The sequence below is a fragment of the Mya arenaria genome, chromosome 5, assembly GCF_026914265.1.
Source record: "Mya arenaria isolate MELC-2E11 chromosome 5, ASM2691426v1".
Classification (NCBI taxonomy): Eukaryota; Metazoa; Mollusca; class Bivalvia; order Myida; family Myidae; genus Mya; species Mya arenaria.
Genome location: NC_069126.1, coordinates 1 through 68,327, shown reverse-complemented (window position 1 = coordinate 68,327; position 68,327 = coordinate 1). Strand labels below are relative to the sequence as shown.

At 33.1% G+C, this 68,327-nt stretch overlaps 1 protein-coding gene across 1 annotated transcript; it reads left to right on the top strand.

Annotated features, from left to right (window-relative positions):
• Positions 1-35,760: 35,760 nt before the first annotated feature.
• LOC128233731 (contactin-2-like) lies at positions 35,761-67,278 on the top strand (the record flags this gene model as incomplete). Its single annotated transcript, XM_052947550.1, has 13 exons — positions 35,761-35,846; positions 38,533-38,883; positions 43,319-43,585; positions 50,594-50,860; positions 51,535-51,819; positions 57,440-57,706; positions 58,296-58,601; positions 60,321-60,653; positions 61,281-61,601; positions 64,427-64,546; positions 64,737-64,767; positions 65,818-65,861; positions 67,105-67,278. Coding segments are annotated over exons 1-13 (2,812 nt in total), but the record flags the coding sequence as incomplete, so codon positions are not given.
• Between the last annotated feature and the right edge of the window lie 1,049 nt (positions 67,279-68,327).

Below are 68,327 nucleotides of genomic sequence, written 5' to 3'. Positions count from 1 at the left end.
TTTGTTAATACGCATTGATCAATTGAAAATGGTGCGGCATGGCACAGTCAGGCAACCTCTTCAATATGTTGTTAACAATGTTTATTCTTATTGGTAACTTGTTCTTTCTATATAATATGTACGCTGTTTAAATGGAACCTGATGCCAAACATAATTATAATTATTATTGCTCATTGAGGTTATACCGGACTTTGTGCTATAATTGGCTTTAACTATCAGTAGCATTTAAAAGTTTGATAATGTATGTCCTGGATGCGTTCAGAGTAAAACTTTGATAAGCAATATAACTGTTAGTGCTTCATAGAATAATTTGTGTAAGGCTAAGAAAATCTACGTCATTTTTGATATTCCCTCATGAACATGGGTAAATGTAATTGAGCTCAAGAATATAGCTCAACAATATTAACTGCCCCTGCACATGTATAATAATATGTTCAAACTACTTTCAATATTCCATAGCATTCTGGTCACTCTGCTAAATTTAGGACATCTTATGATAATAATGCACAGGCATGGTAACCGTCGAAATTCAGGACAGACCTCAGGGACCTTAACAGTGGTCTACCATTATAACATGACAATATACATGACTAAATTATGAGCCAATTTGACCTTGATATATAAATTCAAGACTTCAGGACATACATCAATGACCTTGAGCTGAGCCCAGGCAGTCTCAGAGGTATTTCAATATTTCAGAACAGGAATCAAAGACCTTGGCTGTGGTAAACATGTGACCTAAAGGCTTAACAAAATTCACAGAATTAATTCCAAAGTTCAGAACAAACCTGGCATCATGCCAGTAACTTGTACAACATATACATGGTAAGGGTTGCTTTTTTATCTAGACTTTACTGCCCGGCAACCCTCTACATGGAAGTTATGAATTAATTTATCTTATCAAACTTCATACAAGCATCCATAGGAGAAAAACGGAGTCAGATTTAACATTTAACATGTACGAGCATAAAAATTAGATACATTTTGATTCCGTCCGTGGCAATGCCAATTTCACAACAAAAGAATGTAATTTGGAAGAAAGCAGTCTGTCACCGTTTCGAATATTAAAGATTGTGTTATTGAGAAAGCTAGGGATGTTACTGACACTGTAAGAATAGTGCCATCTACCCTGTTATAATAAGATACACTCGTATCATGACACCATGTGGTGTATTGAATTATACTTGCTATTTTCGGCTATGCGGTATTCGTCCTACTGCTTACTGACATTTATGTATATGCATACGGTGAATGCAACTGAAGACCAACCAAGATACTCGAACGATCTTTTACGAAACTAGCAATATTGTTGCTCAAACAAAGAACTGAGGATGCGATAGAGCAAAATCGTCAAGGCAGAAAGCAAGATGTAAATTATGATTAAATACCCTTCCATGTATTGCATGTGGTAAAATGGTTTCCTACATTCAACCATCAAGACGAGATCAGACAACCATAATATCACAACAAACATACATCGTTCCAGACCAGTGTTAAACAACATGCTTGTAGGAATAAAATGTAGATAACGAAAGGGAAGTTTCTTCGAGAACTCATCTCTTTTTTCGCATATGAAGATTCGATCATTCCTTTGTAAGAATGCTATCAAGCTGATACAAATTTTCTTTATCTCCTTTGTGACGAGAGCCGACAGCTTTCAGAATAATACTCAATTCCGTTCCCTTGTTTGAAACTATTACCTCTAGTGGAGATCGAACCCACTTTATCTTGGGTAAGAGGCGGACACCTATATTACTAGATCACTTGTATGCTATTTAAACCAAGAATTTAAATCGGTACTGCAGTATGGCTTTTTTCATCATACATTTAAAAGTTATTCAATGTGCAATTCAGGGTTAATGTAAAATACACTTACAAAGAACGTTTATTCTCGGTTGGTCATCAGATGTTTGTATTTGACCACCATTACCTCCACGACAATGGATTCGCATATCCTGCTGTTTTTTCTGTGGGATGTACCTAAGTGTACTGGTAGTGACGTCATTTGCGATGCTCGACTCAGTTCCAGTAGTCAGCTGTGTGGAGCCCAGATACCACGTTACTGAGACCGCCGGTCGACACGATGACGTAACACAGCGGAAAAGCTGCGGGACGTTTTCAATCACCGATAAAGGGTCCTTCTTAGGAGTTGGTGTCACTAAAGTGATGTCAACTAAAAATTTAATACAAATAAAATAAAAAAGGAGTGACAAGTAAGATTGTTTCACAACCTTTAAACTTTAATTGAATAGTATATGTTACAAATAGTACTAGAGATAAACAATCTGATCGCTTTATGTATATAAAAACACTATGGAAGTGTTAAGTGAAGTACCGAATGTCTGGATCATGTTAGTAAAGAAATGTTGATTAAGAATTATATCGAAAACATTCTGAGACAGCGTTATGATATGGAATCATTAAAGCTAGACAACATGCTTTGTTGTTATCATGTATTTCAGGCAAAACGTTTTACGGGAAGATCTGTTCAACTGAGCTTGACAAATGTCGACGAATTTAGGAAATACATCAAAAACTATTAGGACTAATGCCATTTAAAAATCATGAGCAATATGTTCTCTTAAATTTGATGTAAATAAACACAATTCTAAAAACGAATCGATAGCCTTTCATAATAAGTCAATTCTTATTATGGGAGCTAAGATATACCGCTAATAGGTAACATTTTATTTCTTAAGTGATGTCCTGGGAGTTATGTAGTAAAGTACAGCTTCGTTCAACACTTCGTCCAACGCGTTGTTTAGGCTGTTATGTAAAAGACAAGTTCATCTCAATTAGCTCTTCGCAATAATTACAATCACAATCTCTTACAATTAAACGTTTAGTTTCACCAACCAATACTGTCCCCAAATCATATTAATCATAAATATTTTATGAAAATTTGCCTCTATATCTGTAATACGTATATTACAACACATGTTTTATATTTCTCACTCGCTACCAGTGTTTCATAACGGAGTTCTGTAATATTTTATTAGAAAACTAGCATTACAATTTTCGTTTCATTCCTACATTAAAAAATCTTTGAAAAAAATAAGATTTGTTTGAGCATATGTAGACGAAATCAATTATACTTATTATTTTAACGCAACCGTTAACCTACATTTTTAGCCAGTATGAAAGGGGGGTCATGTGACTACTAAGATAAAAGCACTTCAGCTTCATCTTTAAGGCAGAAGTAAATGATTTAATTTCAACAAAAAACAAATAGATGAGGCAAGGATGGAAAGCTTAGAAAGAAAAGAAGAATTATTTGAAAAATTAATGAAAAAATATGTAACATTGTGTTTATCAAGTGAAAATATGTCCTAACAAAAGTGTAGACGTAGAGAATTTTGCCAATAATGGAAATACAATGACATGATGCTGAAGTCATACGTTAAAAAACGCTCCCTGCATTTCTTATGTTTATAATACTTTCGATAAAAACTACGAACATAAATACACCGAAAGAAGTTTAATCTAATAGTCTGTGTCATGTTTCCAATTCCCACTGGTTGCTATATAAGCGCGCGTGTGCCAGCAAAATTTAAGGCAAATTTGCCATGGACATGTTTCTGGTTGTTCACATGGACTAAAGTGGCATTTTAATATTTGCATTGTCACATGTTTAAGTTTTCGCTGTCAATGTTTAATCCTTTCTATTTGCATGAGTGCGCAATAATCAATTGTTGTTAATAAAGAAGGCAAAAGTTGAAGAACCAGGAAATGGCACAACTTGGTCAAATGTGCATCTGATTGTATATCGACAACATGTTTGCCTTCAATCTGTGGCTATCAATAACTTACACAAACCGTGTTTTTACGATTGCGTGAAGTACACATGTTCATCTAAAGATACTAAATATCCATGTTATGTTCTTAAGATTATGAAAATCAGTATAGTTTAATACATTTAAGGGACATTGATTACAATATGGTGTTTTAATGTACTTTCGTAAACGTGTATAGTTTGTATGTGCCTCTATCTATGTATAGATATGTACGTGAAAGTGATGTCTTAATTATGTATCTAGATTCCATATTTCATATACTACATATATTGCAAGTGCTAGAAGCTTCTCAAACTGAAGTGAATTTGTCAAATAAAATATAGTTTAATATGAAGTTATATTTGAAAATACAATCGTTTATTGCACGGAACATAAATACGAAAATAGTTACCTGCATACGTTACATGGATGCTAGAGACCCGCGATGACTCCATATCACGGCATGTATAAATCCCTTCGTCATTCACCTCAAAACTCTTCACGGTTAAGTTAAATATGTTGTATTCAGCATGCTGTGTATTTTTGTTTACACGGAACTTGTTTAAGCTCCGTGACTCACAATTAAACATGTGACATATTCCCACATAATAGGTATCTTTTTCAAACACAATCGTACTAACACTATCACTCGTGTTGCAGGTCAACGTTATATCGCCTTGTAGTTGTGCATACTGTTTGTCGGATGTCATCAACGCCGCACCTGAAATTTCAATCGATCCGTTCAAGTACACCGATATATAATATTAATGCATATACTTATGTTTAAATGGCAATTTGATTTATTATAAAAAAATTCAGATGACGACGCTTTAGTGAAAACGCATTCCTTCTGCGACTGTCTCAGCGCTAGTTATACCGCTACAATAATGTTTGTCATATAATAACTGGAGAGTTTCAATTGTAATCATGTAGATAAAAATCTGTTAAATAAAGGGCCTAATGAAATAATGCACTAGCTGTCCAGAGTAAACCAGGCATTCGAATGCATTGATGCCCTATTTTAGGAAAATATCATAATCATTGAAAACAAAGAAAATATATTTGTTTTAATAACAATTTCTCTGCCCTTTTTCTAAAAAAACAAAGCTACTAATGACTTATTTACTTTCTGACGGGAATACAATGTAAAAACCCATTCATAAATATATGAATATATAGAGGATATTTGTTTATTTCAGTGTAAGATCGTATTTTATTTCACGAGTGTCATAGAAAAACATTTTCACGAGTGGCGATATAGTTTTTCTATGAATACGAGTGAAATCAAATACGATTTGAAAATGTTCTGTTTCTTTTATGCTTATTTTCCGAGTTTTTAAGAATTTTAATTTATTCTCTTAATTACCCTCTTTCTTGAAAAGGGTATTATTTAAGCCGCTAAACGTAGGGCGCCCCTCACGCAAAATTGTAACTGTAAACTTTTCTAATTCCGGTATGTTGAGAAAAAGTTCTCTGATATTCATTCTTATAGTTTATTATTCGCTTTTTTTTAGTGCAAAGCTTATATGAACGGTAATCAATGAAGTTTATTTAAGTGCACATATGTTCCAATAAAAACGAAAACACTTTTATTTTAAACGGGGCATGAATACATAACCAAATTACTACTCCGCCATTTAATGAATGCAAATTTGGAAGGTCAAATGTGTAAGGAAAACAAATGCGGATAATCATTGGATTTTAAGCATTTGTCTTAGTTTTAGCCTGTGTTTCATGATACATGAATATTCAGTCATTTTACTGTCAGAAACCAGTCTGTTTCGCTTGAAAACAGGTTTGTTTACCAGGTAAAGAGTGAATGTTGTTACGCTAGTTTGTTGACAAATTTTGAGGCGTGGGTGGGTGAAAAAAATATCAGTTTATCTGTAAACAGTGCAACATACATTTAAACGGTGATATAAAATTATATTTATGTTCGAACAGCTGTTTTCGTCTGTAAGTTGTTTGGTATGAAAGCAAATGTTCGAACATTCAGCTTCAAGATCAAGAAAAAGTTTGAAGTACGGGATTACCGGTAACAAACGGTAAGTGATTAACTTCAAAATATATATTTATTTAAACTTATAAAACATTTCTTTAAATTTTAAACACGCGTTTTGTTTTAATCAAGGGGAAGTAACTAAAAAGGATTTTAAAAATAGTTCTGAAAGTTGATATTTTCAATGTTGTTATTACATTGATAAACCCCCATATTTTATCGAAAAGCATGAAAGAAAACGAAATATCCCCTAAAACCGGTATGACTAAACACCCAAAGCACGGACAATCACGAACGGCAAGGAAAGATACACAGATACAAACATATTTATGATATAGGCGAAAGCACGGAAAACACCGAAAAGCTTGGCATAACGCACAAAAGCTAGCGAAGAGCGCATGAACTTTACGAAAAGCAATTTTTCAAAGTAAAACACCGATTTTTCTGTGGATTCTCATTAATTGTTGATGTCTTTTATATTGCATTGTAGGTGTTTTCCGCGAGAATTGCCGTGCTTTTTGTGTAAATAATTTGCCTTTCCTTGGTTTCCGTGCCATTCGCCTGCTGTACGTGCTTGTTGTGCTCTTTTCCGTGCTTTTCATGCTTAGCGTGTTTTTCGGAGTCTAGGCATACCAAAACCCCCTCCCCCCAAATTTTCCTCAACATGTTATGCTTTTCAAGTAATTTGCAGATTTCATTGAGGAAAAAATGAGCGCGAAAGTACTACTTTAATACCAGTAAATGACAAAAAAAACTAATACTCATTTTAACAAGAATATTAATGGGACACGCTCTGGTATGTGTTAAGTGCTTGATTTTATATCAATTAACTCGTTCAAACTTGGGTTCATACTTTATACTCAAGAAGTAGGTATGCCTATGGATGTTTGCTTTGCACCCTTACTTGCAGGTTTGTTTCAATATTGTTACAAGAGTGAATACATACTTAACATCTCAAACTATTGAGATCTTGCTCTTGTTTAGAACACTTTAAGATGCATTGATGACATTTTAAGTATGGATACTCCCTTATTTACTAAACATATATAATCAATAATCGGTTCATTGGTGTGAGAACAAATTTGGTCAGTACACGCTTAGTGAAGTTTGTCGGCGTCCGGCGTTGCCCTTCCGAGGTTTACAAAGTGTCTTATATATCCAGATTTAGATTCAGTGAGCCAAAACCTACCACGATAACGGAACGAAACACACATTTTATGCAATAATTCCACTTAAAGACATTAACTTTACCGCGATAACCTTCTGTTATGACGGAACTTTGATATTAAACATTCTACAAGTGTTTCATAAGCCATGCATATGATTAGCGTTACATTGGTTTATTGCTTTCGAACATCTGCTGTACAGATACGGCTGGATTTGATTGTTTTTCCTGTTTGGTCAGAATATGTGTTACTATAGCCTGGTGTTAAACATAGAATATAACAAGGCGTGTGCTGTTTGAGAACTGTAAGTCAAAGGACTTCGTCACCAAACGCCTAAAATACAGATGCAATTCGACAAATTATCGCCCCCTTAACAGAAAATTCATTTAAATAAACTAGTATTTCCTTGAATGATATATACATAGTCTTCCAACTTTATAGCTTGTATATAATTTATAAGTAAATGTATTAAGCAAAATCCGTTCTTCAATTTTTTAGCAATACCTTGACTTACCTTGATCTAACTGATCCTAAAACCCAATCCCAAGGAATATCTTGACCTACTTTGTTTCATGTTATAGAGCAAATCATTTTCTTTACTTTTATGTTGAATACCATTGGCTTAAACCGATGACCCCATTTGTAATCTTAACGTACATCTGAATATTTAATTGCGGGTGATGTTTGTATCCGGACGGTAAGCATTTGAAATTACTTCATCCGTTCTTATTTAAGGTTCAATTTTGATAACAGCGACCTTGATTCCATCGATCCGCAGCAGTAACAGCAATCTTACCATATATCTGAATGACTCCAGAATCAACACTAAGCTTCATGTTATATAATCTACCAGCTTTCTCATTTCATAATTACCCGTCAGTTCTAAATCTAGCTCAAACGTATTCATTTTAACGACTCTGAAAAAAAAGTATATTAATCACACCTTTGGTGCGATGTAACGCGATATGTTTGTATTCAGTTGTCCCAGAAACCGGATAATTAAAACAACACAACAATTAAGTAGGCCATAAAAACCATTGATAGCAATTAATAATATCCACATATGTCTGTTTGATTTGAAATGATCCATGGCAACACAAACATGTGACAGAAGTCTCTCTTATGCTGAACTGAATGAACATAACATTTACCTTTCAGTAGGTGTGTAAGGCGGCTATTTCTGAGCCGGTAGAAGTTATTGCCTGTGTTCATATTTCATCAATGACTAGTTTAATGATCTAAAGTGCATTAATATTAATGTGTACGCAAATAACAAACATAATTGGTAATCATAACCTGAAATTATTTAGTAAATATTATTCGAAATATTTTAATTTTACTGGCCAGTATTATGTGTTAATATATTAAAATGTGTTCTTTCAGTTTCAAACTGCGTTATGTTAATAGTGAAAAAATAGCCGCCGCAGCAGGGGTCGAACCAGGGTTGCCCATCGTAAAAAAACCCAGTAGATTTCTATACAGACATCACTTCTACTCAAATGGCCTGTTGCAGAACAGAGTTTATAGTCAACTTATTGCTAGCTCGTTTCTTTGACATTGTTTTAATAGATTACGACGTTGTGTTTTAATTAAAAGGAAGCACCCCCCGACGATTGGTATATAATGTCAATATCAACTCAAACGTCAATTCATTTTTAGGATATAAACCCCGTCTGGTTGGAAACCATACAAATGGGTGATAAAACGACACGTCAAAGTAAATACACATAGAAATATTGTAAGAAAAAAGAAAGTGTTCGTCTGGTTGAGATCGTTTGCTTTTCGAAAATATTTACAGCAAAAGAAAATTGTTTGTCTAACCTGTGGTACAATGGATCTTCATAACAACGAAGACGAGAAGAGAAAATCTTTTAAGCATCATTTTACTTCTTAAACTGAAAATGAGAAACAATATGTATTGAAAAACAGCAACAGCACCATCTATGTTTAAACACGGATACACAAGTACTGAAAATTTATATTGATGAATATAACAACAACTAGCATACTAAACCACACAAAAATGAGTGAGAAGTAATTCATCTTTTTAATTGAATTAAAAAAAACCATTGCATGTGAATTTAAATGCAATATATCTTACACAGAACAGTTTGAAGCTACATAAACATTTAAACAAAAAAATGTCAACTTAACATTTGTTAAAGCTACAGTCACACTGAAGCCAGAACACACCAGCTTAACACGGAACACCCAGGATCAAAAGATATCTTGATCCGGGTTGGTCCTGTGTGAAATTGAGTCGACGGTCACTCGACAGTCGCAAAATATCGGACCATCCAAGATCCAACACGGCATCACAACAGATGAACACGGATCAACACGAAGCCAACACAGATCACCCCGGAACCACACCGGTAGCCCCACGGACAATCCCTTACCAACACAATGTCAACACGGAATACATTCCGGACCGTCCCGTACCATCCCGGACCAGCTACGGATGGTCCAAGACCCAACACGGACCGCTCCGGGATGATCTGTGTCTAACACGACATGACGGAAAGTCCAGGATCAATACTGTGCCACTACGGACCTTCGCGGAACCAACAAGGTCGCTACACTAGCCGTCCCGGACAACCCCGGATTGAAAATCCTCCCTGATAGTCGTGGACGGTCACGGATGACCACGTTTAAAAATTGCCAGGGTGGTATCACGGACCATCCAGAACAATCCAGGACTTCCCCGGACTGTCTCGGATAAGCGCGGATCCAACACGGATCCAACACGGATCTGATCTGGGATCGGCCAAATCTCATTCCGGGACGATCCGGGACAGTCCGGTAGGTCGGTTGAACTGGGGCTTAAAATAATAACTCTATTTTTGTTAAAATTATAGCACACTGTTTTTAATTGGTTAACTAGAAGAATGTTTTGACTATTGGAGAAAGATATGTTGGTTTTCGTTACTCATTATTATTCATATTGGGAAGTTAGCAAGAAGCAAAAGCTCTTACCTCAAAAAAGTGTGCGGATAAATTACAGCGCATCGCACTCAAATTCGCACGGAAAAATACTTCACGCAATTCCCTTTTGGACCTAGTTCATTCTCTACTCGTTCTTCACGATCATAGTCAGTCCATATCATGCGTCCTAATACACACAAATGCCAGTGCATTTTAAATTGTTTAAGGCAGAAATACTTTTAGGGAAAATGCCTTACGCAGATTTGAAATATAAGTAATAGGGATGACCCTTTATGTCATGGCACACAGTCTCGTCTCCCACTGTCCTTCATTAACCGTCCCAACACTGGCTTATGTGTAATCATTTAAATAACAATCAAATGTATAATTCAACTATTATATTCATGATATTGATGTTTAGAGAATGCACTGAACTGAATTAAAGATAAGTAAAAAGAAGATGATTTTTCGGCAATATTATTATAAACACGCGTGAAGTATGTATAGTCAGAGTATAACTTGTCATAATGACAACATTTATTTCCTTAAGTTTAGTATCAGTAAATAGAGGCATACATCTGAATACATATATCGATCTATAAGCTGTCCCATCATGTAATAGTTAGTGTTTTATTACATTACTCTCAACAGCTCATCTGTAATTGTCCTGTTTACATAACTTATCTGAGTTTGTCAAATGAAGCTCACTGCAATACACAAGGAAGTAAATATATTAGTGCGTTGATAATTTTTAAGTACGATCTAAAGACCCGTAGTTTACAGTGATCCACAGTTTCAATCTGAAACACATGCACATTTATAATCGACCATCCTTCGAATATAGAATAAGATCTTCGCAAATGACATACAGATTAAAAATACAGCAATTCAAAATTTGGTCAAAGCGGTCAAGTGCCATAAGTAGATATTTGTTGATGCAATGTTGTCAAAGGGACAGCAAAGTAGTTGTAAATATGTCACGAGTTGTCATACAATACTAATAATATCTGTCATGTGTTTCCGTTCCGGATAGAAAAATCCGACCCGAGGGCACCTGCGCCCGAGGGCACCTGCGTTGCCAGGTAACGAGGCTTGCCGAGTTACCGGCAACGAAGCGTGCACGAGGGTCGGATTTTTCTATCCGGAACGGAAACACGTGATATATATTTGTTCTAGCATACCTTAAATCACATTGTTTTGTGAAAAAAATACATACATAGCGCATTTTTGTTCATTTCACCAAAAAGCGCGTGCGATGATGTTTACTGACGTCATGACGCGCAGTAATTTGTATTTACTGCATACGTCAATAAGTTCCTATGATATCACGTCTTTTTAGGATTATTATATTTTGTTTTGATAATATGTTTTTTTCAAGATAATGTTAATGGAACTTATCTATTGAAATCGCATACTAATGGTTACATTAAGTGTATAATAAAATAAATAAAAAGTATTACGTCACAGCGCGTTACTCATCTGGCATAGGGGGGTGCCAAAGGGAATTTTCCAGCACGGCTGAATTCATCGGAAATGCCTATCCGGTGTGCTAGAAACAATTGTACGCAACGAGTTCAGGAAATATATCTTGTGTCTAGCCGAGATGAATAAAAGTATGTATTACATGATAAAGAGTATTAGGTTTCTCATATTTGCGGTAAAAAACATCAAACAATAAATCACAACCAGTTTAACCTGCGGTGATGATGAACCTAACACCAAAACAGCAATGACATTTCCGGCTTTAAAGAAATTGCAGAAATGAAGTAACGGGAAGAATATTAATCTAAATTAATCTTAATTATGCGATATTTCGTTGATAAGAAGAATGCATAAGAAGATTTTATCAAGTAAGAATCACAACAACAGTACTATATTTTTATCGAATTGTGTTTTCATTTTAATTTTGACGTCATATCCTGTTGTCTTACGGCAGGATTTATTTTATTTTTATGAAGTCAATTCTTGTTTAAAAACATTAAGTACCGAACGTCTTTAAACAATATTTTTTTTATGAATTAAAGAGGAAATAATTCGTTTTCCTTTTCCGATTTAAGGGGCATTACTCCGTATGATGAAACAGCAAAAAAAAAGAAAATTGTCGAAAACTGACATAAACTTGGTATCGATGTGTACAATGCATTGAAACTTACTTACTGAAGTACCACATAGTTTACTATTAATTTATTTTCCGCAGCCTTTTCGTATTTTTCCATTAAAAAAGTGATTGGCTAGTCGATATGTTATCAAGTGATATTACCAAGTTAGGTATATAGCTTAAATATTCCAACTGCTTAGGATAAGCCTTCGTAGCACAGTGGATACAACACTGGTCTGTAATTTTGGCGACACCGGTTTGAACCTGGTCTCCGGCTCGATGTTTTTTTACATTTTGGTATTTGTTTTACAATTATGATATTAAAGAGTAAAACATTTTATTAAATAATTGTCCTGAGATTCGTTACAGAAAAAAACTTGTTTTGGTGTCTATCTGGTGTACAGTCCCTTTAAGATGGAAGATGAAATACTTTCATAAAATCAATCCTGATTACAAAAGCCAAAATGAGATATAAACGTATGACTTGCACTCAATTATACTTCCAATAATTAATATATTTTACAACAATGCGGTGTTGTATATTTTCTGACCATGAGATTTTAAAAAAATCAATTATTGTTTAAATAACTATAAACAAGCAAAACCTGTTTTAATATGAAATATAATTATATAACTATGTCGCAGGTACAGATTCCTTGGTTTGAAAACGTAAAATTTAGATGAGCGATTTTTTGAACGAGCTTTACTTTATTTCCGGCATCTTCCATTTTGGGAACACCATCTTTAACAGATTCAATATTTTTATCTTTAGAGTACCTTCAATTACTTTAATATAAGAACATAATCATTTTTGAAATGTGTTAAGATCTGATTGTTTATTCATTGTTTGCAGTTATTTGTACTTAGTGGATGCATTTTGTTGGAGTATTTCGTTATGTAACTTGGTCTTGCAGTTTATTTACTTGTTTTAATTTCTACCATGTTTTGCATTTTTCACTAACAATATTTAACATCCTCTGACCCTATGTGATAAAGGCTGATTTTCTCCGTGGTGGCCGTGGAGAGCTAATCCTGTGTACGTGTACAGAAAAATGTATTTGTTTATTTGTCTATTTCGTTAAGATGTTTTTTGTGAAAAGAAAACTTTGTATATGGCGAAAACATTCATGCTTTGTTTGGAAGGTATGCATGGGATTAACATTTTCCTTATTGCTAAGGTAAAACAGTGATATATATATACTTGCCTCTTCCTTAATTATACAAGTATAAGTTATTTAGTATTCCTTTAAAGGTATTTAAAAGTTGCCTAACAGTGGTATTTGTCTTTGTAATAATCTTGCGTATCGTTCATGAACTACTGAACCATGCATATCGCAAATATTAGAACATTAACATGTAAACGTAACCAGCATAAAATATATTAAAAATTAAACGTTATGAAACTACTTCCCCATGTCTAAAATTCACATATACGAACGTGTTCAATGCTACTGAAGCGTTTGGCAAATGTTTATGAATAAAAATTATTTTTTAAATTCTTACTTGAAGGAAAATATCCGTTGTTAGCACACCGCGATTAGTTTAGCGCAATAAACTGACTGGTGAACCCACAAAATAATACCGTTTCTTTTGTTTACTTAAAGTGAAATGAAAGAGGAAGTAAAATTGTGTTTATCTTTTAATACAGCTGAAACAATGTTAGGTATCCGACTAAGTAAGTTATTGTTACATGTCGGTGACGATATATATATTTCAACATTTTTAAATGCGTTTAATTTGTACAAAAAGAAATTAAAAAAAATATTTCAACCAATAGAAGTACAAAAACTTTTTGGATTTTAAAGTTGGCAAAATTGGCCAGCTCGTGTCCGATTTCAATACTTAATAATTTCTTGAAGCCAATCATTTAATTATGGCCGTTATATAAGACGCGGCCTTAAAAATTGCCAAATTCCATAAAGTCGGGAAGAGGTTTCTTTTGACATTAACTTTTCAATCACTATATTCTACGAAAAAATCGCTAATATTAGCAAGTGTTTTCCTGTAAAGAACTTGCATTACAGGGAAGGGTATAGCTTCAGTCACGAGTTTTAACCACCATGTAATGCATTTCAAACAGCATCAACAGTAAAAAAAAATCTGACAAGTATCAACTGACTTAACAAAACAGTAATATTTTCAGCTTGTGACATTAGTTTCACTCAAAGTTTATGAGCTACAATCAGAAACTAATAATCAACGCAACTGTGTACTGCATTGCATGCGACTTTTGGGTTTAGTATTACCCCATGGGGGTTTACTTTACTAATTTCGATGTTGAATACCCTCCTTAATCCGTTTCACTGAAGGCTAACTTCTCACGCAATATCAATAGCAGCAGCAATAGCAGTAGCAGCATCATCATCATCTTCGTCATCAGTTTTAAAACAAATAATATTTAATTCATATTGTTTTATTGACTTCATACACATAAACTTCAAAGTCAATTTGTTTGTACTTTATGTATATTGGCCCGGCAACACTGTGTTTGAACACTTTCTGTGTGTGTGTGGTCTGTAAAGGTGAAATTTGAAGCTTTCGGCCTGCAACGTTTTGTGAGAATAGTCATGAAATTGCAAAATGAATTAAAATAAACATCACAAGATAGTATATGCTTACTCATAAATTCCTTCGCAAAATTATTTAGAGTTTGATGTTGGTACTCAATTAATTCAAAAACATGTAATATCAATCAATTGAAATACTCATTAAATATGTGGGATACCCAAATATATATATATATATATATATATATATATATATATAAATATATATATATATATATATATATATATATATATATATATATATATATATATACATGTTGAATTAAATCAATTTGTAGAGGTCGCTGTGAGAATGTCCTCCCTGCTACCACCAGACTGAAATTCTAATGTCAATGTTGCATTATTATCATCACCCAATTGTATTCTGAAATAAAAGTGAATTTGTCAATCAATGTTGCAGTAATAAATACCCAGTTCTTGAATACTAGAAGGTAATGAAGAAGGTTCAAGTGCATGATTTTTATTCAAAATCTGATTAAAGAAGAAAATATTTGGTGTTTATAAAAGAAGCAAACAATTGCAGAATATTTTACAGACTGCCGTTTGTTAATACTAATAAAAATATTCGTTGAGTTTTGGGTTATGATGTGGCAGTGGGCTTTCTTGTGAGTAATATTATTGGTGTAGTTTCCTCAATCCAATTAAAAATGTTGGGAACTGTTTCTTCCTTAGCTCTTGTTTCTTTTAAGGCGTCCATCGCATAAACCCTCTGTCTTAAAATGTTTGGAACATACAACTGTTGTTTTTGAAACCTGCGGGAAAAGAACCAAATCTGGTAACCATTATCATTTTCTAATTTAAAGAAATAACACTTATTTTAAAGATTTTCTTTATCATATATATCATCTGGGAAAGCCAGCTAATACATATGACCAAAGACAATATCCTCAATTGCATAAAACTCAAACAGTCAAAGTAATTGCTATGTTATTAATGAAAGTGCTTACCTAAAACTCGTAGCCTGTATCTCCTCTAATTTTCACCATCCATTGTTTCCTTATATTCTTATTTTTTTGTAAATATATCAAAGCTGATTCTTCAAATTGTATTACAGTTGTAATACACAACAACGATAATAAGAAATCTTGTATTCTGCGCACAATTACTTGGAATCACAACTTGACCTGAAGTAGCCATTGATATCAGTGACTAATGTTTACATCTAACCCATCTGAGCCTCGTTCTGAGAATGGAATGTTAAGCGTGCATAAATATTGAAAAGGCCTATTAGAATGCCTTTCACTCAAAACGTTTTATTGCATGATCTCCGGTGGTTTATTGAAATGTAACGATGTATTACATTCCGTTCAACGCGTTTATCGAAATATAATGGCAAAGTATATATTTCTTAGCCCGTTTCATTTTACAATACGAACATAAACGTTAAACCCGTTTGCAACCCTAATATAAATTGTTTTATTTATTATTTAATTTTGCAAAAGGTTGTTTACAAAATATTTTTTAACACTAATGATTTACCAACAAATCAATTTAAATGGAAACTGTTGTTTGAAAATCTGAATATACGATGCAAAGTTCGATACAGGTACGTGTCACGTAATGCTACTGTTCACTTAACTTGTTGGAAGTCTTTAAGTTATTAAACAACAACCGTTCGAATGTCAGTTCTTTATTGTTCCACGTTCTTTCTAAGTATAATAATAAGTTCTTAATACAGCATGACATTTAAGGTAATTCCACATCCTCACTGCCGTTTATTAAGGACCCAAGGCCGCTTTCCTTGCATTCCCTAACCCCTCTGTCTTCACATCGAAAATCATCTCTCTTAAGTACTACTTTTTTGTATAAATATGACAGCTTTACAAACCAAGGAATACACGGTTTTGTAATTAACATGACCATTCTGTACATTTGTACCAGGTCGGCTGTCAACCACTCTCATATTCAAATGACAATCAAATATGCCCTACATTACTAAACATACAGTATGTACACACATACCCATGTAATTAAATCTTAATTATATCTTAAATATAACGTATTACGTCACATTAGTCCCTTTTTTATCAAGATTTTTAAGAAAATCTTTGCTTCAACCCCAAACAATGGTTATAATTGAATAGATAAATAAAATCGTAAGTAAATATGTTTCTCAACCCCAAACAGGTTATTTAAAAATAGTAATTCCGACAAAAATACGCAAAAGAAAATCTGTGCCTAAATCTCAAACAATGATGATCAAATTGTAAAGATACGTAGATACCGTCCCTTTTTTATGCAAGATTTTCTTTTCGTAAGCAATAGAAAGTAAACTGACTCCATATTTGTCAAAATTTCTGACATAATATAGACTAATTGGTAATTAGCCCTGAGGTAAGTAATAAACATAGTTAATAATTAGAAGATGACACTGCAGATTGAGTACAACTAATTAACACTGACAGTACTGTTGTCAAATTTGGTATTTAGTCAATGTTTTATGTAGCACTGCTTTTCATGTTATCATTCTGAAGACAGGGAATCATCATTGTTGTTGTTGCTGCTGCCGTGTTGTTGTAGCTGTAGAGTTTATAGCCAAGGGGTTGTTTGTTTGTAGAATGTCCCCACCGACTCGAAATGTTCTGCCATTATACGACTGCTAATTCTTGAAGTGTATTTAGATAGATGTGTGCAAGTGTTCATGTTATTGAAGATACTATCGATCTCAAGTTGGCGTTGTCATCACGGTCCTAAAGACTTGATCATGTGACGTCAAGCCGAGCACAGGTCATACGAGAATGTGTACTTAGCTCCTCTGGATATTCCGAAGTGTAACCAATTGGTTAGCACATGACATACGCAATACAAGAATATAGTTCGATCCTTTATGAAACACCGATGACCACTTAACACAATATCGCCACTAGGTATATTATCTCGTTATCCGCTGAAGAAGTATGTTGACATTGACTGTTCGTATCACTTGACATATTACCTGTACTTCTAAAACCTTTCATTGACATATGTGTTGATATTTCCATGAAATTTTGTGTTGATATTTTCAAGCAGGCTTATATTTTGAAAGTGGCCCCATTTATAATTAATTACTGTATCTGTGCGTAAGTGTTTGTATGTTTGATTTAATGAATGTTTGACCTAAGTTGGTTTTTTTGTGAAACGTTTTATTTTCATGAACAACATTTTATTTAATTAAGAACCTAACTCAATATTTTACAAAGCTTATATGTTACCTTTACCACACTAAAACACCCTTTCATTCAACATGTGCATTAATTCCGTTCTGTCCTACCTATCAGCAGATATCTAACACAGTTATTTAGACCAAGATTGAAGATTCGGTATGTTTATCATTTGACAACTTTTAATCTCATAATTATTCCATTATTTTAAGAAAACTAATACGTAAGTGATTCAATTAATTTATTAAATTACTCACACCCTAATGTGACTTCACAGGAGTCCAACAATTTTGTTGAAATTCAATATCTTGAACATGTCATCTCCAATCACTTTCAAGAAACCTGGTCTTTCTTGACCACTATCTTTGTTTATCTTTGTACAACTTTGTACATCTTCATAGCTATAAGAAAGCTAATAGACCTTGAGCTGCCAATTCACCCTGCTCCCCCCAGGAGGAATTTTTAAGGTTATGATTTTCTTCAAGCTTAAGCAAAACGCCACTAAATGAGATATGTTTACGTTCTGAGGGAGGGGGCATAAGTGGGTAACGGACTTTTAAACTACGTTACCCTAAGTAGTTACTTTTAAGTTTTATCTGTACTATTTCTTCTATGTATAATGATCGTTTATGTGATAAAAGTTGGTAAATCATCGTTCTTCAGTTCGATGAAGGTTTTCTAATAATTCATACCGCGCTAATTGGTGAAAATTACGTTACTGTTAAAACGTAACATAAGAAGCAACGTTTTTATAGAAATAATATATTACACAGAGTGCTTATACAAATAAGGTCATGCTATTTTGCTTGATGAAAGAGGTTTACCATAATTTTAATACGTATAAGAAGATATCATCAATAAATCCCTAAACTTTCTTATGATTATGCAGATAACACGTGTGTAATTTACGTTACTTTAAGTTATATTTTGCATAATAACGATTGATGCTGGTAAATTATGAATACCCTTTACACAATTAATCGTTTTAGTTATACACACATTATATTCTGGTTTTATTTCTAATTTGAACCAGTGATAAAACCTACGTAACCATGATTACGTTACATAGGCAAAAAAATGAATATTATTGTTAAGTTTCATGTGGAAAATGGGTAAGATCAAATAGAGTTGCAATCAATCAAATGTTAAAACACAATAATATAAAACAAATGTATTTGTTCAACATAACTTGTATAAAGGCATAAATCGATATATATTCAATTAATACTCAATACAGAGTGAACATTCATTGAAATGCACTTGACAAACATAAACATAATTTGATAAATAATTGGAAAAACAAAATTTTGTAAGATAAATAAGATTTTAAATTGCGCTCATGGAATGGGCTAAGCAACTATGGAATAGGTCATTAAAATCCAATTGTGTACAAAACTGCCCTTTTCCTATGGTCAAGTTACATGGTCCTTAGAAACTGCTGATAGAATGGCTTTTAGAACCATGTTGCACAAACATATGTCGGCAATGCAATACTTCAAAGCCTACCATGAGTACCTGATACATTCGGAAAACTGGTTGATTACCCTGATTTATTCAAGTAAGTTGAATGAAAAAAAAAGAACTGCGCCAATATTATTGATATCTGGTCCCGAAACAAGACCTCCTACGGATGGATGTCTTTTATGGGTAACAATGACATACTTGTTACCTAAATGTCATGTTTACTTTTCGACCAGTGGAAAATTGACAACTATGCAGAAAAGTTTTGAGACTCTGTTGTTCTTAGAGAAATATGTTAAAATCTTACAAGACTTGAAGGTGCCAATGTTGAAATATTTCACAAAAAGGCATTGCTTTCATCCTAATAAGAGGCAGGCATTAAAATGTACATTGTTATATCTCCAGATGTCCTATTGGTTTAAGCGAGGTATTTCAGGTTTTTTCATACTGGTGTACGTAACAAGCAGCATTTTTCTTTGGAAATGAAATTGGTCAAAACAAAGGAGAAGATATTTGTTCAGTAATATTAAAAGCCATTCTTATAGCTTAGCTTCACAAGATGTGATACAATAATGGCGCCCCTTTAAATCCCATAAAAGGGCTATTACCAATTCCATATGGGTTCACTGTTTAAACTTGGTCACATTATTGAAAGATTGGAATGCTTTGTCTGCTGAATGGTAAACCAAAATATAACAGGTGAACAAATTGAGATATGACACATTGTGCAAAAAAAATGAACCTAGGTTCTCAAGGTTTCTCTCTAGACTCCTCTAACAGTATCAACATGAGTTGTAGAGCTCCCCTTAAATTGCGTGGTCAACTACTAATTGTACGTCTGGCAATACTTCCATGAACATTACCCACTACAACTTTGAGATATAAAATGAAGTGGTTGGATAGAAGTGCCAAGTAGTATCGAAAACGTGTGGACATTTGGTAAGATTGTTTCACAAGAACTAATTAAAAGTTTGTGTACTAGGTAAGAAGAAAAATACAGTGACTCGGAAAAGGATGTTGAGGAATTGGAGCTTGATAATATGACTGACATAGTATTTGAAGATGAATCGGATACAAACTAGAGCAGGATGTTGCTATATTACGAGCATATCGGTTAAAGTGACACTCTTATTCAAAATCAATACACGCACATGTATAACAAATATAGATTTTAAGTGAAAAACCTTTTACTTCTGAAACTAACGCAATAATCCATTTTTGGAAAATATTATTTACTGATAACAAGATTGTAATAGTGTATTTAATATCTTAACACGCAGTTTTCTAATATTGGTGAGTACTAAAGATTTACTGTGATCTATTTTCGTCTCATAAGGTAGAAATACCGTGTTGTCTGCCTCTACACTCGGTATCCTTTATAAGAACAATTGTTTTCGAAGTTTATTTATCCTCTTTGGTTTATTAAAACATTTGTATTATTTGTGGTTAATCATATTTGTGAGTAAGAGTACATCTTTAAAAGTATAACGAACATTGAATGAAGTAACTTGACTTCACTGACTGCACAATGTTTTTCAAAATTTAACTATAATGAATACTATTAAAAACGTGTAGACATTTTTTCATGTACATTATGCAAAATTGGTAAGATGTATGAGCATTACAATTTGTCACGTATATGACACATACTGTTAACAAATGTCAAGTTGTTTAATGTCATGTAAGAGAACTGCATGAAAAGGAACACACGGGCGTGTACAGCAAATTTCTAGACTGTGATAGTTAACATATTGTGTACAATTATAATCATATATTGTCCCGTTGCATGGTTAAGGATATTCTTGTTAACACTGGTAACGTTAACTACAACTGACAGATGCAATAGTATTCCCATGTAAGAATGTAGTTTATATTTCTAAGCCATTAACATAAAATATATAGGAGTGGTATGTTATAACTTATCGAGTCAAAATGTCAAGTCATGTAATTGAAATTTGAAGTAAAGTATTTTATATGCAGATTAGCATTTTTTGTGACATATCTTTAATTTAAATTTAATGATGTAATGATCGTTCATTTTGTCTTTGCAATTTAATCTTGCATAACAAATTAGAAGTGTGATGTAAAAAGTGTAAAGTTAATAAATCAAGTCCTGTTTTCTTAGGAATTGTATGTAACGTATTTTTTTTGCAAAGTAAGGCCACTCCTTTTTTATTTTTTGGTTTACAAGAATTTTTGGGAAAAATGTCCACCGGGCGGTCGAAAAAAAAAAAAAAAAAAAAAGGAAAAAAGTCACAAAACATACTCTTGAAGGGTAAAAATCAGAGAACAACATAAAAACATTGAAAATTTACATGACATTTTAATTTTTTAAACTGCTATTAATGCATGTTTTAATACACTCAAAGTTTCAAAGTTCTAATTAAACACACAGTTTAAATCGTACATACTGTGCATATAAAACATCAATGAAATTGACTATAAAACATGTTTACATGTATAAACTACACTTTTTATCAAAGATACATTGAATATCACTCAGCAAGACATTTCTTAAGCTTCAAGGGTATGATAAAGCAAAAGTGAATGCAGAACACTAAATTGAACAATATTAAATTGAAAGAAAAGAGAAGGCAATTTTACGCATTAAAATACAAAAAAATTGCACTGTATTAAAACAATACATACTATTTTCCAAACATTGTTTCAGTTATTTCAATATTGGAAAATGCCAATAAAGTGAAATAATTACCAATTTTGTAAATAAGGAAGTAACATTTTATGAAGACATTTGAGCTTTAACTTTGTGAAAGCAATTCCTGAAAATCTAAAAACCAAACTAGACCTAGATTTGAGTTTTAATAACCTTTACCATGGTTGGTCCTAGTTGTGTGTAACTCGATCCATGCTAAGTTCGGATATTTTCGGACCGGGATATTTACCATGGGATGTTCACCAAATCCATTTCAAATTCAAATCTTGCAGCAAATTACCACATCAGTACATAAAAATCACATAACAAAATAATAAATCTAGCATGTGACTTAACTTTATGTACCAATGATAGTAACAGAGAAATCCATAATTATGTATCGGATATTTTCATTTTCTTCCAACTCCGCCATTTTGTGTGTACACGCGTTCACAGAGCATCTATACTTCATGCTTGTTTATTTTTCATTTTAAAGAGTATTCCTTGGTTACAACAACAAATCTCATTTATAGAGAAATATCAAGTTCATTACAAATTGAAATGGACTTATTCAAAATAGTTTTCCGTGTTATTTTATCTAAATGTTTTGCACACAACTCATGGCATTAGTATTAAAATGTCATTGAGACATGTGTTCAACTCTTTCATTGTTTTTACTCTACTATTAACCCAAACATGAATAAACATGTAATCTAGAATTAACACAAGCTTAACATTGACTCAATAACAAGTATTTCCAAACCATTTTGTGATTTCAAATCCATAAACACCATCGACCGAACTTGTGAAACTAGGTCACCGGTGTCAACTTTGAAATTTTACTTTCGATTTCACCACTCACACTTAGTGCACTGTTATTTGATATTTAACCATAAAATGTTATAAAATGTTTTTCTCACACATAATTTACAGATATTTGTGTCTACTAATTCGATGGCAGCCGCTGACAATTTTATTTTTTATCTATAAACAACAATATTTCCATGACCTAAATTGGCGGGGAATAACAACAATCACGTGACAGTTATTGTTTGTGTCGGCTGTTAAATTTGCCAATGTTTATTGCTATTGTTATTTTAACAACTCCTGCATATTTTAATTAATAATTTCATACAAAGAATGACTGCTGTCGTCAATTCCGCCATTGCCATCAGCGCTGCCATAACAGTTGACTGGCTCACATGCTATCACTATAAATTGGCAAATACGGCCACGGAACAACAAACCAGTCGAGATCTACTGCATTCGTACTCTTATCTGTGCGTTTTTCTTTCGTTTCGCACCAAAATCAATACGGTCGGGAAAATAATTTTGAAAAAATAGTGAAATTCATTTTTTTATTTTTTTTGTACTTTTCGGAAAATTAGACCCGCCGGTTTTGTAAACCAATTTATATAAAAGTAGTGGCCTAACGTGTTCTACATTCACATTCATCAGAAAATGTGATTGTTTATCTAAATTATATTTGTAATTTGCTTTTGCGTCATAAACAAGGATCACTGTATAGATAGGATTGCAAAATGACGATAAATGCTCATTGTAGGCATTATTTGTTTAATATATATAAACAGCCAACATACTTTTCTGATGATGTAACGTAATATTATTGTGAAAAGTTTAACTTGACATTATGTTTTATTCATCAGTACTGTCTGAAGTTTAATGTCTAATTAAATATTTCTCATCAAGTTAATGTATTTTATTTTGATGCTTGTTTTTCGTCATAAAATATTGCAAGTTTTAAAGTAACGTAAATTACAGTATAGTGAGACATGAAACATCTTTTTTTTAGCCGAAAAAGTATTTGTGTGTAAATTAACGTCATATATTATTGAATTAAAACATTTTTCTACGCTTTTTTATTAATTAAACGACAGTATTTTATAAATGAAAGCTATGTTCGAAAGTTTAAAATTATTTGGTAACGAACTTTAAAATGCTGTAGTTTCCAAACGCCCAAACGGCCAAGGCGTAAGCATGTCTTAAAATGTTTGTAAGATGATACACTTTCATAAAATCATGGTCTACAAAATTCCCCCTGGGGGTGGGAGGCAAATCCCTTTTCCGCTCATAGTCTATAAACTCTAGCTTTACATTTTACCGTAATGCTCATCATCTGATAACTTACAACTTTATAATTGATTCATTAGTTTTACCAAACTAATTTGTGAGTTACTTAAATAATTTAATTAGATTACTTACTACCTAAAAAACAATTTAATTAGTGATTTCGAAATTGGAAATTACTTGCCGTATTCAGGCGATACACTTTATTTAATGACATCTAAGAAATTACTTTTCGTTTTGCACGCTTTCTCTCTGAGAACTTACTATGATCCAAACAATGATTTATTTAGATGATTTTTAAAACTTTAAAACCATCACCAATTTACTCAATATTATATAAAATGATACATTGACAAAGTACTACAATTATTTACACGACTATAAACTTACTTAATTTTAATGATTTCATATCATTAATGTCAAGTTTATTACAGGTAACATTGAATTCATTTACCTATCTTATTTGTTTGACAATTACTTACAGTTACCTGACAACTGAAGTAATAAACCTGCCATTTGTCTCCTTCTTCGACATAAAAATATCTCATTTTGTATTATCTTCAGTGTTTGCACTAAACCCTGAGTATAAGTCATTATTTTTTTGTATTTATGCAACTTTCATTAATGTTAGACCTGCTAAATTAGTTTACTCAAACTTCTTTTAATTACATTTCTTTCCATGTTAATTATTCAATTAATGTCCTTAAAGGACTTAGTTTTCTTTTTCATATAGTTATTCAATAATGAACTTAAATGATTTAGTTAAATACATGACAAGCTCTTCGTTTGCATTTAACGTTTGTTTTTTTTCACGCCTGTTTTACTTTATTTTTATCGAATTTCTTAATATTTTTATCTTTATTACCTTAAATACTCATTCTTTAGTTTATTCTTATTCAAATCAAATGGTTTTATTGTACTAAATAATGTGGAACGTTGTTAAGTCAGAAGTTATATTGCTTAGGGGTTATTTAAAAAGAACAGCTTTGCTCTGATTGCATTAATTATCCAAAACTTTAACATGTTGCCCCGTTAAATATCCCAAAATTATAGCAACATATGTCATATCTAGGCAAGAAATACAAAGTAATAAAACGTCACTAACTTTTGTCCCGTGGCCCGCAAATTCGTATGTAGGTGAGTACTTCTCTTTCGTTGTGAAACTTCCCGCCGCTGTGCAACCCATTTTGTCGTTGATATCCTGGTCACGGCACCAAATCTTTTAGACGTGTCACGTAATGCTACTGTTCACTTAACTTGTTGGAAGTCTTTAAGTTATTAAACACCAACCGTTCGAATGTCAGTTCTTTATTGTTCCACGTTCTTTCTAAGTATAATAATAAGTTCTAAATACAGCATGACATTTAAGGTAATCCCACATCATAACTGCCGTCCATTAAGGACCCAAGGCCGCTTTCCTTGCCTTGCCTAACCCCTCTGTCTTCACATCGAAAATCATCTCTCTTAAGTACTACTTTTTTGTATAAATATGACAACTTTACAGCCCAAGGAATACACGTTTTTGTAATTAACATGACCATTTTGTACATTTGTACCAGGTCTGCTGTCAACCACTTTCATATTCAAATGACAATCAAATATGCCCTACATTACTAGACATAGTGTTTGTAGACACATATCCATTTATTAAATCTTAATTATATCTTAAATATAACGTTTTACGTCACATACGTATTGTAATGTACAAGAGCCTCTAATATGCAGAGGTAACAAACAAGAATAGTTTATCGAATATAACCAACAAAATCTCTGTTTTTTTAACATGAAAATGACTTCTTTAAGATATAAAATAAAAATTGTTTTAGTGAATTGTGTGCATTTGCTAAATGTTGTAATGAAAGAAACTATTCTATTGTTGTTATTGGAGTGCTGTAAAAAATTACAACTTATAATACAAAATTTAATATTGAATCATGTTGAATTAAAATCTGTCATAAATAATATGTTTGGTTTATATAGGTCTTGAAACATTAATTTCAAGTTCAATGTACTTTTTTAAAAGTTCTAAAAATATATTAGCCTTTGAAACAGTATTAGGTTTCAATACAGCCTTGTATAGGCTTGCAAGGGGATTTTATTTTAACACATAAATTTCATAAACAATACAAATTGGACAATTGTAAGACTTTTTCTTTCATTACTTCATTTCGATTGTATTGAATTGTAAAATGTGTGTATAAAGAACACTTAATATACAGGTATGTTATATTTATATTTTTATGTTTCATTTCTTTTTCTGTTTTATTTTCATATTCACAGATATTGTTTCAACATTACTCATATTGTTAAACTGAAATATTTCCAGGCGTTTCTTCTGTTGTTTTACCCTTTATCTTTCACATGTATCAATAAATAAACATTTTATTTCATTATTACATATTTATAAGTTCTGACCATATCATGCTATTCTTTGTATAACTTGGAAGTATATTTTTGAATGATTGAATGAACTTGCGATGAAACAAAGGCTGTCTTTGCATCGGAACACGGATCTGCCACAACGTTTTGTGATATCTGCCTTAGGTATTGTCCTGGGTCGTACCATTACAGTATTTCGCAGATGTGTATAATAAATCAGACAACAATACTAAAGCTTATCGAGTTTATTGAGTTCTTGACATGATGAAAAGGATGTAATGTTTTTTCAGTATGGTTCATGTCATATTTACTATTAAAACTTTAGAGCCCAGCGGCTTTAAGCGCTTTGTTTGAGCAAGGATCTATTAAAGTCTAATTTGAAAGTGTGTATGTTGGGGCTAAGGGATAAAGATGTGGGTTGAGAACACGTTGAAATGTGTGTAAAAAAACCTTGAAAACAGCTCATTTCTGAATAGATCATATACAGTAATATGCACAGTAATCTTGCTGCACTCTGGTTCTTCTTTTTTTTTGCCTAAACAATATCAACATCGAGTTATAAAACCAAAAATTAGTTTCGGCCTGAAATAATTGAGGAGCTAAGCCCTTTAAAACTAAGGGCTGAATTGGGCTAAGTTTAGCTACAAGTATATTGGTATTGACTCTGTCAAATAGAGTGTTGGAGTCCTGGACAAGTCTTAATACACAAGCTGTACACTTTATTCCTTATTCTGAAGGATCAAGTATCTACAGTGACGAAGTTGATACTTTTACTTGAAGATGATATCAATGTAGAGGGTATTCATCATTTATTCGTCAAGCCTGTCTAGCGTAGGCAGGTCCTGTAATCCAATGTAATTTGCCTTCCTTATAAATAGCTTGTCATCACCCTCATGTATAACCACTTAAAACTGATTATCAAATAAATTGTATTACAATTAATTCATTGGTATGTGTCCTACCTGATATGAGCAGACGAAACGTGTAAACAAAGGACTAAACTGTGAGATTCAGTTTTGAACTTGCTCGCTGATGTAAAATTATCTTAATAAACCAACATCAGAAAAAAACGGAATGTTCCTACTTCCGGATATTTTTTCTGTATAGAATGCCATTTCCTTAGCGTTAAGTTATTATATCATTTAATATCTTCCAAGTGTACAATATTAAGAATATCCGATTTTGCCAAACATTTAGGCATCCAAACCTGTCCATACATTATATGCCGTATACACCTATACAAAGGACGATGAAGGCAGTATTGTCGTCATTTCCCGAGTTTCCTATCTGGAGATCAGAACCTTAAGGAAATGGCGATATTTTCTCTGTATCAATGTTGACATTTACATATATTCCTATGCGCTACATTGTTAACAGGACAATTCATCTATATACTTATTTATAACTATAACACGAGCTCCAGGCTGACCGAACAGGAACGTAGATCCGTAAATTCCTTTGATCTTATTTGCAATGAGGTATATGGCATTTATGCTTCCTTAAGAACATAATACCATTACCAACAAGAAATGCAGCAATGCGACTAAATCAGGTTTTCAACGATTGACACAAGAACTCAAGCCTTTGTCTGTTTTTCTATTTTAGTACCAGTGATCTTGACCCAAGGGACACCAAACGCTATCCAATGAAAGGTATTCATAAACTCTTCCTTTATACCAAGTTGGATCAAGATACGTCAAACCTACCTAAAGTAAATCAGTTTCAACCGTTTTTCTATTTTTAGTAACACTGACCTTTACATTAACTCTAGGGATCCAAAAAGCAAGTTCATGAAATATATCCCTAAACTCTTCATATAGACTGACTTTGGTCAAGATTTGTCAACCCTGACTAAAGTTATTTAGTTTCAACCATTCTTCTATTTCTAGTAACAGTGAACTTGACCTTGACCTTAGAAGCCCTATACACTATTCCATGAAAGGTCTTTATAAACTCTTCGTATATACCAAGTTTGGTCAAGACATGTCAACTCTAACTAAAGTTATTCAGTTTCAACCATTTTTCTATTTTAAGTTAAAGTGACCTTGACCATGACTCTAAGGATCCCAAACGCAATCCCCTGAAAGGCCTCTATGAACTCTTCCTTTCTACCAAGTTTGATCAAGATATGTCAACCCCAACTAAAGTTATTCAGTTTCAACCGTTTTTCTATTTTTAGTAACAATGACCTTGACCTTGATCCAAGGGACTCCAAACGCGATCTTATTGAATGTATCTATAAACTCTTCCTAAATTTGGTCAAAATATGTCAAACCTGACTAAAATTATTCAGTTTCAACCGTTTTTCTAATTTAGTAACAGACACCTTGACCTTGACTCTTGGACCCCAAACGCAAGGTCTTCATAAATTCTTCCTATGTACCAAGTTTGGGCAAGATATGTAAGCCCTTACTAAAATTATTTAGTTTCAAACATTCTTCTATTTTTAGTAACAGTGACCTTGATCCCAGGAACCCCAAACAATCCCATGAAAGGTCTCCATTTAGACTTCCGTCATACCAAGTTTGGTCAAGATATGTGAACCCTGCCTAAAGTTATTCAGATTCAACCGTTTTTCTATTTTTTGTAACAATGAACATGACCTTGACCCTAGGGACCCCAAACGCAATCTTTTCAAAGGTACCCATCATTATTTCCTTAATACTAAGTTTGGTCAAGATATGTCAATCCGAACTAAAGTTATTCAGTTTCAATCGTTTTTCTATTTTTAGTAACAGTGGATATGACCTTTACTCTAGGGAGCACAAACGCAATCCAATGAATGGTATCTACTAACACTTCCTTTATTCCAAGTGTGGTCAAGATATTTCAACCCTAACTAAAGTTATTCAGTTTAAACGGTTTTTCTATTTTTAGTAACAGTGACCTTGACCTTGATTATATGGACCCCGAACGCAATCCTTTGAATGGTCTCCATAAACTCTTCCTTTTTACCAAGTTGGATCAAGTTATGTCAACGCTAACTAAAGTTATTGTGTTTCAACAGTTTTTTCTATTTTTAGTAACAATGACATTGACCTTGACCCTAGGGACCCCAAACGCAATCCCGTTGATGGTAGCCATAAACTCTTCCTTTATACAAAGTTTGGTCGAGATGTCGAGATTTGTCAAACCTGACTAAAGTTATTCAGTTTCAACCGTTTTTGCTATTTTAAGTAACAGTCACCTTGACCTTGACTCTAGGGACCCCAAACGCAAGGTCTTTATAAAATCCTTCCTATATACAAAGTTTGGGCAAGATATGTAAGCCCTTACTAAAATTATTTAGTTTCAAACATTCTTCTATTTTTAGTAACAGTGACCTTGATCCCAGGAACCCCAAACAATCCCATGAAAGGTCTCCATTTAGACTTCCGTCATACCAAATTTGGTCAAGATATGTGAACCCTGCCTAAAGTTATTCAAATTCAACCGTTTTTCTATTTTTTGTAACAATGACCATGACCTTGACCCTAGGGACCCCAAACGCAATCTTTTCAAAGGTACCCATCATTATTTCCTTAATACTAAGTTTGGTCAAGATATGTCAATCCGAACTAAAGTTATTCAGTTTCAATCGTTTTTCTATTTTTAGTAACAGTGGATATGACCTTTACTCTAGGGAGCACAAACGCAATCCAATGAATGGTATCTACTAACTCTTCCTTTATTCCAAGTGTGGTCAAGATATTTCAACCCTAACTAAAGTTATTCAGTTTAAACGGTTTTTCTATTTTTAGTAACAGTGACCTTGACCTTGATTATATGGACCCCGAACGCAATCCTTTGAATGGTCTCCATAAACTCTTCCTTTTTACCAAGTTGGATCAAGTTATGTCAACGCTAACTAAAGTTATTGTGTTTCAACAGTTTTTTCTATTTTTAGTAACAATGACATTGACCTTGACCCTAGGGACCCCAAACGCAATCCCGTTGATGGTAGCCATAAACTCTTCCTTTATACAAAGTTTGGTCGAGATGTCGAGATTTGTCAAACCTGACTAAAGTTATTCAGTTTCAACCGTTTTTGCTATTTTAAGTAACAGTCACCTTGACCTTGACTCTAGGGACCCCAAACGCAAGGTCTTTATACAATCCTTCCTATATACAAAGTTTGGGCAAAATATGTAAACACTGACTAAAATTATTCAGCTTCAACTATTTTTCAATTTTAGTAACAATGACCTTGATCCTAGGAACCCTTAACGCAATCCAATGAAAGGTATCCATAATCCCTTCCTTCATACCAAGTTTGGTCAAGATATGTGAACCCTGACTAAAGTTATTCAGTTTTAACCGCTTTTCTATTTTTAGTAACAATGACCTTGACCTTGACCCTAGGGACCACAAACGCAATCGCACGAAAGGTATCCAAAAACTCTTCCTTTATACTAAGGTTGGTCAAGATATGTCAATCCTAACTAAAATTTCTTAGTTTCAATCGTTTTTCTATTTTTAGTAACAATGGACTTGACCTTGACCCAAGGGACCACAAACGCAATCTAATGAATGATTTTCATGAACTCTTCCTTTAAACCAAGTAGGGTCAAGATATGTCAACCCTAATTAAAGATATTCAGTTTTAAACGTTTTTTTTTATTTTTAGTAACAATGACCTTGACTCTAGGGACCCCAAACACAATCCCATGAAAGGTATCCATAAACTCTTCATTCTAATAACCAGGTTTCATTATGTGAAAACCTGGTTAATAAAGGAAAACACTTAACGAAATGAAGATGTATACTTATGTTACTAGATCAAAATATAGTTGAAATATATTTTAACTTGAAGGCTACCAGACATTGTTTTTATCTTTTGTTCTAAATGACACTTTTGACATAAATGATCGGGACAGTAAAAACCATTACACGCATATAACTACATTTTATCTACCAGATGTAATTTAGCAGATTCTTGACAACGTGAGCTGTTTTAGATCTGTGTTACGACAAATGGCAATGTTTCACGTCTTAAAATACAAAATCTAGGAAGAACTATGTTGTATATTAACAAATTAATAGTCGTCAAATCATCTCTTATTAGCGGTGTTTAATTCTGTTCAACGCCCGAATCATTGCAATTATCTCATGACGTTATATTTAGTAAAAGTTGAAAATAAAAAAAAATGCTAAAAATATAATACTCAAACTTTGCTTACATTATCTCCATTTTAGACAAAGGATGGACTGGCTATACTCATACTAGACCTATTTGGCCATTTTAAATGAAAGTCACTTTAATTTGATAACCACTTAATGTTGTCAAGGATAAAACAAGGCTATAGTTTTAAAAAGCAATCTTATACCCCGTTTTTTAAAAAAAATCAAACAACAAAAACCCGGGAAGTCTGATGGGGTCGTCCGAGTGGGCGGCGGGGGCTGTCCGCATACCTCGTGAAAACTTAGACAGAATGTCTATGGATGTTATATCACGACCTAGTTTGGTAACCAGCCATGTCGCCCTTTTTATTCAGAGTTATGTTATTGAATTGCTTAAATGATATAAACGTTGTTTTGTCCGCGTAGCAATTTTGGCCGATCACCAAAAAACTTCACATCTAGGGGATTAAGATAAATTTCGTTGTTAAAACAGCATTTTATGGATATTGATTATACCCTGAGGTTGGAGAAGTTCTCTGTATAAAAAATCTTTGATTTCTTTTTATCTGGACGAAACTATTTCCCTGGTGGCGGTCTCTCAAATGATAACATATCGCCTTTCAATAACAGCCTTTACAGCCATCGCTCTTTCCGTGTGGCGAAACATTGATAGGTGCATCACGTTTACGTGGGAGGGACGATTATAAAAAATGATTTTTTTTATTTCGGATAGGTCATTTCATGATATTGTGCCATTTATTTTGACATAATGTGACTTGATATTAACATCTTTTGACAAAATGGTTACTTTGTCTAATATTAACATTCGCTCTAGACTTTATTTACGGTGAACATTAATTCACATTGTATAACACGTACGCTCACTGATGACCTTTGTAAGGCGAAGTTATCGAAGCCTCGTTGCTGATTTAAAAACACAAAAAAATACTATACTTTGTCTAAAAATAGTAACAGACATGCTGTCTTCTTGTTTACATTTACTCTTTGATGTTTTATGAATATATTTTTATAAATATGCATTTCGTTTTTGTTTTTTAATGTTCATATGTATGTCAAACATTCACATAACATACTTTGAAAAACATAATTGATGATTAATGAGAAAAATGAAAACTATCGTCTGCGATTGACAGCCAAAACAGACACGACGGACGATGGGTAATTCCGCACAAATGCTTTAATAGAGCAATGGACAAAATATAAACCGACCAGACTTAGTCACAGCAGTGACATTTCAAAACTTAACAATAAACCTTTTTAAGAACTGATGAGACCATGCGAAAAGTTTCTTTAATGGACTGACAAGTTGGGTTAAAATAGGTGTAAATTTGTTTGTTATTGACATAATTGTGTATATATATATATAACAGTAAGTAAAAATCGAATTCCTCAAAGTCTGATTTTTTTATATTTTGTCAAAGCCTGTAAAGTAAATATATATGTTCATAACATATTGATCAAACGTTATTTGATCTGAAAGTTTATGATGTAATGCATTTCTTAAATGTGTTTCACTATAATTCATTTAAAATGTCTAATGAAGGCTAAAAAAGAGTCGCACACAATTCCTTGGTTTCTGGGAAATCGAAATATTTCAATTAGTTTGCCAGCTGAATGATCAAATACACTAGTCGTCTGTAAAATTAATAAACCTTACAATCTCCAGATATACTAACAAAGTTCACGCAAAATAATCCACAGAAAAGCAACGAATTCACCATGAGCCACGTTAGCTTGGCATGTCACGATAACATCTATGCAAAGATTAAAAGTAGTATAGACAATTCTTAAAAAGTCATTATTTATTTTTAAAGCTAAGAAATCGACATTTGTGATTTCAAAAACAATATAGCTTTAAAAAAAATACGCGTATTAATTTCTGAGTATGGGACAATTTGGCGCAGATTTACAAAATATGAGGACGGTTTACGGATCATGGGCGATAACGGCTATTTCAAAAAGCGGACGCACTGTGAGTGTAACTTCCCTTCGCTTGATGGTTACTTGAACCCCGTTGAATTTAGTCGAAAAAACTACTACTACAGCATAAACGCAAGAAAACACGTGATCAATCCTTAAACAAATGGTTCCCAAATACGGCTGATAACGTTTAAACTAGCAATTTGTAATATTTATGACGGCTGCCTGATTGGAAAACTAAAAGAGTACCAAGTTATCATAAGCAAAATATGAGTAGTGTATAAAACAAAAATATAGGCTTAGCCACAATCTTTACCAATTGCTTAAACAATTGTATTGTTTGCGTTTTTTTTAGTTTTGAAAATGATTTGAACTGCATTTTATGTGAAGTTAAAAGCGTAATTAAGAAAATGTGCTGCTTATCAGGAGACTGTATACAATTTAAAATTCTATGTTGTGCTTGTTGGTGAATGCTAAAAGATTTACTGTGTTTTTACTATAGTCTCATAGGGTAAATATACTGTGTTTTATGCTCATTTCTTTCAAATTAAACGCGATATCCTTCATAAGAACCATTGTTTTGACATTTTCTTCATTCTTTTTGGAATATTTAAACAATATTATTAATTGTGGTAAATCTTATTTGGGGGTAAGAGTGCATCTTAAATGAAGAGCTAAGAATATAAAAAAAAAAGTTCGTAATAAATGGTATAACTATTGACTATAACGTTTTGATAAAACTATAAGGTGTATTCGCATTCAGGACTGAGCTATACCTTAGTTACAATAGGAGATATATTAATTGAGATACTATATTTTACCGAGTAAAGATTAGTTTATTTACTTCCCGATGTAAAATGCAAAATTGAATGTTGATAGATCATATACTTGCTTTCAGATATATAAGTAAGTGCATGCTTGAGATCGGTGGGGGGGCTTTGCAGTAAATTTCCTGTTTATAAGAGCGTCCTTAATTTTCAATAGGCTATCGTTTGTAAAATCCAAATTCAAGGATACAAATTAATTGAATACTCAAGTACCATATCATTAGCTGATATGTTTCGTCATATAATTATATAGAAGCTAAATGCTTCAGAAAGAGCTTTAGTTTGCAAAATATCAACAAACACTTTTTATCGACGTATTGGTATACTTTTTTTAAGATATCTGAAAAGAATGCTAAAAGTCTGTATGTAGTATATATCAAGTATGTTTATTAATTAAATTTACGAATCAAAATCGCATTCAACATTATGATATGTTAAGATTGTGGTATGGTTTTAAAACTTTATGATGCTTGTTTGCATGCATGTTAACGAGTAGTAACGTATGCAAGGACATGTCAACTTCAGCCTACGTACATACAAGTAATAACATATGCGCTAACATGTCAACTTTAGAAAGAAAGCTTCAGCCTAGTAAAAAGGAGAAATAATGTATACAAGGACATATCAACGTAAGCATACGTACAAACGAATCATTACTTGAGACTCAAGGGTGACAATGAATGTCCTGTGTTTAGATCAGGTTCCCACCTCAATAAACTGGTAATTGTCTGCATGTTTCTGAACTTACTTTAGTGTGTCACAATGATCACTGTTTCGTAGATTATAAGGGTGAGAAGCATTGACTGTCAACGAATAAAGCTGTAATAGGTAAGGTGGAAGTTCTCCATAATAAAATTTATTTACTATGATGAATATGTGTTTGCATTCTTCTTCTATAAGGACAACCAACAAAGTTATATTATCAAGTTTTCAATCGGTACAGAACGAGTTAGACCCGTCGCTATTTTTGTTGCCTCATTTCGAAGTTTTTAGAATGTTTCATATTAATATTAAGTATAACTAACCTATACTACTGAATACTATTCAAGGTTTAGCCTTGGTAAGACAGTTTAATTTTTTTTGAGGATTTCAATGAAGTTTGATATAAAAGCTTGCATTGACCAACGACTTTCTTCTCAGAGTAATAGCCAGTGAAGTGTGCAGGGCAACGCTCTAGGGTAACAACCAATGTTAAGCTTACAGTTATGCTCCTTTCAACGTTATGGGTAACAAGAAAAACAAACAGCTGTTCGGAGCTGTAAGCTTTCCAACTGATAGCTATATCATAGACGTTAGAGGATTCAGAGAGTTCCCAACCAGCACTTTCCCTTTTGAATTTCTCTTTGTTATATTTGTCACGACAAAAAGGAAAAGAAACAAGTTTCTAACGTTGAATGCCAGATTTTGAATGTTAACTTATTTGTCAATGCTTTGCTTTACATATAAATACTATTAATACGGATTTCTAAATCGTTACTCTTGTGGTGGTTTAGTATATACAGGATGCAGATTTTAACATTAATTTATCTCTGTTTAAGACAGGCACTTTATCTTATGCTATAAGTGCAGGCGACGATAATATTCGCTTGCTTTCTATTGTTGAGGACTGGTTACCGAGAAGTACTTTCGATTTATAAACAAATGTATTACTAAACTTCCTGAGTGTTAGTTTTCCATATAACTATGTGGCTGTTGGATGTATTACGTTTCTTTCTTGCAGTATCTTATGGTAAGTAAACTATTCTATGTTTTTGTCATCTGTGTGTAAATGTAATGACGAATAGTCGTTGCATATAAACATTAACCCAAAATGAATTATTTTACTTTTACTCTAAAGTGTTGGAAGTCAAGGTCAAAATGTTTTATCCTACTAAAATTGTTTCATTTTATTGGTTAATATTCTTATTTTATTTGAAATGGAACATACATGGGGGAACACGTGATATAAACGATTAGTCATAACTAATCATAACTTAAACATCCTAATAAACTGTATATTTGATGTTACACTGCAAGACCCCGGCAACAATTCAGTATGGATGCAGACATATTAACCTTCCATGTATATACATTAACTGACTTATGCTACGTTTATACGCCCATTATTCTCATGAGTAAATTTGCTCCCGGAGATAAACACATGATACTCATGATGATAATTTGCCCCCTGGAATATTTTTGACCTATGACAAAAAAAATATATTTCTTATAAAAGGCCGATTGTTTCTGGTTAAAACATACATGAAGCATAATTATAAAGCTTGACATGATAAAGAAGTATCTAATCTTTCAAATGTTAAATGTTCCTATCATTGGTGCAATAGCTCTTTCTTTTTGTAGATAACATTTTGATATTAGTTTGAGTCTCAACTGCAATATTTATATATTATACCATTTTATTTCGCTAATAAAGTGTAGAAAAAGTATAGGCCAATTAATATAAAAGTCGGGTGTACTCTTAAAAAAGTTTGTTTTTTACATGAACAAAAACGTTTAGGAAAACGTAAAAACAAAGAAAGGAATCAGGAAAGTTTTTAAATAAAAAAGTTAAATGTTTAAGCTCTTTTATAAAAGTATGAGTCTCAACAGATATTAAATGGTTAAAAGTGAAAAAAGGTACTTTAATAGACGTAAATGCGTTGTTTAAAGCAATTCCTTTGTTTTATTTAGTTTTTGATTTGGATTTTCGACAGGAGCTTAAACATATTAAACAATTGATTTTTAATGATATCATACCGCAATATCCCTGGCTTAAAAAGAGTTGTTAGTTTTTTTTCTAAAATAGAACATACATGGGGGAACACGTTATATGAACATTGTCATAAATAATCATAAATTAAATATCCTTCTAAACTGTTTACTTGCTATCACACTGTCAAGACCCTATTTAACTCGCTGTTTAACCTTTACGCAGATTGTAAATTGAACTTGTTTGATTGTATGGATTTGTTACATTTAAAGCTTAATAAAAGTTATGTTATGTTGAATAAAAGTGACTTAAGTTGTTGAGATTACATTTGTTTTTTGGCCCAGCTTTTTATAGTATAATGATTCATATCAGTAAATCAATTACCTCCAAGTTCTGAATAACCAAAACGATAACAACATATTTAAAAAATACTGCCTTCATATTCGATAAAAATAAAGATTTGAACCTTATGCATGAACATATTTATTTAAGTGAGTACGTCATGTTTGAACTAGTGAGTGATCGAAAAATGGTTTGTTGAAATAAGGACGAAAGTATAAACTTCTCCCTAACTAATACATAAGCATACAATCGATTCAGCCTTGAGGTTATAAACTGTTCAATTAATTTCCCTATACATTCAAGTCAAACAGACAACAATTCAGATCGGAAAAAAACATTTCTAGAGTTAATCATATTTGACATCTATACATACCTTAATATTCAATAAAAATCAAATTGATTTAAACAATTAGAAATTTATCTCGCGTCCATTCACAGTTTTGCACCAGTGTTTTTTTTTGCAAGGAATCCATGTTGCATCAGGCAGGCAGATAGCAAGTACAAGTTCTATCAATTTAGTTTTCAATCTCTGAGATATTTATGAAATGTTTATGTGTTTGCCTAAATTTAAAGTATATTAACCATATTATGTGCAACACTTACACATAAACAAAATATCAATTTGAAATAGCATTCTCAATCTTGAATATAAAGACGGCTTATTCGACCGCATCCTGGACCGCATCCTGTTGTGTAGGATTTAGTACCACGTTTGAATCACGATATCATTTTGTTTATTTAAGTTTTAAAAGACAACTTCATATATATACAACCTTGATACAATGTATAAGTGTATGTGGAATTCACAGGCAATATTCCCAGCAAAACGGTTTGTACCATCGTAATGACGTTGGAAAAAGCAACACAATAATCGACGATTTAAGGCAGTTTCATCATAATCAGCGTCATATTGTGTTGTCTTTGTAAAACAACATTTTGTTTTCAATGTCGTGTTAAGGTTTGTATCAAAACCAGGTGGTTTCGATAATTCTATGCCACTTATCCGACTAAAACGACAAACATAAATCCCCTTTTACACCAATTGTCGACGATTTAAGGTAGTTTCATGATTATCAGCGTTTTATTGTGTTGTCGTTGTTAAACGACATTTTTTTCAATTTCGAATTAAGGTTATTATCCAAACCAGGTGGTTTCGATGTTTCTATGTCACTAAACTGAATTAAACAACCAATCTACAACACCCTTCCCGAGCGGTGTTTTGGTGGTTTGTTCTTTGTTTGTAGTGACTTCGCATTGCAGATATATGTTTGTCGTTGATCAAGCTTGCAAGTTTGGCCAACATGCCACGTCCTAGCCTTTCAAAAGTTTTAAATTTTAAAGCAGATGATGAACTCTTGATTGATAATAAGTCCTTACATTTTAGTGTCGGCGCAAACCAAGCCTGTTATTACACCGTCCGGTGTGGTTCCAGTCGTACAAGGGAGTAACCTGACTCTTACATGTTCCAATAAAAGCAACGTGACGACTATTAATTACCAGTGGTGTTCTAAGAATCGAGCACCTGCATACTCTTGTTATAGAGCGATTGGCCAGGGCGAGTGTGTCAACGCTTATGCAGGCGAAAGAATTTATGGAATTCAATGTCTGGGCAACAGTGTGTTTAACCTGACTATCTACAACGTACAGAATTCTGATGACGGGATATACTGGAAGTGTAATCATGTAGTGGGCAATACATCCACGAATAGCGAGTCTATACAGTTAGACGTGCAAGGTACATTATGTTATTTTACTCTATATTTGAGGCGTTTAGTAATTTATACCAACCCAAAACCTTGTTTCTTGTAATACTATATATTAAATGCATTAGGACCGTAGGTTACGTCCTTTGAACATATATTTGAAAGCATTGAATTACATATTTCATGAACAAATAAAACGTACAACAATTTACATACATCCACTATTTTCGACGGTGTATCCATGATCACCGTCCCTGCTCATAAGAAAATGTAACCATTTTATAGTTCGGTTTTCAGAAAATATGACAAGTTGAGGCAAGTAACAGAACATAATTGAATATTGAAGAAGTATATCAGTGGATGTGCTATAGATTTTGATTCAGTTTTTAGGCCAATCAAATCCAATGGTACAGCATCATTTATGACAATAGACAAACTATTTGTTTATATTTGTATATTTAGAACATAATTTCTTTTATATAGTACTTTTAAGTCTGTCTTTGAATGGTTCAAGGTTTCGTTTTGCTTTACAACTGTAACTTGTTTTTCAACAGCAAAGTGTTCGTGTAAAAATGAATACTTACATATCAGGTTCCTTCCTATTGTCCAAAAATGTTAACCTGATCTTGACCTTTGTGTATCAATCTATTTTATGAACGAATTTTTAACACGGTTATGACGGTGATGACATAACTTTTCGTGTGCACTTTGTGCATTTGTTGAGTGATAACTTCCGCTGGCCAAATTACATGTTGCCTGATATATTTAAAAGTCGTCTGCAAAGCCGCCAGGTAAACAACCTGGTCAATACACAAGAGGATGTGTGTTCCTCGGAAACTTTATTTATTTCTTTACATTTCTTGTATTTTATTGTCGTTATATTAAAGAATGAATTATACTAAAATGCTTTTCCATTTTAAATGTATTTAAATTGAAATACATAATATACGTTTAAATAATACCTAAAAAGCTTATGCAAATTCACAGATTATTCTATTATGATAATTTTTTGTGTCCGCAATCGCTACCATGTACGTATGATCCAAATATGGCATCTTACATACATTTTAAACAATACAAAGAGGGCTGAATTCTTTCTAAATAAACATATTTCAAATTAAACACATGCACTCAACCATTTACATTGACCGACTTGAAATCCTATTTGTCTGGCTTGGACCTCCACGCAGTCAATGCTTTTATCTCCATAGCCTTGTACAAGTATAGTGTACACATTAAAATAACGCACATTATTGCCTTATTGGGGAAAACAAGAAGGAGTTGCCTCATATGTACAACAGGTGTTTTGATTTTCGAAAAGTCATGTTTTTGCACACCGTTTGAAGTTGTATTAAGGAATGAATTGCCCGCAATTCATTCCTTATATTTACACCAATAGTTAATTATTTCATTCAATAATTGTTATAAAACTACTTAATTTCATTTAAGAAAACCTTTCAGTAATTCGTTCTTACCCATTCTGTAAATAGAACGACCCGACTATAACCGGAAACATTTTTTTCAAATGACATCACAATAACGCGGGAAAAGATCAACCACTTGAAATCACCTTTAAACGTAAAATTGAAACACTTCTGGTACCAATATATTCAAAATATAATAAACTAACACTTTTAAAAATGTTGCTCTATATTTTACGGGACCTGCAGACACAATTCAACCAATAACAAAATCAATAGCTTTCATATATATTGTTATGCAATGAATTACGATCCGAACATATCCGAAGATGTTGCGTTCATCGATTGATGAACGCAATTGCCGAAAGGCAGTTCATTTAAGGAATGGAAGTTGAGGTGTAAATATTAAAGTATGGGGACATATTGATTGGTGATATTAAACATTGTATCCTTTAAGTTATTTTCATTAAGTTATAGTAAGTTAAAACGTTAATTCGACGCGAACCTCAGGTTTATCGAGTCAACTAACCTTGTCATATCGATGTACGTACACTTCGCATCCTCTGCATTATGAGCATGTTTGTCGAAATAGTATATTTTATCAAGCCCAGTTTGATATCTTTACTTAAAACAGTTTGCCTGAAAAGTATGGTTTAAACGTAGTTTGTTTTCCTAATTTATATGAAATCAGGCGCTGCCTCTACAAGCTTAAATCATATTTCACGGATACATTATAATTTATTTTTTACTAATGTTGTCACGTGATGGTATGGGAAACGTTTGTCCTATGTAAATTATACCAAAGATGTATTTAACTTATTCGGTATAATAAACATGTCTTCTGAATGTGACAATGCATTGAATATATACAAACAATGTCCACATCATCATATACATATATATAAAAAAAAACAATAAAATACTATTTAAGATACGTATGAAGACAAGGTATATTTAAGGTAGTTTAATGAAAATGTGTCTGATAACAATTCAATTTATATCAAACTATTTTATCTCAATAACAGTTGGCATTGACATATTTTAAATATTAATGGATATGGTTAAGGAAACTATTTAATTTTAGCGGGATTTGAAGCTTCAACCAATAAAAACCTGAAATAGTATACACAAATAAATATAACTGGGGAAATAGATAAGCTGAGTATGTCCTATGTTGTCCAGATCCCCAACATTCCCATGTACCGTATTTAGCTCAACAATATACACTTACATTTGAAACTCTAGAGAAAGGATGGTTAACACCAGATAGCGTCTGCCATTCTATATGACACTTCACTTCGTCTTACAATAGTTTTGCACCTTGAACAAGTAAACCATGTACTCAAAAATGTACTCATGTACTAAAAAATCAAAATCGCACGAAGCTTTAACGGTGCTGCTCGAAGATACATGGAGCTTCTAATGAGTGTTGGTCGGCACGGAGCACTTTTCACCTTCAATAAGGAAGATAGGAAAGATAGTAAATTTAGTATAAATCAAATACAACGCCTTGTGAAATTAATTCAACAGACTGGGTCAGTTGAAGACCGCCATTACAACAACAATGGAAGACCATGATCAAGCCGGAGTACAGAGAACATTGCTGAGGTCCTTTAAATTATAGAGGAAACACCGCTCAAATCAGAGATTGAACTTCTTGGAGACATTAAAAATTCCTCTAGTTATGGAAGTGTTTAAAGAACATAACGTTACGACTTAATTTTTTTATCAAATTCGTTGTCTGTTATGCTTCATTTGGGAGAAACAAACTTCAGATTAGAATTACTAATTGGACGATTATTCATAACGTCGCAGTTAAAAAAAAATATGGGTTTCAGATGAAGAATAATTGTAGAGTATAGCACAAAGACAAACATGCCCTTTTTCTGTAAACCGCACTTCACGACAAAAAAGGGACGTCATTGGCACTTAGCTCAACATAAGTGATCGGGCCATTTTTCTTCAAATCGGACGGTTAGGCACAAACAGAGATTCATGGTCGGTATTTGACAGGATTGTAAAACAAATTCCTTACTGCACTGCGTAGAAAAGCCATTGGCATTAATGAGATTTGGTTTTATCAAGACGGGTCTTCGCTAGATACTGCAAGTGTTCGATTAGCTGCGAAACACGTTCGGTGAAAAGTTAATTTCATTTAGCATAGACATAATTAGGCCAACGATACCTTACACCGTTGGATATTTTTTTGTCGTTTTATAATTGAAAGATAGAGTTTACACTCCAAAGCCATATAATTTTAAGATGATAAAACTAGCCATTTGCAGAGAAATAAGTAAGATTACACGAGAAATGTACATGAATGTGATAACGCTTTGTGATTTATAGTCAATAAATATGTTCTTCTTTCTCAATTAGTGCTAGAAGTTACAAGTTACATCTCCCTGTATGAAATGCAATATAGCCAGTTTGATGATACTTATGTTTTAGTGACTAGGTGTAATTGACAAACGTTTGTTTTACTAAATAAGACATTTAGCAGTTTAAGTGATATATTTTATATAATTTTTTACTTGGCTTTTATTTCAGACAATATTTATTCGAAAATGTCTGTGTTTCATTGCGCTTATTGGTTATAGATGTACTACTTCATAACCAGTCCAATTACCGAATGATCTATAAACCATGCAGCCAATAAACGAATCGAGGGTCACTTTAAAGTAGCACAACAAACTAGACCATAGCTTGCTCACAACACCTTAGACTCCAGCTTGATCACTTAGTTGCTTATTCAAATTGAATTAACACAATTTATCTCACTCGAATGATCATTTCCTGAAATTACAACGAAATAGGTACAATATATTACAATGTAGAACGCCTAAAACATACACAATAGTAATGATATGTACTTAATTTCTACCAATTTGCAAGATGGTATAGACTATATGTCACTCTCATCCTACACCTAGATGTCAACCGTCACAGAAGGAGGCATTTTGGAGTTGTAACTTATTCTTCCTAATTTTGACAAAGTTCTGACATAATCCCAAAATCTCTTTAATTGTCACAATCATGAATATTCCAGACGGTCCAGACAACGTGTATTTGAACCCATCAACCTCGTCTTACACGATGATAGAAGAAGATACACTGCGAGCTATAACATGTTCTGCCATGTGTAGCCCGGCCTGTACGTACACGTGGTTAAAATCAGGATCGACGTTCAGTCTTGAAGCAACCTTGGACCTCGGTGAGGTTGATAGAGTGGATGCCGGTTCGTACGTCTGTATTGCAAGGAACCCAGGGTTGAATGTCTCTAAGAGCGGACAAGTTGTGAACATCGTTGTCAGATGTAAGAATGTTATATTATAATAATTTTATTGTATGTACTATATATATATCCATGAACAATAATTGAAGTAAACGCGTGTATGAGTTTATGCAGTTGTATGATGAAAACGGTTGTTTTTTCAAACTCAAGCTTTGTCCGTGTGAAAGGAAAACACTAGTTTGATTTCTTCTGTTTAGTTGAATAGGTGAATTGCCCATTGCGATGTGTTTTCCCTTTTACATTCATTTAGGATTTAAGCGGTTTGAGATATAATTCATAGATTCTTTGTTGTTGTTTCAGATGATATTGTTACTTATTGTTTCAAGCGGCTAACACATTTAAAACACGTACATGTAAATCGGATTGTTCAAAAAGCTTCATCAAAAAAGGGTATACCATAAATGCAAAATAAAATATTTGTAGATATTTAAAAAAGATCCAATGCAAAAGATATTTGAAATCTAAATTCAACATTTAAAACATCACCATGCCAACATATGTGATCATGTTTGATAGAAAAAGACATACTAAGTTTAGCAGTTTACTGTCATTTCAATAAGGCATAGCTTACTTAAATATCCCTGACGGGTGACAATAGATACTTTGAATCAAAAATGATTAAGCATAAACATAATATTTTTGTAACCATGGCAACAAGTATTTAATTTAAAGTGAATAATGTCTAGAGTCTTATAATACTATATAAAGATCAGCTACTTTTTAAATATATCCTAAAAATAATTTATAAGTTAAACGTTGTATTTGTGTAGAATTCATTCAATAATCTGTATATCGTTATTCTAAAGGTTTATAAAAATAAAGTACACATTAAAGCGAACGTGCAATTAAAATAAACATGTTAGTTTAAAGTCAACTCCGATTTGCAATAATGCATTCATATGATGTTTCTGAACTCTGTTTTACATCCCATTGAGAAACGCGTTTTGGCAAACCTTATCGCATTGTTGTTAATAACTGTCTAATAATATTAACCATACAGTAAAAATAACGGCACAAATGCAAAGTGCATAACAAGAGTGCCTTAATCGAACGCCTGGCCCACAATGGTCCTTCAGCAAAAGTAGGCGAAGACAACGCGATTCTTTTTTTCGTCCTACTGATTATATTACTTTATTTAAACGACCTGTTAAACAATAACTAATTAAATTAAGCTATTACTTGAAAGGGTGTATAACCAAAGTAGTTCGTCAATAGATTTATACCCAGATTCAAATAAAGTTTCTAAAAAATAAACGTTGAATATCAAGTAATTCAGAAGCGCTACTGGCGTTAATACTAATATGTCATTGCAGTTAACTTTCACAAAGCATACGCTTTATTAAGTCGTTAAGTCATATGCATAAGCCGATTTACTACAATTATTTGAGTTAAATGTACTGGATCGCTCCATGTGTCTTAACTCTGGCACTGCGTGGTCCACCAGCGCTTTAACGGCGTCTGGTGCATGGATGCTGCCTCCGCCCTGTTTCATGGTCTCAGCGTCATCAACAAGGAAGTTGTATTGTATTGGCAGGCTGTTATCCCGGAATCCGAACAGATGGATTTATTCTGTAGAAAGAACATTCATGATAAAAACATATTGCTTTTAAATGTGTTAAACCGAATAAACACATATTTAAATGTGACAATTAACCTTGGAAATACAATGGTCCTGTCTGACGACTTGTTGCAGACATGAGTTCTGCGCAAAGTCACACGTGTTATGGACATGCTGAAACTCCATAGAGCATGGTGCTACTGGCTCTGAAAGACAGTCTGTGCCCATAACTCGTTCATAGCTGCTATCCACAATTCTGTCTAACAAACGTGATTATTATGCAAATTCATTGCTCAGTTCATTAACAGCAAAGTCTTTAAGAAATATTTTATTATATTAGTAATATAATAAAATGTTTCTGAAAGACTTTGCTGTGAATAATATGAGCAATGTATTTGCATTATAATCATATATAATAATATTACCATTTGCGTTTTATGACTTACAAGCATAACGGAGTTTACCGAGTAATTTAAATTTAAACGTTTCTAACTGCATTCTTAAGAATATCGCATAATGATCATTTTTACATACACACGCATTCAAAATAAAACAGTAACATAATGAAAGAATAGCAGTAATTTAAGAATTTTACCTATAAAAAGTTCATCACAAACGGCAGGAATACGATGTGTGTTTCACTTGCAAACGATTGAAAACAAAAGAAGTAATCACGAATTTCAATGTATATCTCAAGAATAAAATTTTATCTACATCTTAATCGTTCATTTCTCCATCTCCTGATGCATCAGTGAATCGATTCTTATGAAGGTTTTTTGTCGAAATACTTAATTTTTCAAGCCGATACTATTCGTCTATAGTTTCCTTCACTTCCGCATTTGTGTGTGAGTTATGGCCCGTTTCGGTCGATATCACAGGAATGGGATAAAGTTTCTTTGTCAGACAGGCGGTTAGGTATCATTATTTTTTCCCATATCAAATGACATTGCTAAGCAATAATAGGAACGATACCATCATTTAAATAGTACATACGTTGTTTTTTTCATATAAATTTTATGAATGATCCAAAAGGTTCGGACATATTGTTTTTGTCCATGTAAATCACATCCTATTCATGGGTACATAGGGGATATTATGATAGGACGCTTTTCTGGTGACCTGTATCAAGTCGAGTTCGGTTTGTAAACCAGATACGTCGAGACCGCACATAAAGCGCGTATGAATTCGAATGTGTTACGTAGTTTTGTGTTAAGAAGTCAAGGGAGGCTACTACAGCGAAACGAAGTCAGAAGATACAGACTTTTCTTTATTGAGCAAAATATAAGAAAAACATATTTTATGTTTACCAAAATTAACAAACTGCTAATACGAAAACATTTATTAAATGTCACAGCAAAAAAAAAAAAAAAAAACAAAGCGGTACTTATTTTAAGAGTATACACTTATCGTCATTTCCTGTATACGTATCGCGGCCATTTTTAACAAAGTAAATATTGGTGGAAATTTCACGATCATAATATGCAGAATTGAGGGAACTTCGTGAGTCGATCGCTATTTCTATCAATGACGCGAATTCGCCTTCTTCTTTGTATTGGCGAGCTGCTCAAATGTTATGATAATAAACATGGATAATGCAACAATGTATGCACTTCGAAATGGCAAACAACTAGTTCACCGAAGTAGCTGTCTAGATAGATTGAAAGTGTTCTCTGTTTCGTGCTTATCCTCATGGTTCTTTGAAGAACATGAAAACCATGTTCCTAAATATTAACATACTTCTGGAGTGTGAGTAAAGTTAGATAATTGTATGTATTTAAAAGTTGACAGGTTTTACCAGTTTTTTTGTCACGCTATTTTAAGCAACGCGAAAGTAGTTCCGAGACAAATACGGAATCAGTAAACGATAGCATGGTGATACGGATTTTTCAATACGACGTGCTGTATCTTCAATGTTGGAATTGGGAAAAGAAATTGATAGGCACATAATATAGAGGGATACATTAAGAGGGATATGGCGTGTTCGGCCCATTTAGTGCCTATAAAAATATTTACTACTTAGCTCTATAATATAAACCTCTTTCAGGCGGTAATAAAGGAAATAATTATCTAGGGTGTGCATCATGTTCAGCCACAAGAAAAAAGCCATGTACAAACAATAATCACTTACATCAATATTCAAGACGAAGTTACTGCTTTTTAGATATATTTTGTTTATGAATATAAAAAGTCTGTGCCCATAATATAGGCTATGAACACGAATGGTGGTTCCTGTTCTTTTTGCCTGTATGCTACATGGGCAAGAAATATGATGAATCCTGTGGTTAATACACTAGGCTACGTATGTATAGTTATGATGAATCATATGGTATATCCACTAGTTAACGTTTGAATCAATCCAGTGGTTTAGCCACTAGGTAACGTGTGAACAGTTATGATTGATCATGTGGTTAAGACGCAGGATTCGTATGGACGGTTATGATTGATCCAGTAGGTTAGCCATTAGGCTACCGATGAACAATCATGATCGATTCTGTAGTTTAGCCACAAAGATGCGTATTAAGGTTATTTGTCATGTAATACACACTTTTAAAAAAAGGCTAAAACCACCAAAACGATTACAATCATGGTACACTTTTGGACAGATATCCAAATTTTGAATATTTGTTCATCATGAATTCAAAAGAAATTTGTGTTTTATTATGTTTACCCCCTAAACTTAATAACAACACAGAACGACAAGTTTATGGTTTGGCTTTATTCTAATCGGTATGTCCAAATCAGAAGTTGAAACATAAAGACAATATCTCCTGGTAAAATAAGCATAAGTTTACAGGAAGAAAATGTTTCAATGACAAATTTATAGAATAAAATGATAAACAATTTCTTTGACTGATGTTTGCACTTTTCGGAAAGAATTTTTTTCTGATGTTTGACAAATTATAGCAATTATACTAAAATCATAATAAGTAGTAAGATATAAGAACCACTGGTGAAATCAATTTAGATATTTTCCATGATGTCTATAGAACAAAGAAATAGAAAATTTATGATAGTTTACTATGTAGTTTTTAAGAAAATATACTGAATGTCAATCAACCGTACAATTTTACAGCAAATAACAATGCTAAAAAATCATCCTTTACCTTGTAACATAGTGTCAATCTTAGTTAACTATAATTTTTATTTGATGAAAAGTATTTTACTCAATAAATTAAGTCCGATTACAATATTTAATCCAAACTGGTGGGAGCAAATCTATAATAGGTTTGAAAAAAATACTTTTACCGGCAGCCAAGCAACATCGAGGAAAATTCATATAAGACATGAAAGTTTCATGCAATTAGATCTTTAACTGTTGTATTCAAGCTTTATTTAGCATTAACTATGCTTATGTTCGAACATTCATTTCACTCATTTTACTTTGTTTCAAATTTTCCTTTGTGGTTGTCTTTCAGAATTATTCATTAGAAATGTGCTTAAAAGTCAATCTTCACCAAAGCGTTCATAAAAAAATCAAATGTGGAACACTCAGCCCAGACCCAGCCATTTTTTCCGCAGTTGCTGTTTTTATTATACCAAATACAACCAATATTGTTACCCTTGGCATATTTTTAGCAAATAAGTGCGATTGTTAATATGTCATATAAAAGGGCATGTACTTGATATCTACAACGACTCCCTCCATTTGTACATCTTAGTAGCAAAAACAACATTTTGAATAAAATGAATACTAGGCTAAAAGCAAAACTAACACCTTGACTTAGCTGTCAACAACAATTAAATCATCCCACATCTGCCCGCTTTTACATCAAATAATTACCCATTAGATAAAATAAACTGCATCAGGTACATGGCTAGCTAAAGAACTTCAGCGAACACGTTATATATTACCTTTTTGGACGTGTTAGCTGAAGGGAACGCCGTATCCAAACCCTACCAGAATTCGTGACATTTGTATGTCACGCTGTTATTTCACTTGTATGCATTGTACAGACTAAATAACTATATCCTCAGGTAAATGAAGTAAAATGTAGTTCACAAACACATCTTCAAAACCAAAACACGCTTTATAGATAGTTAATTTATCATTTTAATAAATCCGATTATAAGCATTCCTTAACTAGGTCATAGTTGTGTTCAAATTCAATCACGTGACAACAAGATTTTCAGAAAATACCCATGTGACCTACATTTGACCTCACAAATGTAGTTTTTATTTTGCTGTTATTTTTTCTGTTTTGAATAATTAGTAAATAACTAATAACAAATTTGAAATAAATCAATTGTTTTTACTTATCAAAAAGTATTTTCAGCCTTACTACAATTGGATTCAACTAAATGAACAATGTGAATCCGATACTATAAATAGAATCCATCGACGTCATCATGGTCATGTGATTGCATTGTATCATCACACTCTGTTGATTCTGGTTGACTTTACAATGGGGGTTACGCCATAACTTTAATGTGTTGTAAACATAAAAAAAAAAATCCACATTAAAGTTATGGAAGCCAGAACTAGTACATGGCAATCAGAACTGTAGGGAGTTCAACAGTTACACAAAGGGGAAATGGCGACAAATATCTAAAGAAACATAATAAATCGGAGGAATAAGAACAAACAGTGGACAAATAAAGTATTCTTTCATAGAAACATCGGTAAACAGTCCTGCTTCTATTTACCAGATAAATCTTTAAAGAATACAAATATACCATTCAGTCAAAAAATAGAAAAAAATGCTGCATTGAGTGACAGATGTTCATGTAGTTATAAAGTCGTAGTTAATCGCCATAAGCTGACTTACTAATATCAGAAATGGGGAAAAGAGAAGAACATATACATTTGTTCAAACTTTAAATAAGCACGTTGGTTTAATTACGGTATACGGTGCTAAGCTTGTCAAACAATTAAATATACTATTCAATAAATAGCAAGGAGACCAGCTAGGTAACCATGTCAAAATTCGTGATGATGTGGTAAACTTTTGGTAACTATTAAGGTTTACAGGAAATGCAAAAAAAAACAAAAAACATTTATTATTTTATGAAAGTGATATCGATAAGTGAAATGTTAGTCGATTTGTAATAAGTTTAAATTGTATATTGATAAACATTTCGCTTACCAGATCAGGTCTTTGATGTTCCATTTTAGTAAAACAAGGGATTCGCCAACATAAATAATAAACACATACTGCTGTACATGACTTAACATAGCATGTAAAATGATGGTCAATTAACAGAAACAATAAACAAATAGGTTGCTTATATATTTTGACGTTTACTTTTGGTAATGTAACGTTGTGCCGGTCTCAAGAAAAATATGTAAAATAAACCAAATGACTACTTTCGCTCTCAAAACAGTTTTGGTTAACAACACAGATAAAAGTTGACTTTAAAACAATCCATATTCCCTGTTCATTGAACGATTTTAATCGTTATCCGGTTTAATCCGGTATTCGAGTATAAACAAGTACAAGTATTTATTAAAAAAGATTTATTCGATGTTTCAGACGGTCCCGACAACGTATCTCTGTCACCTTCTACAACGGACTACATGGTGACAGAGGGAGACAACCTGGCGGCTATAACGTGTTCTGCCACTTGTAACCCGGCCTGTACGTACACGTGGTCGAGATCAGGGGTTACGGTCAGCTCTACAGATACACTGGTACTCAGTGAGATTGAGAGAAGGGATGGCGGATCTTATATCTGTATGGCACGGAACCCAGAATCAAGTGTTTTAAAGAATGGGCCAGTCGTGAGCATCAATGTAACATGTAAGTTGAATGTCAGTGGTAATTCGTGAAGCGATTTTCAGTGCTAACAAGGTTTCACATACCAGCTCTGTACAGGAGTAGTAGGTTTTTTATATATATTTTTACGTTAGTGGCCCATTTTGACCATCTTGGAAGATAGATTCATTCTAAACCTCGTGTTTGCTAAAACATGGAAAAGTTGTTCCAATTGACTACACGATACTATATATCGTTCACTCCGGCCAGAAGATCGTTGTTTGTGATGCAGCAAAAACTATTGTAAAATATTGTATTAGTTCGAATCGTATAGAAATATGCTCAAATATGGTTGTCCATACTCTTACAATATTTATGTTTTATCAAAAAATCAAACATCTTCTTTCCCATTCGACCAATTTATGTTGTACAGTTCAGATGAAATTATGACTTTGGCGTATACTTATTTCCATGTGTTTGCTTTATCCGTTGTCACCCGCAATGAGAGTATACCCAATAATTGCTATTTAAAAACACTAACTTTAATCAATAGTTCAGATGGTCCTGACAACCAATCTCTGTCAGACCACGTCCTACACTGACAGAGGAAGACATCCTAATTTTAAGAATATGTGGATTTAGCGCTTCACTATGTATCAGGTGTAGCCAAGCATTTTAAAAACAAGTATTGATATCGTTTGTTTATATCAATGTTTCAGACGGTCCCGAAAAGGTGTTAATTTCACCTGCTACCGGGTTTTACACATTGACAGAGGGAGATAACCTGGTTATAAAGTGTTCTGCCACGTGTAGTCCGCCCTGCACATACACGTGGTCAGGATCAATTGACCCGTGGACCATACCATGGGTTACGCTTAGCTATAAAGCCACACTTAACATCGGTCAGATAAAGAGATTGGACGCCGGATCCTATATATGTGCGGCACGAAACTCGATATCAAGTGTTCCAGCCCATGGTGAACTAGTGAGCGTCTTGGTCAGATGTAAGTTGAATGTAACAATAATTACGTTGTGTTTAATATGAAGAAGAAGAAGACTTTATTATGCAAACAAATCTGTCAAGATCCATAGCATAGCAGAATTAACAACAACGTATAATAATAATATACTGGTACAGATGTCATCTGGCATAGTAAGTTTACATAATATATTCAAAATAGCAATATGAAACTTATATACTTGAAGGAAAAAAATTCATGTCGGGAGAGACAACATGTATTCGATTCAATTTGTATTAGGTAAAACCACGTCAGTCATATACTAAATGGCGTCTTATTTCAAAGGCCTTAAAAGTAAATGTGGCAAGATTATTTTAATTTGACTGAACTTTCACTATTTATCAATTGCATAAACTTGAAGAAACTTGGATTACGCCAAAAGTAGTTGTTTATATATTTTTTTCTGATATCTTTATAACTATCGCATTGCAGAACAAAATGAAATTCATCTTCCAATACCCCGCATTTCATACATTTGCGTTCGTGATATGGTAAACTTTCTGGTCTACGCCACCTTCCAGTTTTCACAGCTAACCTGTGTGACGACAAACGTAATCTAGATAAAGCTTTTCTGTATTTTGGTATGTTTACTAGGTTGAGGTACTCGCTAAACTTAAAACTGAAAATGGTTCTGTAAAACATTGACCTAGATGATTCATGTATAGTTGCATTTAGATTTTGGACGAAATTGTCTTGCAATCTTTGTTTAACTAGCAGTAAAAATAATTTAGTACTCCCTACTCCTTGATTTAACCAAGCTTCGTAAAACCCTAACTGGGAAAGTAATACTTGCACTTTCGAAGCCCAATTTATTTGGTTAGGATTTACATCAAGTGAATTTTTTAACATATTTTACGCGTGTTTAATGTATTTGTTATCTCCGCACATACACAGTTTTAACCAATACTTAATAATAGTATAATATCTTCCATTAATTACATTTAATCTTCCTGTTTCACCATAAATAAAGTCATTTTGCGTTGATATTTTAACGCCAAGCAACCTTTTGCAAAATGCTAAATGAGTGCGCTCAACCTGAGATCCAGTATTGAATCCCCATACTTCACCTGAATAGTTGAGAATTGGAGTTATAAGTTTATCAAAAAGATCAAGCATGTGTTTTGGTGAAATATCGGTGAACTTATATAAGTACTTATTCATTTTAAAAATAGCCTTTAGTGCTTGGCCTCCTAGCATTTTATCAGTTTCATTGAATGAACCTCCTGTGGTGAATAAAATCCCAAGGTATTTGAATTTACTTACAATTTCTATTTCTTCATTCTTATATTTGAAAGACAAATTTTGTGGTAGTCTACCGCCTTTTTGAAAAACCATAACTTTAGTTTTTTTTAATATTTACAGACAGCTTCCATCTATCACAATAATCAGCTAAAACATTTAATGAATTCTGTAGTTCCTGAGCGCTTTTTGCGAACAATATAATATCGTCTGCGTACAATAACACCAATAATTTCAAATCTCCTAGTTCGATACCTTGCACTCCTTGTAGAATAAATGTCTCTTCTATGTCATTAAGATACATACTAAATAAAAAGGGTGAAAGGCTCTCACCTTGACGTACCCCTAAATCACATGTGAAAGAATAACTTAGGTTATCGCACATTTTGACTTTTGACTTAACATTCTTATATATAGATTTGATTACATTTAGTATGTTACTCCTCACCCCATATTTAAGTAATTTAAACCATAACACATCTCTTACCACAAAATCAAAAGCCTTTTGGAAATCAACAAATGTGCAGAACAGCCTGCCGTTGTTACTTAAACAATTGCTAATTAAACAGTGCAGTATGAATATGTTGTCCACTGTGCTCATGCCTTTACGGAAACCTGCTTGAGCTTCTACATAAACTGAGTATTTTTCTGCCCATTCATTTAACCTGTTATTTAGAATTCGTGTGAATAATTTTCCTAATGTACTAAGTAATGTTATTCCTCTATAATTGCTCGGATCATTTTCATCACCATTTTTGATTATCGGGACAATAATACCCTCAGACCAGATTTCTGGGAAATGTCCTCGTTTTAAACACGAATTAAATAAAGCATGAACATACTGTATTAAATACTTTTCGTCATATAAAAACATCTCATTCGAATAAAAATCTACCCCGCCGCTAGTGTTTTTTCGTAATTGTTTAATAGATTTATCTATTTCTTCTAATGTTATTTCTTTGTCTAAGTCTGCAAACATAATCTGGAGTTCCCCATCCAAATATATGTCATTGAAATTCAAAATGTCTCGTCGGCTTGATAAAAATGATTTTAATATAATGATTTAATTGAGTTTAATATCGACATCAATAAATTGCAACCATTTATTTTACATGTTATATCAATCATTTAAGTATTTAAAACATTATTAAAATAGGTTTTTAAAACCACACATAATATTTTAATGTATTCACATACGTTTAGAAAGGTCTCATTATACTTCTGTTCGTCGATAGAGATGAAGACTCGCTAGCCTGACAATATCAGATACTAACATAAACGTTTAAATATTGAACAAACTGAATTGCTCAATACTACTACGAATATTGTGAACACCATTGTGATATGTGGCATTAGGAGTTAGAAACCGTTTTCCTGTCGCGTTGTTGCCTTACGTAGTAAAGGAGCACAATGGAAATAAGGGTATCATTTAAATTATTTTATCCTGATTTTAATTGATATTTATTATTGTACAACTTTATGTCTTAATTGCCATGTAAATTGTACATTTAATGTTGATAAAAATCTATATATGTATCATCTGGCAAACATTGACTCATACTATAGTTGCTACATCAAATGTCGTTAATGTCAATATTTGACGAATCGAATCAAACTGTATTTGGGTCGATTTTCAAAAATGATCGTTGGAGTTATGAATCTGTGTTGCCATAATTATTTGTATTTCTTGGCGCTTCTCATTGCATCTGTTCGGGTGTCTGGCTTTCGTTATTGGATAAACTTTTCCATTATCAATGCAAGTCGTATCATTTATGATTTATGTCGCATCAATATGCGAAGTTTAGATATCATTTTTGGCGTTGGTAATAATTTCTAATCCAATCGTAATATACTTGGTTACGGTGTATGTATGCATGATGACTTTTGTACGTTTTATTGCCATGCTTTGAAACCTTTTAATACCTTGACATTTTTTTTTATTTTTAAAACATATATTTTAGTCACAGTGATTGTGGGAACACTTTAATAATACAGAAATAACAAACAAACAATATTAACGAATACGTCCCCTGTGACAGTTAAATCTAGCTGGTGTATTACTTGTCGTGCGTACAAAAGCTTTCTTATTTTTAATCCTATCATGACTAAGGTTAGTGACAGTGTTTGAAGGAAAAGATATTGACATAGTTTGACCTAGAGATAAATCATACAAGTTACTGCAGGTTTTTTACCCTTTCATATTAAACTACTTTCAACTTACTTACTGTTTCGGTATAGTAAGGTATTGTCACCCTAAAACACTTCGGGTAACATCGAAACATATCATCACTCGTAGTGGAAATTTTACATTCAACGATGTTTTTTTCTCTTAAAAGTCGTTACTATAAAGCAACATTAATTTTCCACGTTGAAGCATAACATTTTGTTTAAGATACTGAGCAAACTGAGTGCGTAAATAATAGTGTTTTTGTTCATTTTTGGAACTCTTAAAACATTGCTTATTACTAAATGTTTCAGACAGCATACCATACACATGTAGATCATTATGTACTTGAAGGCTTATAAAACATTTAAGCAAGGATATTCCCGTCCCATTACGTAACGTCACGTCTCGTCCCTTTACAGCATATTACGCTTAGATACATTCACAAGTATTGCACATACACACATGAAACTTGACATAAAGTATTCATCAATATGAGCAATTGTGAATTGAGTTATACCCCTTTTAATAGTAAAAAAGTCTGAAATGTCTTATGTTGGAGGCAGCTCAAAATTAATAGCACCTATTCACATGAAACTTAGTGAGCATGATAAGACATGACATGTATAAAAAGCTTAATGGCCCTTCACTTAGTAAACACGAATCTGAATATTCTTGTGTCGCAAATAGCATCAAAAATGACATCATAATTCATGAAACTTTATATGTATGTTGGTCAGCATGGCCTGTCGTGCAGGACTATCAAGATATATGACAATTCAAATAGTAAAGGATGGCGTTGAAAATCAGCAACACTATAACAGTTCTGCTTCGATATTGGGCTTATTTCCGACGTTCCCTCTTTGTGTTATACATAGAAATGAATTTAGCTGCAGCCCCGAAATCAACGGAAGAAAAGGAACCATCTTAAACAATATATGAAATAAATTGTGTTAACTAAAAGTATGATGACCGTTTCCGGCCGCTTCAAACACAATTGAAAATATATCATGACTTTGATATTGCTACTGATGTGGTGTTGTTGTTGCTGAGTTCTGTTTTTTTGTTGCTGCTGATGTTGTTGTTGCTGCTGCTGATGCTGCTGTTTCTGCTGCTGTTGCTGTTGCTGCTGTTGTTGGTGCTGCTGTTGCCGATGATGATGATGATGATGATGATGATGATGATGATGATGATGATGATGATGATGATGATGATGATGATGATGATGATGATGATGATGATGATGATTATAATGATGATGTTTTTGATCATCATCATCATCATCATCATGAACAGTCGTCAAAATAGAAATTTCATGTGTTATATCGATAAAATGGCGTTTCCGCCTGCTTCATTAAAGAACCAAAAATTTAGAATGAAGCGAAGCATTTAATTATCCTGTTATTTAATCATATACCCTCTATATATATATATTGCAAGACTGACATTGAATTTCTTTGCTGTAACTAAACAAAGGTATTTCGGAGAATCGCTCTGACACAATTTGGATTATTTCTTGACACATTTTCGTGAAATATTTAACAATCAATTGTTTTAATTATATGATATATGTTTATTAGTGCTTTGCTTTATTGATGTTTTCCAAAATCAGTACTTAATAGTATATAGTGTTACCTTGTCCTCTCAACCAATTATTAGAAGTATGCATAATCTCAAGCTTTGATAAAAAAAATGGTCACCATACAATTGACAGGTCTTACACGGTTTAGGTAGTTGACTACTTTTAAACAAAGTGATAATTTTAAAAATTATTTATTTTCCTGTTGCTGAATATCACTTTATTTATATTTGTGACCAAGAGTTGATATGCCACTTATCATCTGAACGACAGCTTAATTGGAAAAAGTACTGATACTACTTTGTTGTAAAACAATAATATAATAATAACAATATGTTACAACATGTAATAGAGGGTGTTGCTTTAAATTCTAAATCATTGATTAATTATTACGAATTTAAACAGCGACATAACGGTGATCTGTAAAGTTTTGCCACGTTTAACTCACCATAAGCGTTTACGCAATATCTTTGCTTTTAACTTTAATTTAATTTTTCCCACGTGCTACTAAGGGAAAGACGAATAAACTCTTGTGTCAATAACATATTCCGCTATGTGCAACCCGCCCTGTACGTATGTATACAAGTTTTTATGATAAATGATCACTAATATCTTTGCTCCAGACGGCCCAGACAACGTGTTTATTAATCCATCCCAGACGTCTTACACGATGACAGAAGGGCACATGGTGGGAGCTATTAAGTGTTTTACCACGTGTAACCCGTCATGTGAGTACACGTGGTCCAGGTCAGGAAGGACGGTCAGATCAAATGACACGCTTAACCTCGGTGAGGTTGAGAGAGGAGAGGCCGGATCATACGTTTGTACGGCAAGGAACACAGGTTCAGGCTTCTCAAGACGTGGACCAGTAGTTAAAGTCACTGTGAGATGTAAGAAATTTATTTATGTTTAATACTTTCCTGAAAAGACAGACAATCATGTAAGCCCTAGCAAAAATCCCTCCTCAGATTATAGTTTTTTTAACTATTTAAAAAATATTTTGCATGCATTTTGAGTTAGTATAAAGTAACTGTCTTTGTTAGTTTTGCAGTTATAAAACACTTTACACTTTCATTTTTCGTAACGTTATGATATCCAAAAAAACTTGGTTCGTAGCATTGCGGCGTTTCCATTTCTAGAAAAAAATGCGTACGTAAAAGTGTTTTACTGTAGTCATTTAAATCAGTTGAAAGATGCTTTTGTCCATTATATGCCGCCATAAACTTCGAAATAGGGACATGCACAATTATGCGCGCGCCTTTGATTTGCCTTTGTGCAATGAAAATGTAAGAACCAATCGATATTATGAATGCGGCATTGTCGTAAAGATTTTTTTAATGGCAGAGAATCGAATTAGTTTATAAAGCAAATGCAGTTTTAATATAACTCTATTTTGTTATTGATTGAAAATACCCAAAAGTTCAAACTCTTTTTTGCTATACTTAAAGATCAATACTTCATCTCTGTATTATTTTACAGATTCACCTGACATTGTAATAAGCCAGTCCACTGCTTTCTTAAACGAAAATTCCCCTCTTGATCTTATGTGCAAGGCAACAGGTTTACCAGCTGTGTACAACTACACAGGCTTTCTGCAGCGAGTGAATGATATCGTGGTCCCAAACAGTCACGTGGGAAGACCCGGGTTGAGGGATATTATATCTGTGAACATCCCCTCTCTCCGACTTCAGGATACAGGAGTTTACACTTGCTACGTTCATAATGGGATTATTGGCCACAACAAACAACTCATTCAGACTGTTTCACGAAAGGTTGAGGTCCAAGGTATATGAGAATTTCGTCTTAAGAGTAATAAAATAGTCTTATGTAAGAACAGGTTTTATAACATGACTAGGTATTTCTCATTCATAAACAATAAACAAAACTAGCAGCTGTATTTCACCGTTTGCGTCATGTCTTTGTTAAGCTAATCAATCTAAATCGCTAAAAATCAACACCATATTTTTAATAAGATAGGAGTTTCATTTAACCGTTTATTTACTCAAATATTGACACTTAATTTGACTGTTTGGTATATATCAAAACTTTAGACTTGTTTGCCCAGTGTTTGCATTTCTTATTATAAGAGCGTACGACTACTCAAACAACATACATATTTTCTGAAATTTCCTCTCGCTGAAAAACGTCAATTTATTTCGGTTTTATTTGGCAATACTTGAGATAACAATATGTACGACTATCATATGTGTCCTTAAAAGTATATTCTACCATTTTAAATATCAATTTAAAATAACATTTTTTTATAAACAATTACAAATTCTTGCATAACAGAACTAAGAACAGGATTATTTCAAACCAAAGGTCAAATGTCAATTAACATTGTTATGTGCAAAAAAACTTTGTAATTGATACTGTATGCGGCCATGTTAGACGCCATTTTAAACAACTAAATATGGTGCGCGACCATCCAGCTTAAGTTACCAATTATGCAAACACGTTTCTATACACTGCAATTGAAGTCATGGCACTTCCGCTGCCGGACTCGTAAGTAAAAATCCTAATTGGGAGAATGACTTTCCTTAGGAAAATTCGTTTTGGCTTACAATAATTTCAATTTTATTTTAACTAGATCATACGATAATTTACTAAACATGCTACACATATTATTCGACCCGTTTTGGCTTAATCTCCATACCGTTGTCAGCATAAACTTACAGCTGAATTACTTTCGTACCGGTCATAGCGATAACACACGTGGTTTGGAATCTCACAGTTTGTTTTACTACGCCTAGGTACAACCTACTATATTTGGGTGATATCTAAAAGGTACTCTGGCAGACAATGTTACATTACCCGAGAGGTCAAATATTTACCCTGCTCTATAAGCGAGGTGAGTCGGCCAAGATGATAGCGGCCAACAACTTAACACAGCGGTTCCTTTGATTGTTTTGCGTCGTAGATTAGTTGTCCACATGAATTTGTCTTATTGTTTGTCAGAAAAGATATTCAAAAGTAATATGGGACTCAGTTCTGTCTTAAACAACAACTGTACAAGAACTGGAAAACCGCCTCGGACAGACCAAAAATACGGAAAAGATATATTTAATAATTTCATCTCTGGTTATATTGACACCGCTGATAGTAATCTGTACATACTGTTTATATTTGATCAACATAATACATTAGATTTACAATCATATATTATATTATTATATATATAAGAACAGGTTGCACTTCTTTCGTACCATTAAACGAAATTAAGCTTCAAGGCCGTATGCAGATATGCATTTAATAAACAGCTTGTTACATAAATATGTTTAGATGTTTCTAAATGTCAAATTTCGTTTTTGTTAGAGATAGTAGAAATGGGAGAACAAAAATGAAACAACATATCTTAAAATTCTTACAGGCTGAATATGTCATTGGGAATATCGTTTAAGTGAATACCGTTTTACTGGTCTATAACGGTAAATTATGTATGTTATACTCGGCAAAATCATGCAATGTAAACATGTATACACATTGTGTTTTATATTTTTGCAGCATCTCCACGATTCCTCCTTGAGGGAACCAATTTTTCCGGGGAAACGTCAGGAAACATCACCATTGCTATTCCATTTGTTAGCATTCCTGAGCTCACATCATACAGTGTGCTAAGACACGATGGACAAGAAGTTTCGACGAACGAAAAATGTTCTCTGCATATAAGGAATGAGTCTGTCCATCCTTTGTTCTATGGACAGCGAGTCACACTCACTGGAAACGTTCTAGAAATAACTATCAGAGACTTGTCAGAAAAGGATTTTGGGATATACAAGATGCAAATAACCAATGATATTAACACGACAAATTTCAGCATTAATGTCAAGGCAACAAGTATGAACATTATTGTTTCTATTATTACAATGTAAATATAGTTAAAAATACTTATTATCAGAATTGGACAGATGAACCCCATGTGCTGCACTTTGTTCAATATAAGCATATAAATAGTTATACAGTCTAAACAAATTAGAGCTTAAATTGAAACCCGTCCAAAACAAATAAAGACACCTAATGTATGTGGTTACTTCTTTATACATTTACATTAACCATCTTATCACCTATTTTAACATTTGATCCGAATCGAAAAGAATATGACTACAAATTTCTTCAAAATCGAACACTTTCTTAAAATTCACAATAGTGACATGCAGCTGTTTACCATTCTTATATAATAATTGCTCAAAACATAATGTTCAACAAATGCCTTATCAATTGTGAAATGACCACATCTAAATACTGCGTATGACTCTTTTATTATTCTGCATAATTGAGAATAAAATGTAAGTCTTCTATAATCAATATCTAACACATATTTTGCTGAACACATGTACATTTGCTGTGCCTAGATAATTATCGGATTTATTTCAAATCGCCTTGGTATGAACTGGAAAATGATTTATATAATATCGGAAATGATTATATAGGACTAGACATATGATGGGAACCTTAAACTTTCAGGCAGGCCGTCGCAACCAACAGAACTGAATCTGACCACGTTGGACAACATCGCTACTTTTGATTGGAACAAAGGGTTCAATGGAGGTTATGAACAAACATTTGTTTTGCAGACGTCGCTTAATTCAGATGATTCGTGGAAGAACGAAACCGTAATTAATGAATCAGATGCAAAGTATATTAAAGGAAATGGAAGGTTTCAAGTACACTTAACAAACCTAGTTCCAGGAATACATTCCGCTAGACTGTTGGCTTTTAACTTTATTGGAGCTGCTGATCCTGTTGAGTTCAAAGAGCAATTTAAAATCAATGAGGTGAACAAAGGTATGCTTTAGCATTCTGCACGAATTATATAAATACATATTTTAGTGTATAAAGCATTCTTTAAAATAATATGATTAATATGTCTGATCCCCTATGCACCCACAAAAAGCTCGCAGTAAGATTGGCATGGAACGATTTCCAGGAACATTTAGGATAGTAGATTTTGTAGTGTTCTAGAGAAACCTTATCTCTTTTTCGAGTTAGAAAATACGCTCGGGTAGAAAAAAATGAACATACAATCATCCTTAGCCATCAACCATTTTGTTAGTTTACAAGCACTAAAACGTTAGCATCGACATTTTGTAAGCTAAAAAACGCCAATACACAGTATAATGTCAAGACTGCTAGTCCTGGAGGTTAAAGGATTATCTACCTCTGAAAACAAGTTATAGCATAAGCAAAATGATGGTATTGAGTATGTTGAAGTTGTATAAATAAGGACTAAAATTTAAAATACTTAAATACCCAGAAACTTTTGAAAGATGTTGAATGACACGCCCGATCACTCGCAGTTTATTTGCAATACCAAACTGCCAAAGGTATCTGATTATAACTCATTACGTGTATGAACAAAATATGATATAGCAACTTGACCTTAATATATTCTACGGTATCATGAATTTCTATAACTTACTGTTGAAAGTAAAATAAAAAGAGATACATACCACTTCAAAGCAGATCAAGCCCTGGCGACAAAGGCCTTTGGTGTACCCCTTATATCAACCACAATCGTACCTCATCTCTTTTGTGAAATGTCACATTTTCAGAAATATTTAGAGCATGTTAAATAGAGTACTGGTTACACATTAACTAATTTGGTAGATTTTAATAGGGGACCGCCCATATTGGTAGATATAAACAGGGTACCACACATGAGTAAAATATGATGTTGTATTAGGGCAATGAATATCATGGCACTTTACAGACGTTACTGTCCCGACCCGCCCGTAATGTTGTCCGAATACTCTTGTTCACCTATATCAGGAGTTGCGGTACAATATTTACAAATAAGGTTGACATCATATATGTCTATTGGCATACATAATAAATTGTGACGACCTGTGATCCTATATATTGTTGGTACAGTTTGAAGGGTACTACTTGTCGTATATATAATAGTAATATTATGTACAGTAAATGTCAAAACGGCGTCCTACTTTGTTGAAATAAGAAAGAAACACTTCAATTCTGGTCTGCATCATGAATGAGATGACGTCCGCTGCCTCTGCCTACCTACATGTGCGCCGCAATAGTTCGACTAATTCATACAGGGCATAGTCCATTTTATGACTTTGCCCTTAACATTTGAACCTAGCGAAGCGTTCTAAAGAAGTTGTTAGTTTGGGATAAGGGCTACAAGATCTTGCATTTTGAGTTAGCGTTATCGTTTACGGTCCGTAAGTACTTCAAGTTGATTTATCAGTATAAATGTTATTCATTACTTTATTCTGTATGGTTTTCAAATTGATGCTGGCTCGGAAAAGACTAACGTTTTTTTTTTTTTTAAATTACTGCTAAATGTTTGGACAAGTGTAATGTTATGGCCATACAAACTAGAACCCGAGTAGTAGTCACATGTTCCAGTAATCTCATGTTTCACTGACCGTTCTAAGGCGGTTATACATCATTGATCGATAAAGCTATTTTGATGCGTGTTGGGTCATTTTATGGTGTGAGTGTTTGAATATGTGGTGTTTATACGCCTGTGTCTCTAGTTTATTGTTGTTTGGGCCATTATCTTGTGCATCGAATCAGGGTTTATTTTGACATTTTAGAATACTTGGCTTGTCCATGTTGGTTTCATTTTAATATTGGTCGTCAGCTCCGGCGCTCCACCTTTGGAAAAGTGCTACACAGACAGGAGCCAGGACAAACTTTATTAACCAATTTTACTATGCATAATTGACTCGAATTTTCGATGTATATATTCTGCTATTTAGTATTGTTTATTTAAAAGAGGGATGAACATATATTTAATCTGGCAAACAATCCTTCGAAAACAACGTGAAAAAAATTGGTACTTGTTACATATGTTTTTATTCTGAATGGCATGTATATGACGGTATGCAATGATAACAGTACTTTCCTGAAGGGAATTGTACGAAAGAATTTTTCGTTTCAAAATATAAATTAATAACAATCACGAACTTTCGCTCCTTCTAATAACGTTCGCTGATACGAGGCAAAAAATATAAAATGTTTTAGGTATTAATTAACAAGTGTACATTTCAACTTTTTAAAAAAAAATCATTAATATTAATGATAATTTTAACTGATGTATATTTTTTAATTGTATCATACTAAATGTGTAAATGAAGCTTGACAAAGTAAATATGACCGTAAGCGGAAAACAACCCGGAAACTACGAGACCCGACTGTATCAGTCGCCTCAACTAGCTTGTGTTTTCAAATAAAATAATCAAATGAACCCAATATAACGTTGATTTGTTTGTCAAGGGTAACCATGTATCTAACAATATCCGTATTTAGGAGTTATGACTATTTATACCAGGGTTGCTCAATGTCATATAAATCAAGATTTGCATCTTATACCAACCAATATTTAAAGTCGTACAATTCCATCAGAAGAGATGAAACTCGACAGTCTTATACAATAACTAATCACGGATTTAACGCTCTACATTTCAAAACCGAGCATTACATCAAATAGACATAGTCAATAAAAAAAAACACGTACAATAAGTTTGTTAGTCTTCAGCAGATGTTAACGACCTTAAACAGATTTCAAGATTTTCCCATATTCAATCAATCTAGTATGGATGGATCTTATTTTTACATTCATCTGAATATTATCAATATTGTAGAGAAGCAAACATCAATACCCGAGGCTATGATAGGAGGAACAGCAGGAGGAGGCATAGGTGTAATTGTGCTGGTTATTGTTGTTGTTATCATCTTCCTACGGAAAAGAAAGACGCAGAAAGGTATATTGTGGCAATTTCGAAACACTTTTCACTGTTTTAAAGGTGTTTTCTTTGTAAATGTTACTTTTAAAAATGTTTGAAGATAAAGATACAAGTTATTATTATGATACATACTATATTGATCCATTGTAGTAAAGGTTAGATTACATGCAAAGTAATTTTCATTGCCAAATCATTTTTTATATTCTAGGACAAGATGATAGCGATTTGACGAACGGACAGTAAGTTAATTGGTGTTCACAATGTCCATTGGTCCTGAGTTATATTGTTTAACTTAAAACTTAAATACATGCAATCATGACTTATTATATCGTGACAATTTTGAAACGAATCATGATAAGAACACAAAAACGAGAAACAAAAGCATAATGCAATGGATACAACAGGGACAGTCCAAGTAGCTATAAATTTACGAAAACCCCGTTTAAAGATACAATACTAAGACACCGAACGACACAAAACCTATCACTTTAAACGTCAGTTTCACTTGCCGCACAACTATCATCGTTTGATGTTTTATCTGATTGTATAAAAAAACATGGTCCCTTTATAGTCCCAAAGATGTCTATCATAAAGATGCAGATATCATTTCCGGAATTAGTAAAGTGTAAATAGCCTACCAAGTATTTGTCTTGGCAGCATGGGCTCTTAAAACGCAAAAAGATGTACATGGACTTCCAAAACAAAACTGTCCTATTGTACATGGCAGAACATAAGTTGATTTTGATTGGTAAAAGGTTAATTTTACCTTTCGGAATATCTGACGATATTGATGGAAAGGCTCTAATCTTGTTTCAAACAGAATAAATTTAAGCACAAATGGTAAATGTGATTCCTTAATCAGATATGTTTTGGCATTTGTGTATATAATATCAGTGTAGCCATTTATGCGTTGTTTAACTATGTTCTTTCTAACATTGTATATAAGAAAAATGGATACATGTTGAACAGTACAACGCGCCTGATGTAGATCTTATAGTGTTACACGAACAAATGTTTAACGGTATTGAGTCAAAACGCTTATTTATAAAACAACGAAAAGGAAGCCATATTCGATTGCATGCACTTTAATAAAACAACTGTATGGTACTATGTATTACTGCGAATGCCACTAAATGTCATTATAAAGTAGTTATAGGAAACCACGCTGTCAGCTTTCATTGATGCACACATGGAGAGATCAAATTAGTATTGAATTTACTGTCGTCTCTTCAGTTTGATCAATTTTTCCATAACATCTTTTTTTCAAGCCGTAAAAAATTCCATTTCAGAAAACTGGAGAATTTATCTCACCGTACACAACCAGAAGATGACAGTAAGTTATTCAGGCTGTATTAATTTATTATTAATATGGTAAGATATATGTCTATGACTGATGCTTTTTATTTATTTATGTGAACATAGTTTATGACTGAAACAATTTCTTCTTTTTCGAAAATATATTAAGCCATTTTCCTGAATTCTTCAGACTCTTTATCTTGTGCGTTAAACAAAAAAACCCGTTAAGATACTCAGTCACGTACTCAGAAATGTTAAGTCAACATATTTTATTTCTTACGTATAAAGTGCAATTCTACAATATGCCCAGAATTGTGCTACATATATGCGAATATTTTGATGATCATTGATTGAAATACCTGTAACTCTTTCGATATCGACAATTAGATTTCCTATGCTAAGATGTCATCCGCCTTGATTCTCGTAATATTGTTTAGTTAAGCATTAAAAAGATATAATATTGATCCTTAAAGTGGATTGCATACACTGTAATATTGTAAGATGACAACTATATAATTTGAAATGACAAAAGGATGAAATCAGGATAAAACCGTGGCATTAACTCCCCTGTATTACTTTTCACTGTTTCGCAAAACATATTACAGAAATAAAGGTAAAGTGATAACATTTGAGCTTACTTGGTCAAGTCTTAATAAACAGCATCTCAAACAAAGCTTGTTGAAGGTACATTTATATTAAATATCAGAAATGGAGACATGTCAGACAAGATATTGCTTATTTGCTACCCTAAAATATTAGCGAAACAAGTCAAGCAGTCATGGAGCCTTTGTTAACACTTAATAGTATTAAACTCCATACTAAAAGCACATATTAAATTGGAATATCATCTATAAAATGCTGACATGTCGTCATATAACTCACACTAAAATACTTCAGAAGTCATGTCCCTCTGTACAATTTGAAAGCATTTTCAGTACATGAACTAAATAGAGTAGCTGACATATCAAGTTTTGCACAATTCCATAGAAGTGTTCACATGGAAAAGGATAATACATACAATTAAAGGCAAGCGCTTGTGATCTATTACAAAAAGGGTCTGTGAAGATGTTGGGATGCTTCTCATTCATATATGCATGTACTGTTTTCATAATTGTCACCTTTCCTTTTATAAAAAAACAACAACATTGTTTTTATCTAGAAACATTTTTTTCTTCAAATACACAACTGATAGAGCTAGATGCGTTCACTTTTTCAAGTTAAAAGTTAAATTAACCGCAAACGTAGTTCTTAATTTTTAATTCAGTCTCTTTTCCATTTAGACATTCCAGATGAGGTGGAAAACCCGATGTATGTAAGTGGAGATGATGTGGACATTCCAAAGGTTACAACTGCTGATATCTATGCAACGCCTCACAAGAAAAAGTCGAAACAAAATGAAGGTGCCGGTGATATATATGCAGTTGTGGACAAGAAAAAGAAAACGAAAAACAAAGGTTATTCATTTATAAATTATCTCATTGATAAGTTCACTTCCGGATGCGAGATTTAATAATTGATTATTAAATATTAAGTAATTATTTGTTCAGGCGTGATATAATGATAACGATCAAGTGGACGGAGGATGGCTTGTTGCAAAGGTCAGACCAATAGGGCAGTACTTACTTGTCTTAAGGCACAATTGTCAAATCACAAATATTGGAGGCAATATGAACAACCCTCCTTTAGATTGAGAAATAATAAATAAAATGGTTAAAAAACACACGATAGATCGGTCAGGCGGTGTAAAGGTCGGTCAGTACAAAATATCATGTTCGTCTTAAAAGCCAAGGACTCTTGACACATCAGTGGCTGGCTGTTTCTCGACCACTATGCATGCAGTTAAACAATTAAAAGCAATTTGACCAGTCGGTTGCCTAACATATAATGCGCTTTCGTCAGTTTGCCAAGGTTGAAGGTCACAGCCAACCTTTAGATCATGTTCGCTCTAATACTCAAGAACGGTTCGGCCTATCTTCAAACAACCAAACAAGTACAGTCATCGGCAAAATAAAGCATTTTTTCGAATAGTTTTTTATTCTGAAAGTAGTTTGACTGAGAAAAGCTGATTTCTTTATGCCGTAATCTATATTCATTGTCAGCAAATATGTTGCTAGTAAATCGTTCTCTATATTGTCTTCTTGCCCGGAAAATATGTTTTGTTTTGACTTATGTCAATGAAAATGGGACCTTTCAAAGTAAAGGTCGCCTTTTGTAAAGAAAAACACACTAAAAATACAACATTTGCGACAAACCGAAATTGGACTGATTACAATAACATTTGAAAAACGATCATACAACTGTATGAAGATATAAATAAACTCCTCAACGATATATTAAAACTAAAACGAGTATAACGAGATTCCTTTGAACGATGAGATTTTTTTTTCTTTTTAATTTCGCGTTCCCTGACAACAAACCGATTTCACCTATAACAATAAACACAACGAAAAATGTTTATGTGTTATTGCTACCTGTGTATAACAATGTAATGCAAATCGCAATT